Source organism: Embiotoca jacksoni, unplaced genomic scaffold (assembly GCF_022577435.1).
Source record: "Embiotoca jacksoni isolate LCO1_2020_lvr unplaced genomic scaffold, fEmbJac1.0.p SCAF_12, whole genome shotgun sequence".
NCBI classification, from domain to species: Eukaryota; Metazoa; Chordata; class Actinopteri; family Embiotocidae; genus Embiotoca; species Embiotoca jacksoni.
Window position 1 is genome coordinate 16,619,601 of NW_027185252.1, and position 57,346 is coordinate 16,676,946.

General features: G+C 41.9%; 7 protein-coding genes across 9 annotated transcripts; 5 read left to right on the forward strand and 2 right to left on the reverse strand.

Annotated features, from left to right (window-relative positions):
• Positions 1-5,896: 5,896 nt before the first annotated feature.
• On the forward strand, positions 5,897-16,196 carry fam83ha (family with sequence similarity 83 member Ha). Its single transcript, XM_069145137.1, has 5 exons — positions 5,897-6,275; positions 8,721-9,172; positions 9,260-9,424; positions 10,660-10,784; positions 10,898-16,196. The coding sequence occupies exons 2-5, from the start codon at positions 8,729-8,731 to the stop codon at positions 15,003-15,005; spliced, it is 4,842 nt and encodes a 1,613-aa protein (XP_069001238.1). The 5' UTR covers positions 5,897-6,275; positions 8,721-8,728; the 3' UTR covers positions 15,006-16,196.
• Positions 16,197-17,380: 1,184 nt separating this feature from the next.
• Positions 17,381-18,865, forward strand: LOC138195064 (androgen-dependent TFPI-regulating protein). Its single transcript, XM_069144125.1, has 5 exons — positions 17,381-17,533; positions 17,609-17,734; positions 17,827-17,928; positions 18,045-18,160; positions 18,670-18,865. The coding sequence occupies exons 1-5, from the start codon at positions 17,381-17,383 to the stop codon at positions 18,863-18,865; spliced, it is 693 nt and encodes a 230-aa protein (XP_069000226.1).
• Positions 18,866-23,916: 5,051 nt separating this feature from the next.
• herc4 (HECT and RLD domain containing E3 ubiquitin protein ligase 4) lies at positions 23,917-35,341 on the forward strand. Of its 2 annotated transcripts, XM_069145141.1 has the most exons (24): positions 23,920-24,978; positions 25,092-25,251; positions 25,440-25,516; positions 25,617-25,838; positions 25,911-26,001; position 26,035; positions 26,956-27,086; positions 27,216-27,370; positions 27,606-27,682; positions 28,146-28,270; positions 28,442-28,501; positions 28,982-29,093; positions 29,748-29,937; positions 30,028-30,200; positions 30,303-30,422; positions 30,504-30,602; positions 31,332-31,499; positions 31,675-31,818; positions 31,991-32,157; positions 32,324-32,390; positions 32,474-32,556; positions 32,966-33,149; positions 33,249-33,351; positions 34,322-35,341. In XM_069145141.1, the coding sequence occupies exons 1-24, from the start codon at positions 24,753-24,755 to the stop codon at positions 34,528-34,530; spliced, it is 3,144 nt and encodes a 1,047-aa protein (XP_069001242.1). In that variant the 5' UTR covers positions 23,920-24,752; the 3' UTR covers positions 34,531-35,341. The 2 variants fall into 2 exon arrangements, with proteins under 2 accessions (XP_069001241.1, XP_069001242.1); XM_069145140.1 differs by having other exon boundaries at positions 23,917-24,978; positions 30,303-30,602.
• Positions 35,342-36,272: 931 nt separating this feature from the next.
• cox5b2 (cytochrome c oxidase subunit 5B2) lies at positions 36,273-38,411 on the reverse strand. Its single transcript, XM_069145138.1, has 5 exons — positions 38,309-38,411; positions 37,406-37,633; positions 36,750-36,820; positions 36,585-36,684; positions 36,273-36,500 (listed from the first exon to the last, which is right to left on the reverse strand). Exons 1-5 carry the CDS (start codon positions 38,394-38,396, stop codon positions 36,388-36,390), a joined length of 600 nt encoding a protein of 199 aa, XP_069001239.1. The 5' UTR covers positions 38,397-38,411; the 3' UTR covers positions 36,273-36,387.
• A 3,431-nt stretch (positions 38,412-41,842) lies between these two features.
• Positions 41,843-45,599, reverse strand: dnajc12 (DnaJ (Hsp40) homolog, subfamily C, member 12). Its single transcript, XM_069145145.1, has 5 exons — positions 45,260-45,599; positions 44,585-44,663; positions 44,158-44,297; positions 43,932-44,076; positions 41,843-43,178 (listed from the first exon to the last, which is right to left on the reverse strand). Exons 1-5 carry the CDS (start codon positions 45,335-45,337, stop codon positions 43,096-43,098), a joined length of 525 nt encoding a protein of 174 aa, XP_069001246.1. The 5' UTR covers positions 45,338-45,599; the 3' UTR covers positions 41,843-43,095.
• A 478-nt stretch (positions 45,600-46,077) lies between these two features.
• sirt1 (sirtuin 1) lies at positions 46,078-51,092 on the forward strand. The gene is made up of 9 exons (XM_069145142.1): positions 46,078-46,456; positions 46,889-47,011; positions 47,214-47,449; positions 47,563-47,715; positions 48,310-48,457; positions 48,554-48,633; positions 49,600-49,783; positions 49,888-50,409; positions 50,634-51,092. The coding sequence occupies exons 1-9, from the start codon at positions 46,108-46,110 to the stop codon at positions 50,921-50,923; spliced, it is 2,085 nt and encodes a 694-aa protein (XP_069001243.1). The 5' UTR covers positions 46,078-46,107; the 3' UTR covers positions 50,924-51,092.
• A 92-nt stretch (positions 51,093-51,184) lies between these two features.
• cacul1 (CDK2 associated cullin domain 1) lies at positions 51,185-56,854 on the forward strand. 2 transcript variants are annotated; one of them, XM_069145143.1, is made up of 9 exons: positions 51,185-52,057; positions 52,190-53,066; positions 53,195-53,321; positions 53,463-53,565; positions 53,645-53,740; positions 53,839-53,941; positions 54,129-54,218; positions 54,835-54,973; positions 55,074-56,854. In XM_069145143.1, exons 2-9 carry the CDS (start codon positions 52,739-52,741, stop codon positions 55,111-55,113), a joined length of 1,026 nt encoding a protein of 341 aa, XP_069001244.1. In that variant the 5' UTR covers positions 51,185-52,057; positions 52,190-52,738; the 3' UTR covers positions 55,114-56,854. The 2 variants fall into 2 exon arrangements, with proteins under 2 accessions (XP_069001244.1, XP_069001245.1); XM_069145144.1 differs by lacking the exon at positions 53,645-53,740.
• The last annotated feature ends 492 nt before the right edge of the window (positions 56,855-57,346 follow it).

Consider the following 57,346-nt stretch of genomic DNA (forward strand, 5'->3'; position numbering starts at 1 on the left):
ACTATGGCCTCAGGGAGGATGACCTCAACCGAATAAAATGCTGCCAGTGTAGGCTGTCCAAGGAGTGGCGCTGTTTGAATTTTATGACCAGGCAGATTATGCAGTCCAACCTGAAATACATTTTTGGCTTAATAGACTCGTCAGAGGAACAAACTATCCTCAAACACCTGCAGGTAACTATTCGCATTTCAAATGACTATTTTTATTTAATGTTTTAGTTTATCATATTCAGCAGTCTCCTACTATATATATATATATATACAATAGTAAATATGAGTGCAGGGAAAGAAAAAGTAAAGGTCCACATCAGTAAGTCTCTACAGTAGAACTCGACTGATGCTGGATATTTGGGGCCAATTCCAATACAGATATAGGTATCTGTTGTCTGTTATTTTATTTTTTTTATATACAGTATACACACTCTATGCAGAGTCAATATAACACACATGAAAAGTTCCGCCACAAGATCATGTACAGTCAAATATGGATCTTTAGAAAGCTTTTATTAATGTTCCATTCAAGGTGAGAAACAGGCTGAGCCTCCACTCTGATGCAGCAACATAATACTTCTCACCTGTCATCCTTCTCCATATTGTAAATCCCATCACATTCAGGGCCAGCGTCTGAACCACGCTGTGTTTGGAACCTATTCCACATTTTATTCAAACTGATAAGCCCATACAGGCAGCCCTGAGAGCTGACTTAGCACAACGGAGAAGTTTGGCTGCCTGTTGTGCTGCTTTTTCAGCCTTTGCCAACACGACTTCAGGGCCATGAACCAACGAAGCACAGGCAGGCACAAAAGAACACTGCACAACCTGAAAGGTCACTGGAAGTGTGAAAGCAAGCCACTCACAAAGAAATGCCAGACATGTAACTCTGTGCCAATCAGTGATCTGCTCATTCTGCAGCTGAAACCTCAGGACTCACGCAGAAAGAGAGCAGTGACATCACTATGATGTCAGGCACATTTTCCTACATTAACTGTAGGAAAATCATTGAGTCCAGATGTTTGCTGTACCTCACTCAAGTGACTCCACCTCTCCCTTCAGGCCCGAGGAAAAGCTATTGTTGTGTCTGCATCTAAGATGTATGGGGCGGGAAATGATGTCTGTCCTGGGTCGTGTGTCGCTGACTTGATGCAGGACATTCCAGTATAACACTGCAGGATGTGTCACAGGATACAATACAATGGAGCTGGAAATAACTCAGGAATTAAGGAAAAGTTAATGTAAGCGAGACACCATTACAAAATGCACAGTGTACTGTCAGGAAGCACTAGTTATGACGTCACTGTCTCCATCCAGCCTGTGTAAATTTACTTTTTGAAGGCTGTCTTATGGCTGGGTGGGGTCAGAACTGGTTGTATACCTCTCAGGTCAATTAAAGCTTTGTTTTTTTTTTCTTCCACTCCTCATAGAGTGTATCTACTTCCTTTTACTGTAACGTGGAGTCACTGACTGATTACATCTGCTTCAAGCAGCTGCCACTCCTGTGGCGATCCGCCACACGTAAAGACAGGCACACAAAAGAACACACAAACACACACTTGACGTCCGTAAAAATACATGCACACCAAGCCCGAATGTGTCTGAGAAGGTTTCTAGAAATAAAGTTTTAGTGCAAATCTCTTCCATTGACCCACAGATCCACAGAGCAGATCCACTTTAAATACAGCCAACAAGCAAAATGAGAGTCAAATTAGATGCACACCTGCTGCTGAGCGGTGCGTTAACTGTGTGAAACAAGGTCAGCATTCAGTTGCAGCAATGGGCCCAGCAGAAACACCAATACAACCTGCAACCATTCCACACCTTCACGCTGCTGTGTCTCCACATTCCTCACTGACAAGAGCCTGTTGTTTCCACTGTTGTGGTTTTGTCTCACCTGTGTGTTTACGTCTGCTCCTTTCTCCACCAGGGAGGTGATGATCTCCGGCCGGACACCCGCAGAGCTGCAGAGTGATCGTCGCCATCAGACTTGGTGACAGAGGGCTGAAAGTATCTGTGCAGCATGTCTTGGAGACACAAAATGTTGTGGCAATGCAATCATCTGTGGTATTTGTTATGGCCTCCCCAAGTGACAAATATAGAGGAGCTTGTCTTTCCTCTGATGATAAGGGCGGCTGTTCACATATTGACTTCTGAAATCAAATTAGATGAGTTCTCTTCTACTTTTTAAAATCATATCCAACAATCTAATTAACTCAATCGCTGGCAGATTGAATAGTTTTGGACTATGAGGAACTGCCAGTCATCACCAAATAAGCAAGTTTGCAAGATCATATGCAACTGTGTTAATTGATTTCAACCCTCATTATCTAGACAAGCATTATCTCACCTCCTTGAGAACTGCTAAGACTTCCTGCGTCCCTCCATCAAATGATGCATCCAGAAAATGGATTCAGCAGCTGCTCTTTGTCCCTTTTTTCTTTTGTTTTCCCATCCTCTTCCTTCTCCGGTGGCAACCTTCCTCCTCCAACTCTCTCCTTATCAGCACGATAACAGCTTCGAGATGTGTTAACAAAACAAAACGTGAACACATATTTTCCTGCAGAAACATAAAAGCAGTGGAGATGTACTGAACGTATAACGATAGGGGATCAATAAGGCTATTACTTTTTATCCCGTGGGGGACATTGTCACCAGATTACATGAAAATCCATCCAGTGATTGAATTTATTCCAGTCAACATCGTGGTGGCACCAGAGGACAAATCAAGGCATCACCACAGTCAGTAGAATCCATCCTCTGTGGCTCATGAATCTACATACAAAATTTCATTGTAATCCATTAAATAAACCAACTAGTGTTCCCATATCTAGAACCATGTTGCTCGTGTGGCTAAAAAACATCCCTAGTTTAGGCATGTGCCCACATTAAAAAGAAGACCTGTCAACACTTGCTCAGCCCAACCCTCCAATTTAAGGGAAGCTTTTAGGTTCACCATTAAAGTATTTTGTGGACAGGTATTGCTTTAAAGTCACACAGAACTGTCTCCAGCTCTGCTTGGAACATTTCAATTTGAGGATTCTTTGAATATTATTTAGGCAGACCACCTATCCTTCATGTTAAACTACTTTTTATGAACCATGTGCTCACCATTGTGCTACTGACTGACCTATTGGGAGCTCAATGGTTCTGTTTTGCTGTCACGCTGAATGGTCATTGAATCCCAATCCTCTTAGACTGACCTCTGTTAAATTTGTACTGGCCTGTAAAGATGTTGACAGTTGCTCCACAGGATAATATCCTTTATTGATGTGTGCAGAACCCTCAGTTTGACTAAATGTACTATTTTCAGTCAAATCTCTCTTAAATCTGATCCAGGGATATCACAGTCTGTCGAACAAGGATGCAGAGAAAGAACTGTTCCACTCAAGACTTTAAACAAACCAGACTTATTCTTCAAAGCCTCTGTGTGGACGCAGTTATCAGCTCAATCTGATCCACTATGTCGTGTACTATATGTTTACTACAAGAGATACTGCTTCTTTGTTCCCTCTTCACAGTAGCATTTTGCTTTAGCCGTCATCGTGTTATCACATCCTGCGAATCCTACTAGTTGCACATTGTGTTTGATTCACACATTCCTGGTGATGTTTTGTGGAGGAGGAAAGCTCTAAATCAGTGCTATAGACCAAGTTTAAGTTTCATAATCCGAGCTGTCAGTCATAAACCCCAAAGACAGCAAACAAAATGTGTTTCTTTCAGTGAGTTACAGGAGTGCAGCAGTGAATGCTACAGATCGGTATGTAGTGTAGCAACTATCGATGATCTGAGTGAGCATACATTTTTATGTTTCAATTCTAATTGCGCCTCTGTGCCTGAAGGAAACAATGAGGGATTGTCTTCAAGTCTTCACTTGAGCAGCGACGTTGCCTCACTTCCTTTAGTTTGGTTACATCAGATTTTGTCCTGACTTGGCTATTTTAGGTCTGAGAGCACAGCAACCCTTAAAGGAAAATCACTGTGTTTGGCCTCTATCTCTCTCCTTTCAGGGTTTAACTAAACATGGGCTGTGAGGTCTTCTCCTGGAATCCCTGATGGCCTTCCTCCAACCTCTAATCTGGATTTCCACATCAGCACTCTCACAAAACCACAAAGTAAAGACACACCACAGCCTGTCGGGTGAATTTCAGTCAATTATATATGACACAAGAGAGATCGTTAATGAAACATGAAAAGAAGCCAAAGACTGAATGTTGGCACGAGAAACCTGTCTTACTTTGAGGCTTTGCCCTGGCCAACTTAGGATGCGCCACTCTTTTGTTTGTGTTTACATGACTGTACCTTAATCAATGGAAGGAGGGCAGTCCTTCAAATAATTATCCTCACCAAGTGCTTCTATTGTTTGTTGACATCCTCATCATCACAGGAAGAAGTTTGAGGTTAACTCATGGAGATGTTTTCTTTGTCACAAGACAGGTTTAAATAAAACACTCTTTACACTGTTAGTACAGGTTTGTTGTCTGATATCGTTCTGTTAGGTGCTCTTTTTTTCCTTTGCCCCTTCTATGTATATTATTAATATTCATATGAAAATGTATCTAGCTTGCAACTCCACGTGATTATCGGTGAAAAATCCTATAATAGCCTATAAGAATTACACTTAATTATCTATTACTATTCATCTTCCACCTCCAAAGTTAATTACAATTAGGGTGGATTTTTTAATGCCTATGATTAGGCGCCACCCTTTTTTAAAATACTGTCCCATACTTATGATCTTCATCAATGGCGTTTATAAGCAGGGCTGGATTGATCTGCTACGGGGACCCACGGCAAAAATTAAACATGGGCGCCAACTGAACATTTAAGTTTTTTGCATATGCAGAAATTATTAATTACTTTGAGGTAGTTTGACTAAGGAAACATTAATCTAGGAATATGCACCATATACGCAAAATATTAACTGAAATAATAAACTTATTTTTAAATTGGGGCCCCTGTACATCAACCATTGGTTTGTGAACAGCTGTTATGAAGCCTCGAGTTCGGATATCGGTCGTCGCCATCTTGCTGGTTCGGAGCGATTTTGAAGGAGATGTGACCACCAGGACACGACGCCCGCCCATGATAGTGGAAATCTGACTCCACCACAGGCCTGTCAATCAAACAGACATGCCCCCAAAAACTGTTTTTTCAATCTTATTTTCTAATCAATGATGGGATTATTTTCAGACTGACCATTAGAAAAATGAATAAAACGGAGTGACTTTAGCTAGCAACACCGAAATAACGTGGAAAAAAATGTATTGACTACATAATTCATGAGAGAATTTCAATGGGAGCCTATTGAAGCTGGAGGCTTTTTGGAGCCAACCCCCTGGTGGCACTCGGTGGTATTGCACTTTGAGGCACTTTTGCATTGGCTTTCAGAACCAGAAACTATATCCATTTTTACATACAACTATGGCTGCAGCAATTATTGTTTAGCAGAAAAATTGTCAAACAATGACATAATGGCATCTTTAATCTGAAGCCTTTGGGTGCTATCAAGGTCTGGAGTCCAATATACTGCTATAGCCTATCAGCAATCCAGTAATGGCTTTGTCAATGGCTTTTTATAACCTGGCAAACCCTCTCTGGCAAGTCTTTCTTATTAGTAGCAAATCATTGATCTAAAAAGCAGTAGTAAAGTAATTACGTATTAATAAAGCCTAAAGCCTATTAACCCTGTGATGTAGCTTCTTTTTTTTTTTTTTTAATCATAGCTCTTCTCTTCTGTAATTTAAAAGAATGACACATTCAAACGTGAAAATTAAAAAAGAATGAAATGAGTGATCATGTATTATGCAACACATTGATGAGTAGGTGTTTCAAGGAGCAGCCAAGCATCGCCGGATGCTTAGTTAAATGAGGCAGTAATCAGCAGTAGTTAGTGAGGAGTTAGATAAGAGAGGAGCGGAGGTCAGGAGCTGTGAGGAGCTGTGAGGAGCAGTGAGGAGCTGTGAGGAGCAGGAGTGAACTGACTGCGGAGCTGCAGTCGAGGCGGGGCGAGAGTTTGTCGACTGCACTTTCTCAGTCTGTGCGCAGTGAGACCGTCTCTCAGACATTCTCGCCAACATGCCTCAAGCATGACAATAAACTGGTTCAGCTGGGTGGCGGGGGGAAAGGCGACATAAGACAACTTTCGACAGGACCCACCTGGACAGGGAAGTGAGACGAGGCAGCGACAAAAAAAAAAAAAAAAAAAAAAACCACGACGAGACACGCGACATGACGGGCGTGAAGTTTCACCGACGGAAAGCTTGACGAGTGAAAATCAGCAGGGTAAGTTCTCCAAAAAAGGGCCTGTGTGTTTGTGTACTTTGGACGGTGGAGTTTGAGATCGTGAGCCTAACATATGGCTCTGACTTCTGCTACTCTGGAAAGTTTTCTGATACCCGTTGATCTCAAGAGGACAACAAAAAAAAAGTTTGTAGAGATATTCCGGGTTTATACTCAAACTGGCAACCACAAGAAGCTTCCTGCGTCATTTTAAATCCATTATTATGTCTTGTCGGTAGTTTTTTAGTTTTTAGTGAGAAGTTTCCATTCTCACAAATGTGTCTTTACATGAACTTGCAAATGGAGACCAGGATGTTTGGCCAGAGGGGGGAGCCGCACCCTGAACCATCTCTCCTGTGGTTACGTTCAATCTTCCCCTCATTCATCCGCTTCATCTCGTGTCGTATTATCACAACGGTTCCCGTGATAAATGCTTCATCTGTGAGCAGAGTGAGCCACGAAAACATCTGTTGTGACACGAGCTGTAGGGCTGGCTGTATGGCCATATTGTTGTATGTCTGATATTGACATTGATAGATCGGTTTGGCCATTGTGTAGGGTTAAAAAAATAGCCCAAGCTGCAGCCTGACATGTCTTGTTTTGTCCCAACCAACAGTCCACAACCAAAATATAACCTATACCGGTTATTATCACGGAAGACTCAAAGAACCAGACGATATTTGCATAAGAAGCTGAAATCAGAAACTTCTTTCATTTTATTTATTAGAAAAATGACTCAAATTGAGTAATCGATCATCTAAGTAGCTGGCGATTAACTTTCTGTTGATCCACAAATCAATGAATCCACTAATTGTTGCATCTCTGCTCTAGTCAGTGTTTTTCAAGACAATGAACGTCCCTCAGGTGATGTATCATACTACGTATTTGCATTTCCATCCGATACCATGTAAAACCCAGGCTGGTATCCCCGGATAACAATATTTATTGTGTACAAAAGCTTAATGTGTTCAGAAGAGATCAAAAGTAACCTATACGTATGTCATTTGCAGGTATCTTATGAGATTCTTTCAGATAATCATCTACAAACAATACAAATATACAGATGATTGTTGGAGCTGCACTGAATCATAAATCTTCTTCAGCTTTAGACATGTTTACACTGGCAACTGTAGAAGAGGAGAAGCAGGAACAGGCTCTGGGTTTTATAAAGAATGTCGTGTTATACAACAATCAGAAATACATCATGAAGTAAATAAATGTCATAACAAACATGTACACTGAACAGGTCTACATTTAGTATGTAATGTCTGTAGTATTGGCAATATAACAGACATTTAAGTATCAAAGGGTTTTAATAACAGAAATATTTGATTGAACTGATATGAAGCGATCTGAAGGACAAAGATCTGTGTTGCAGGTTGCAGCCCTCGTCTTCATACAGCTCTATATTGTGGCATTTATTGTTTCACTGCTTACCTTTTAACACTTTTTCTATCTATCAGTTTAAATTAAACAGCCTTCGTAGTTTTAATAACAATATATAAATGATGTGGTTAGTCAGTGTTAAACGTCTTCAGGACGCTACACTTGGTTATGTTCCTCCACTGAGAGAGGACTCGGTGACAGAAGTCTGTTTATCCCTGGCAGCTCATTTTTCTCCTCTTCAGACCGACTCCAGCGACTCACGCACTCATACACTCGTAGTTTGTGGAGGGAGAAGTAGTTTCTACCACCTGGGTTTTATTCACAATAGATCGCGGTGGTTTATTTGCTGTGTACTGTGTCTCCTGTTCATTATAAAGTACACGTTTACTCCAAGTTACTGAGTTTACATATTAACAGTTTAATATTAGAATCAATCCCAGAGGAGAGAAGCTGGGATCTAAAGTATATTTGAGTATCGATCCACACACTACTCCCCACAATTTTTCTGAACAAACTACAGTAACTCCTTTATTGCTCTTATCAGCTTGGGATGATTATGTTTCAGAATTTAGTGAAGACACAACATGACGAAATCAATCGTACTATACTTCGTCTGAAAGACAAAACAATAGTGAATGTGAATTTGGGGCTGCAGCAAATGATTGTTTACTCTATGATTAATTAATTTGCTAGTTTCAGAAAATATTGAAAAACTCGCAATCACAACTTCCCAGAGCTCAAGGTGGACAAACTGCCAAAAACCTAAAAAGAATACATTTTTATCATGCAAGACAACAATTTTTTTTAATAATTTGTACATTTAATGAGCTGGAAACAGAAGGTTTTTTTTGGGGTCATTTTGACTTACAAACTTGTTACTACAATTTACTAATGATCACATTTTTGATTAGTCATTCCAACTCTGAATGAGTTATCATTCAGGACTATCTGGCTCATATTCTTGTTGTGTTATTGTGCGTATGTTCGGCGACTGTTTAACAAAAGTGAAAATGAAAATAAAAATGTGTCCTCTGTCTCCTTTTCCCCTCGTCCTCTCCGTAGATAGCAGCATGGCACGTCGCTCTCAGTGTTCCTCTGCAGGGGATAACCCCCTGGACCCCAACTACCTCCCGCCTCACTATCGGGAAGAGTACCGCTTGGCTATTGACACACTGGTCGAGGAGGATTTGGAGGGATACTATCAGTTCCTCCAAAAAGCAGATGTCGTGGACTTTCTGTCCTCGTCTGAAATCCAGCACATTCAGAGCTGCGTTCAAGTTCCTCACCACAGCAGCCACCCTGAGCAACGTTTTGTGGAGACCGGGGGAGATGGCTCCTCTGACACTTACTGGCCGGTTCACTCCGACCTGGACGTCCCAGGTTTGGACCTCGGCTGGCCGCAGCTGCATCACTTCATCGGGCCCACGGAGGTCACCACCCTGGTCAACCCTCCGGAGCCGGACATGCCGAGTATCAAGGAGCAGGCCCGGCGGCTCGTCAAAAACGCTCAGCAGGTAGACCTCACACTTCTGTCAGACCTTTCTGTTTCTTCTAATTGTCGTGCTCCTGACAGTTTTGTTTGTGTGCTCTCATCCCCTCAGGTTATCGCCATAGTGATGGACATGTTCACGGATGTTGACATGTTTGCAGATATTCTCAATGCTGCCTCGAGGAATGTGGCCGTCTACATTATTCTAGACGAACAAAATGTGCATCACTTCATCAACATGGTGTCCAGCTGCAGAGTAAATCTGCAGAGCATTCAAGTGAGTTCATTCCTTTACATTTTGGTACATGCGCTGCCCGGTTTTATGCTCATGAAAGAAACAAAAAAAGGCTGCTTCCACCTTTAAATTCCCTTCCCAGTATATTATGCGTCTGCCCTTTTATCGACATAGAATATGCATATTTTTCAATCCATGGCTCAAAATAGTCCCCAGCAAATGAGAATTTGAAAGTATTTAAGTGTACATTTGTTGTTTTGTTTTCAGTTGGAATGAATGGCTTTGGCACTGTGACCCACAGACTGTTGTAAAGTTGTAAAGTACTGAGAGACGAGCACACTGCTGGCTTTTTTATTTCATGGAATTTGATGACAATATCAAAAAATGTAGACTATCCTCAGCTTCATCCATCATTGTCTTTGTTCCATAATGCACTGGTTCTCAACCAAGCGTGAGAAAAAGTGAAGAGTGCCGAGGAATCCAATGAGTTTTTATACAGGCAGATGAAATAGCATATTTGAATACACAAATGACACTGATTTCTTAATCAAAAATGTTTGTAGGTAGTCACTTACTGCATTTTCCAAAAAAATCTATAATTTTCTATCCAAGTGAGAGCGCAGCGGTTCATAGGGGAGTCGCCTTTACAGTTTGAGTTAACGAAATGGAGAGATTTCTTTTACAGCTACCATGACCCACAAAGTATTGTACATTTTGGATCATAAATTAATTGTACGATTGCCTGTTTTATATATTTGACAGTCTGCTGAAGTTCAATAAGGGTTCTTTCATTCTTAATGGATAACCAACTTTAAGCTGGTGTGCCTTGATGTTCTGGTTTGACCTTTGATGTGACTCAGTGCCAGACAGGTTGAAAAGCTCTTTAATGAGGGATGATGTCCAAGAAAAATAGTCACACTCCAGCTGTTGGTAGAAGTGACTCCAACATACAAATAAAGGAAACCTTTTCTTTAACAGCAGTTATTGTGTTCTTGCTTGGATTGAAATATAACCATCTGGACAAATCATGCAAATTTACATCACGTTGGAATTTAATCGATATTTCATGTACCTGATATTTACAGTAAATATAGATGGAAGTCTATTTGCATTGCTAGAAATCACTTGGACTGCAGGTAACATGTGCATGCAGCCATTTTCTATGAACTCAAAAGTGGCAATGCTGCCACCTAGCTTGAGTTGCAATGAAAAACATTTCCACATGTGCTTCGTCTGCTTGATATTGATTTTGGGGGGATTTTATGTGTTTGTTGCAGTTTTTACGCGTGAGAACGGTGTCTGGCATCACGTACAAGTGCCGCTCGGGGAAATCCTTCAAAGGTCAGATGATGGATCGCTTCTTGTTGACTGACTGCAGGGCTGTGCTGAGTGGAAACTACAGGTGGGGCCATTTACATCTGCCACATAAAGTCATACTTCTATACCTCCTACGAGTAGATTTGAAAGATACATTTTTTTGTATTAATTCTCACACACTGTCGTGTCTTTGTCCAGCTTCATGTGGTCTTTTGAGAAGCTCCACCGCTGCATGGCACACCTGTTCCTCGGACAGCTCGTGTCCACCTTTGATGAAGAGTTTCGGATCCTGTTTGCTCAGTCCCAACCGCTGCTGATTGAAAACGTGCCGGCTCCAATGGACGATTTAAGCCTCTTACAGAAGAGGCAATACCCCAGCGACAGGACGTCACTGTACAGAGACACCAAAATGTTTCTGTCACTGGACACCGGTCATCCAGACGAATGGCCGAGACAGTCCTATGATGACCGAATGGAGGGGGACTGGAGGATGACGCAACTGAAAAGGCAGGAATCTCTGCGCGGCCCTCCAGAGATCTACAGTAGGTTGCCTTCCCAGCAATCACGCTTGGATCCACCGTTTGATCAGGGCCCTGCCAGGATTCCTGCGTTGGAAAATCCTGCCTTTCAACGTCACTCTTATGCTGAAGGTGGTCATGGTAGACACCCTTACCAATTCCTGCAGCAACAGGGGATGCCAGACTCTGAGTCCCAAGGGAGGCCTTTTCCCAGGGGGCAGCAGCCTTATTCAGAATCAGGACCAGAGACAGATCACAGTGTCTATGACAAGTTCTGGAACCAAGGCTATTATGTAGCGGATGAATACTCTGAACCTGCTGTACCACTAGAGATGCACCCACCTGATAACTTTGACCCTGTTCTTAACTACTTATCATCTACCAGAAATATAGACTTTGACCAGAGCTCAGAGAAATTACCACCTGCTGCAGATTTACCATTTAGTTCATCACACCTGAGAAGGCTGAGTTTAGGCCAGCCTTATGTCTGTCAGACCTCGCCCACCCCCTCAAACACAGCTGATCAGAAGCAGTTTTTCCCAGAGCAAAGCGCTGACCGCAAAGATCCGATAGTGAAACGGGGGCTGAGAAACTGGAGGATTAACTCATACCTCAGTGCGTATGATAATCCAGGAGATGAAGGCTTGCCGTTGGGACCACCCGAGGGACCAGATCCTTTTGAGGAGGCCTCGAACCCCATACAGCAAACGGCACCAGGCGTAGATTTATCAGGTCCTAAAATACCTAACGTCAGAGAGTTTAAGGTTCCCGCAATACCCAGGCCAAGTCAGATGCCAAGTTATGCCAAAATAGCTGTGCGAGAGCAGCCAAAGAAAGTGCTGGATGAACCTGCTGCCGTGGCAGCAGAAACCAAAATACCGTCTGAATCATCGTCCACAACTGAAGGGGAGAAAACAGAAGAGGCAGAACAAAAGGAGCCAAAACCTGCCGGGCTTCGAAGGGAGGACTCTTTCCGTAGGAAGTACAATGCTGCAGTCCCACGAAGCTCCAGGTTAAGATCCTCTCTGATATTCAGCTCTCTGGACCAGCAGCATCAACATGCTCCTCAGGACACCAAAACTACTACAGCAGATCCACAAGATGAGGAAAGTGACAAAAATGAAGCTGAACAGACAAAACCATTTGTTTCTCATGTTTGGGCACAAAGGAAGTCTGCTGTAAGAGAACCGTTTGAATGGGGTCGTTACATTAAGTCTGCCACTTTTGATAAGTCGTCCACAGAAACATCCAAAGCAGTTGATGACGATTCATCAAAGGAGGATATTTCTAAGGATCTTTCAGAAAACCCAGAAGCGCAGGAGTCATTAAAACTGACAGATGTAGCGCAAGCTACCGTTTCACCATCAATGCCTCCATCAAAGCCTTCTGAAGCTGAGTCGGGCAAAACAGATCAACCGGTACAACCTCCTAAACCTTTACTCACCGACCCAGCATATGTAGATATGAGTGATCCTGATAACAGGCTCATGTTTTTCAAACAGTTGGCAGCAAACCGTAAAGCCACTAAAGCTGCTGAAGCTGAAAATAGCAAAGAGATGGCTCAGACGAAACCAACAGCTGATCTGAAAAACAATGCCGCTGTTAAAAGGGAGACGGAACCAAAAGAAACCTCAGAAAACACGGCTGTCAAATCTGAGGGTTTATCAGAAAAACAAGCTGCTGCTGAAAAGAAGACAACAGTCCTCACAGAAGCATGTGAGTCACTTAGTTTGTCTGGAAAGACTGACAAACAGGACAGTGTTGTCAAAAATGATTCCAATACATCCCAAAGCTGTAAAGAAGAGGAAACCAAAGTTTCAGCTGATTCAGAGCAGAAGAGCCAGTCAGCATTAATTCTTCCTGTTTCTGCAGACACACCCCAGAACAAATCAACAGAACCAAATCTGTCAAGTCCTGCTCTAAAAGAGAGCAACTCCAGTCATCCACCTGCACCAACAAACGCTACTCCTGCTAATGTTTCCTCTCTTGCACAAGGTGGTGATAAAAGTAAAAGCCTTGATTTGACCTCCAACGAGTCGAAGTCTGTCACTCCCTGTTCGGTGGAGCCGCCATCATCTTCTGTGCTGGAGTCCAACACCCAAAACTCTAAATCAGTTCAGTCAGAAAGCAGCGTCTCCTCTCCTTCACTGCCACCTGAACAAGACACGGGATCAGAAATTAACGCTTCCAACCCGGCCGTGCAAGACTCTTCCTCTGATCACACTCGTCGTACTTCCTTATCTTCGAGTTCTGCACCTCCTCCCACTCCAGGAGCGACCACATCTTCTAATATCACCCCAGAAGATTCAACCTCACCCAGTTTGTCCAGCATATTATCCCCAAACATCGATACGATAGAAGCAAAGAAATCTATCAGCTCCTCACCGCAAGAATCCTCCCAATCAGCCGAGGAAACTTTACAAAAGTCTGTGAACCCGAGTGACCAAAACCTCCTAGATCCTGGTTCCCAAATGACGTCATCTGAGACCGCTTCAGCAGTCGACTCTGTACGTGTAGAATCTGACATTTCTCCTGAAACCTGTGCTGCTGGTTCACAACCAAAGACATCCTCATCACAAACCACCACAAAGACCAGTTTTGAAGAACTTTCTGCCGCTACACTTTTAACAAAAGAGCCACAAGATGTTTCTGCACCAGAAAAAGGTGTTTCGAAATCAGAAATCTGCTCCCTTCCAAAGAATGTTGCTGAGGTTCCTGCGTCATCGAAGGATATCAAAGCTGATAACACATCTCCTAATTTCAGCCCCTCTGCACCTGAATCAGGTTCACATTGTGTATCTGGTCTTGAAAGCTCTGCTTCCAAATGTGATTTAAAGGAGACTGTTACTCAGATATCCACTCAGGTAGATGCTCCACCTGAGCATTCGCCATCAGGAACAAGTTCACCTGTCAATACAGACTTTATTCCCAGTGCTTCTCCATCAGAAACTTCGGTACCTCTTGAAGACGCACCAGTACAAGCAACTCTACCCTCCGATCTTAACTTGAAAGGATTGGATGCACACACTCCTGCTGACACAATATTATGTGCTTCTCCGTCTGAGTCAGTTGAATCAGTTTTGTCACCTGAGGCTAAACAAGCAGAAACCAACATGTCTGCATCGCTCGGTTTCTCAGATCCAAATTCCCTTTCCAGTGAGAATCTATCAACTAAATCTCCCTCCAGCCCGACTGAGCCGACTTCAAAAGTCCCAGCAGAGGTTGATCTGCCGGGCAGAACAACCGAATCTGTCACTTCTGAATGCCACATCTCAGAGCCGTCTACGCCTGCTGAAAATAGTCAAACGGAGCCTGAGTTACCGGACACAGGCGAGAAAAACTCTGACGATACCGAGGACACAAATGAGATCCACAAAAATAGTACCCAGGAATCGGTCAGCAGTGAAAAAACAAATAACCAATTAAGGCAAAGTAACGGATCCGAAACAGCGGAGATCACCTCCAAGCAGCCAAAATCCAGCCAGTCACGCTACCACTCATCAACAGCCAACGTGCTCTCGAGCAGCAACCTCAGAGACGACACAAAGCTGCTTCTCGAGCAGATTTCTGCCAACAGCCAAAACAGGAACGAGGCCACCAAAGAGTCTCCCGTCACTGACGACGAGAAAGAGGACGAAGCCGACAAAAATGCCAAAAGAGAGAAAGACGGAGGGATCAGGATGTTTAACAGAGGACAGCCTAAGTCGACGGAGGAGCGCGACAAGCTGCTGACGAGGATTCAGAGCATGAGGAAGGACAGGAAAGTTTACAGCCGATTTGATGTGTGAATATGTAGCAGTTAAAGTACACTTTTAGTTGCCTCTGTAGTCAGATGGCATCTTAAATGAGATCCAAAGAAAGCTGAGAGACTAAACAGTGGATACTCTGTAGAATGAGTTCAATCGAATAAAAAGCCGAAATATTCACATTTTCTTACAAAATTTGTGATTAAGAATTGATTTTCGGATTTATGTTCTCTGCAAACAGGACTTATTATGCACAGAAGAGTCAGTGGATCTGTATCAGAGCCACTGGACTTGTAATGCTAAAGCTACCAGTAATACAAAGTAAGGCAAAGCTTACATGTACCATGTTAAAGAAAAGTGCTTCTGACTGGTTAAATCACCAAGTCACTACTGAGTGAAAAGTACACGGACCAAGACTAGCTGTGTGTGATGGAACATGTTTTCAGTGACTGCATGGGTAAAGTGCAATGTGTGCAGCAGGCTGGACGTGAACAGGCCTGTCCTTTCCTTTGGTGTTTTTTTTTTTACAGCAACGTCAGCTGGGTTTAAGACACATGATGTTAAAATTTAATCTAAAATAGGTAGAGCTGTTAAACTGTAGCACACGACAGTTTGTATGTATTTCACAATCATGTTAAGCACAAAATAATGATAATGTTTGTGAAACAACTGGATCTGTGAATTCACATCCACGCTGGTGTAAATAAAGTATTTTTTTGTAATCTTAAACTGAAAATGAACAAACCTGAGATTTAAACAACAGCATCTTAAACATGATGCATCTATTGTTTGTGTGTAAATCATACAGTGTGCCATTATTGTTTGTTTTTACTATTGAACATTGAGGTTAAATGTCTATTTACCAAGCTGCAGCTGGTTGCCGTAAAGGGTCAGTTCATCAAATTACCCAGATCAATCAAAGCATTCTTATGTAAATGAATTATGAAACAAACAGAATGTGTGACATTTTTTAAGTGTAATTTCTGGCTGTGTAAAGCTAAAACTACCTGAAAAAAAAAATTATATATTTTTTATTTACACAAATCTTTTAAATATTCACCTGAATAACTTTTAGTTTTTAAATAAAACCTTATCTGTACATTGAAACAACTGACTCTGAAACGGCAAAGAATTTACAAAACACTTTAGAGTTGAGCTCTGGAAATGACTGTTTTAATAGATTTATGATGCCAGCAGCACTTGGTCACTTGTAAATAAAACTTGTTAAATATGTTGTTGGGTCTCTTTTGGCTTCTGTTCATCTGTTGCAGAAGAAAGTTAATGAGAGCAGCGAAACTAGTGCAGTTAATTAAATGAAAAAAATAGAGTTTAAAAAAAAAAATGCTGCTTTCAAACGATCCACTTTGTGTCAGGTGTCATGTGTCACTCTGATATTATTATTTACACCTGACACAAAGTGGATCGTTTGAAAGCAGCATTTAATATTTTATTATGTAAATTGTGATCTACAAAAACACATTTAAACACTTGGACTTGCGACCTGATTGGAAGTCAGTATCCTAATGTGACTTCATGTTTTTCTCTTCTTCAGCTTAATGAAAAAAATAATGAAACTGCAAATGTGACCCACTTCCACTTTACATAATAGTTTTTCCATTTCACAGATTTGGTCATTTATCATGGCTGATTAGGACATACTGGAGTTTCTATAAGAATCTGTGTCTTGATTACATCAGGGGCAGCATTTCACTGTGTTGGCCTTTCATCTAGCGCCACCTTCAGGTTGTAAATACATTACTGCTACACAAATCTGTGAACACCTGTGTTCATCAAAGGACAAAATCTATGGGACTGGATACACAGGTGCCAACCTCAGGCAAAATTTCACATTTTTGTTGTGACTGTTTCTTGTTAGGATGTAGAAATAGAGTGCTTACACTAACTAACACTTTTGTTTTCCGATATGAAAAAAGTATCACAAGTTACAATAATTAGCTAAACAGAGTTATATATGAGCTGCTGAAGACAGCCCTGCCATAATAATAATAAATTGTAGTCTACCCTGTAACTAAGTTCAGGTGTCTTTGTCAACAGTCAGATTTATTTACTTTATCTGAACTGATTCACTCACTCAACTCGGTCGGCTTCTCTTGCAAAACACTATGAAACCGATTAAACTCACTCCGTAAATGAGTTTGTCACGCAGTCACATGTCCGTTATGAAAGAAGGTCCCCTCACGCTTCATAAGAAACAGTGGGCCTCTTGTCTGGAGGTGTTGCTTTGCCTCCATTGCAAATGTCTTGATAAGCTGGTGCTGAATTACATTAATCTGGAGAGAACGTTCACTGCCTGAAGTACCAAAGGGGAAGACAAGTTCAGTTGGGGTTTTTTTTTTTGCCGGTGTTTAATTTATTCTGTGTTGTTTTTTGGGGATCAGTCAAAGCTCACAGTGAGAATGGCTTCTACCTGGAAGAGAGTGTACCACATCACAGCATTCAGCTGGTACGCTTTTATTGTAATGAACCTCATCACGAAGGACGGAGAGGATTTACCAGCAGGAATCTTTGTGTATGGCGGACCTTGGAAGTACCTCACGTTTCTGAATTTGGTGGGTACATTACTTGTATTAATATCTGTGGAGATGTAAGGATAATTGAAAATAATGTTTCTTGTAATATTTCAGTTACTACAAATGGTATTCTTTGGACTGGCAGCAGTGAATGATTTCCAACTAGGTAAAAGGGCAGAAAGTAGTCTGAGCAGAGGTAAAGACTTCCTCTTCTCTGTCTTTGCCTTCCCTGTGGGCATGGTGAGAACCCCATGTTGGAAAATACTACACTGTTATCCCAAAATGATTTGCTGTGTTTTGCCTTAACTCTCTGTTCTCCGCTTTTTGTTTAGTTTGTTGTCCTGCTTTTCTGGACGATCTTTGCCTATGACAGAGAATTGGTCTACCCAGCTTCCATTGACACCTTCTTCCCTCCCTGGATAAACCACGCCATGGTGGGTCAATTTATTCACTTATTATTTTGCATTATTTGTGTTTTGGCAAACTTAATCATCCTGATTCTCCTATAATAGAGCAATACTCGTATTGCCTGCTTCACTTTTGTTCTCAGCACACGTTAGTCCTTCCTGTTTGTCTTGGAGAAGTGCTGGTGCAACCTCACACCTACCCACAGACCAAACATGCGCTGGCAGCGTTGGGAGTTGTGGGCTTGTCTTATTTAGCTTGGTAAGTGCTGAGTCAGCAGCAGATTCTTGACAAATCTTTAATACGGCTTATAGTAAAATCAAAGCATTTTAAATCCCTCTTGATTTGATAGCCATGATTTGAAGCTGAATGAATCTGAAGCAAAGCCGAGTCTAAATGGGTCCAGGTTGCTTATTTAACCTGTCTTGACAAGTCCAGAGCAGCAGTGTGCTCCAGTCCACGACGCAAACAGCTTTGGACTCAAAGCTTCTTTTGAACCATTAATAGCTCTAAAATACTGTAATGCCGCAGCTGCTCATGTGTTTGAGAGTACAAACCATAAACATACTGTATGTTGTGTACAAAGATCTTTTATTATGCTGCTGTTTTACTGTTACAAACAGCGTCATCAGTGGTAATAAGTAGAAAGTGTGCCAGTAAATGTTTGCATTTCATATGTTTGAGACAAGACAGAGCAAGTGGATCAGATGCATACTAATGATTCTGAAAACAGTTTTTTTTTTTTTTCTCCTCTAAACGTGTTTCTGCAGGATTGTATGGGTGTACTTGTCAGTTGGGATTTGGGTGTATCCCCTTCTTGGGCGTTTCACGACTGCTGGTCTGACGGGCTTCTTCTTCTTTAACATGTCTGTGGTGACCTTGCTCTTCCTGCTTGGGGATAAGCTCAACAGCCACGTCTGGAGTAAGTTCAAGTTTAACCACTGCAGAACACACAGGATCTCATGACACATTTTTCTATTATCTGTCTCTTTTTTTTGTCTCCTCTCTCCAGGTAAGAACAAGAACAAAATGAAAGCAATGTAGCAACGGTCATTTTTTAAAATGAGACTCTTTTCAAAGAATCAATGCAGTCTTCCCTCTACAGAAAACTAGTTTAAGTGGTAAAACGCACTCTTGCTCAATTCCTCATAATCACTGGATTATGACTGGGACTATATTCTTCTCCACTTGTGCTACTGTTACATTAGTTTCGCATTTCAGCTAAATGCTAAACAGTTGCATTATTTATTTACTTACAATTGTATCCAGAGTAGCCGCTGTTCAACAAAAGTTACAAGGGTCAACAATTTCCTGTACAAAAACTGCCTTCTACAGTCAACACTTACAGTATAACTCTGATATATATATATATATTACAATACATTTCATTTAGCTGACGCTTTTATCCAAAGCGACTTGCATTTCAACCATGAGGGTACAAATTCAGAACAACAACAATTAAGAAAGTACAATTTTCTTCAAGAAATATCATATATATATATTATATATATGCTATGGTTTAAAGGGGTATTTAATATTGCAAAACACAAGTATGTGTGAAACATCAATGCAAGCATAATAAAGTTAGTTCTGTTCACAACAGCATCATTAGATTAAATACTTTCTGGATTATTTTTTTATTTAAGATGTGGATGTTGAATATATCACAGACTTTTTGTATCCACAAACTAACTGATTTCAAATACTTACAATAAACAGCACGGTCATGAATTGCACAAGCAACATTAAATCAGTCCAGGTGTAACATTATTACATTCATCTTTGACACTGCTGAGTTATTCCTATATTTTCTGTCTGATCATGGAACATCTTGAGATGTTGAAAAAACAACTTGTAATCCAAAACACGATGCTGAACAGCCTTGATTTGATGCCATCACACATCCTCGGAGACCTCCATGTGCAGCTGTGTTTGTGTCTATTAGTCACTTTAGATGAGCTGTTTTGGGTTTTCTTTTCCAAAAGAGATCAACTACCTTGCAGGTCTCTGTAGCCTTTAAGATGTTGGAGGTAGTTCGGATCTGCGTCCACCAATCCAGCTGAGAGGATCTTTGCCAGTAAATCCACATCTTCTTCAGTCAGATCCTTCTGTGGAAGAGATGTGTGTCAATTTAATAAATTGATTAATCAAAATTATTGCTAATAATCACAGTGCTAGCTACTCACCTTCTTGTTTGCTGAGGAATCAGGAAGCTGGAACTTTGAAGGTTTATTTCCCTGTTAGTGATAAAGATCATTTCAGAGTCACACTTTGTTCTCTTGTTCCTCTCACTGGCCACTACCTCCAACACCTGCAGCCTTTCCGTCTCTTAAAAAGGAACACCATAAATTGTTTACTCACCTCTTTGAGTCCTTTTGAAAAGCACATTATGATGAAGAGGATGCCAACAACGACCTGAAAGCATAGAAAAAAAACCCACCATAAATCAGAGTCCTTAATGGATTAAAAACTGATATTGGTGCTTTCTCACAGATAAAATAAATACAAAATAGCATTAAAAAAAAGTTCTTTACTTACTCCCAGCAAGTCCAACATGTGTGCTTCTCTTGGTTCTGCCCTGCTTGTGCTTTGATTTGTAACCTAATGTGGACTAAATATGTCCCTCCTGCTCTGGGACATCACACCACAGTGCGTAAGTCATGATGTGAAACACCCAGGCAGAACCAGCACGACAGGACGCACGGCATTTTCAAGGAGCAACGAGTGTTGCACCTGACAGAAGTTGATCACGAGACAAATGTGCTGCTACGTCAATGTCTGAGTTGTTGCTCAAAGAGGGTCATCACTGCTTTTCAGACGCAGTTTGCTCATCAGAATTATTCTGCTGCACCGTCACCTGCAAACAATAAGAGAAGACAAAGAGTGACGACGGGCCTGTGATGTGTGGCTTTGCATTGAGAAATACTTGGAAAAAGTCAAATTAATAAGCCACCATTTACACCTGATGGATTTTTAAAGTGTGTTCATGAAGTTGGCAAGAATCTGAGCACTTAGAAATAATGTGTTAAGGTTAGAATGATTCATGTTGGATTACCAAGGACTGTTTACAGTATCATTAAGACAGTATCAACTTGTGTTACTCATGTGGGGGACATAATTCTGTCTCTACTAACTCACATTATGAGGACTCACCTCCTTTCTGGGGACAAAAATCAAGTGTGTGTGTGTGTGCTTTTCAAATGTGAGCAGATTTTATGATGCACAATTGGCTGAACGTTAAGTACATAAATTCACTCCTAAATTACTTGCGTAAAGCTCTTTTAGTATTTTAAACTTTTATTTTCTGTCACTTTGTACTTCCATTCTGCTGCATTTACCTGACACCTGCAATAACTTTAAAAAAATGTGAAAATAAGATTATAAAATAGAATAAATGTATGATTTAACCTGTTGTCATTGTCTACCAAACTGTATAAAAACTATGTCAATGTAGCTCCACATACAATTGATTGCTTGTTGATAGGCGCTGAACAACTCGGCTCCATTTCATGAAAATAATCTACAATGACTGATTACATGCCCGCAGTCCTGACTGCTTTCGTTATGAAATCCTTTCAAATGTGATCAAAAGGGAGATACTGGTTCTTTGTGAGCTTTTCTTATCTGCTTTTAACATCCTAGAGCTTCACTCACCCGGTTTGACATCCAGTTTTATATCCAGTTTTATTGGTTGCATGTTGAATTTCTCACTGTGACACAATGCACAGGGATGAAATGTCCAATATTTCCAGACTGGAGTCAGGAAGCCTTTTTAGTGACAAAAACCGAAGACATTTTTTTATTGATTTTGTTATCACCATCCCACCTCTGACAAAATGTGATAAATGGCCAGCTGGTGAAATAAGGTACAAATCAATAAACTAATCTTTGACAGTAACTTCGACATATTATACCAGAAATCTCAGAAGTGTAGTTTGTGTTTGATGAAGTTTGATGTTGACAGGACGCTGATCTCATAGTTTTATGGATCTTTTATTGAATCGGTCCCAACATGTCTGTTACCTGTTGGAGTTCTTCTCCTAATGTCCCCATTCAGAGTTTCAGGTTTTACCTTCACGTTCGACACTAAGAAATACAAAGTCTTTCCCTTCGCCTCCACCATCTCTTTACTTGACTGATGTTTCTCTGAAGCTTACAACTTATATGTGGTATTTGTGGTTTCATTGTTTTATCATTCCTCAAACTTTTTAGTACAATACGGCAAACAAAGACAAGGAAGAGGGGAAAAAAAGTAAAAGAAATAATACAGTTTATATTGCCAGTGTTTATGCTTTTGTGTTTTTATTTTGTGTTACACTGCTGCAAAACCAACTGGGAACCATTAAAGTATCTGACTGACTGATTGACCATGACCTGTTTAAATATCACCTTGCTTCTTGAATATTAAGGCATTGGTATAAACAATGTAATTATACATTTTAAGATTATGTAAGACTCGCCTAGGCCATATTTTCAGCATAACAATTACTTTAATTTTCTAAAAGCACTTCTGTACACTTTCCTGTGATGGAGTTTGTTTGTTTGGTTTTGTTTTACTGTTGTATTGCTTTTTTCCTCAAGTTAAATGACAACAAAGCACCTTTTGTACATGGTAATGTTACATTATTAGTTTACGTCTCTCACCAACACCAGTATTTATTTTTGACTATAAATTGTATATAAAACATTACATTTCATTTAGCTGACGCTTTTATCCAAAGCGACTTACAATAAGTGCATTTCAACCATGAGGGTACAAATTCAGAACAACAACAAAGATAATAATAGATTCCAACCGATGAGTTCTGGTTCCCTCTAGACTCATTATTGCATACGATGAACAAATTGAATTAGATACATGATTTTAATGGATATATAAAAATATTCGCAATTTTTTTATTTTTTATTATAGTACCTCATATCTAACTCTATCTATATATACTCACATGTGGCTGTATATATTACATGTTTTTACATCTGTAACAGTTTTTCTTGTTTATTTAGTAGACATTCACTTTATGTGTTTTAGTAAAGTGGTTGAGATTATAGGCCACTCTCGCACTTTTCACTTTCAAGAACACGCACCGTGCACGTGCATTGCTGATGGGACACGCATGCGCGCGCGTGCGCCCCATCCAGGACGTTACAGATGCTTCGCGACATTTCGTCATCTCCGTGAAGAAAAGCGTCAACAAACATCGCAAAACTTCCGGTTAAGGCCTTTCAAAGTAAAGTTCAGCGCGGTTTCGCGTACACGCTGCACTTAACATCCACGGTGTTCTTCTTTAAATAAGGTTTGTGAGATCACACCGTGTTTAAACAAACCGGAATTCATATCTTGCGCGCTTTTTGTCGCTCCGCTACTAGAAAACAGCTTTTATTTCTAAAATCACTGGAGGATGTTCAGTCCAGCTGACTGGAGGTGTTTCTGAAGCAGACGGGACAGGAGTTGGTAGGTAGGTAGGTATTTACTTTATTAATCCCCGAGGGGAATTTTTTTTCGCTACAGCAGCATACAGGAAGCAATAAGATAATAATAGAAATAATAGAATAAAATAATAGAATAGAATAGAATAATAGAAAAGCAATAAAATAGCAGTAAAAATATACAATATAAAACAAAAAAATATAAAATGCAGTGTATATACAGTACATTATATATCTATATATATTATATACAAACAAACCAAGAAACACAGTCAATATATATATATACAGTACAGTATATATATCTATATATATTATATACAAACAAGTTGTTGACAGAGCCCGAGAGTGGAGGCATTGGACAGCAGGGTTTTTTGTTTTGTTGTTGTTGTTTTTTTACAACTAGCTGATGTCTTTTAACTTTAAAAAAAATAAAAATAAAAAAAGTGAAAATGTTCCGTCGTGTTTGTTTTTGACAGTCGGTCCTCCCAGAGAGACAAACCCCGGAAGACAAGTAACGGTGTCCGATCTGGCGGGTTTGGTAAGAGTTGCCGTTTACCTCAACTTACACCGGTCTCTCTCTGAACTTTGTTAAACTAACTGCTTTATCAAAACGGAAAGAGATGACAGATATTGAGATATTTAACTCTGCTGTCACCTATAAACGACTTAAACTCTCAACTGCACGATGAGCCGATTAACGTCAGCTTGTTGACACCAACGTCGCTGTAACTCAACCCTCCGCCACGCCTTCACTAACTATTGTTATTATAATTATAATGAGCGTTTTAAACACTTGTAAATGTCGTCGGTGAAGTTGCATCAGTCACGACTCGCTTGTTGTCTTCACGGTGACGGGACGTGCACAGACTCGCCAGCTGTCAGAATAAGAGCACTACTTCCGGTTTCTATAACTACAACACATTCGTAATACATTTCAGGACAAGTGCGGCAATTTATTATGTGACGTCATGATCATGATAATTCATTTGAAAGCTCGCGTTTTATTCAAACCAGGTTTAGGACGCGCGCTTTAATTTGGAAATCCAAACCGGAAGTGGTGCTGTTGGGTTTATTTCCGCTAACCTAACGTATTTCACCCGCCGCCGTTCCCAACCTAGATTTAACCGGAGCTTACCGGGATAATATGTTGGCGCGTTACCGGGTCGGGCGGGAGTTCGGTGTACCGTCGTGCTGAAGACATGACGTCACCCGACCGTACGCGTCTGTTTTGTGTCTCGGCGGTGTCGTTCAGCCACGCCGTTATTTGGCTGCCTTGCTAGGCTGACAACCAGCTGAAGTGTCCGACTCAAACTATGGAGGACGTGGACGTGAACGCGCTCCGCTGTTAGCCCGAGTGTCTTTTCACAGAGACGTGGAGGATCCCGCTGGCGCGTTTCAGCCAAAAGGGGGAGAGAGAGCGACGATGCTGTGCTGGGGAAATGTTTCCTACGGACAGCTGGGCTTGGGTGGGATCGATGACGAGATCGTGGTCGAGCCGCGGAAATGTGAATTCTTCCACGGGAAGCGAGTGTGTGACGTGGGGTGTGGCCGCAGACACACGGCTTTCCTGCTGGAGGACGGGACGGTGTACACCTGTGGCTGCAACGACCTCGGGCAGCTGGGACACGAGAAGTCCAGGAAGAAACCAGGTTGGTTGGATTTATCTTCTGGTTTTGTAATGACGTCAAAATCGCTCACGATGTAAACACGTGCGCGCGTGTGCGTGTGTGTGTGTGTGTGTGTGTGTGTCATCATCTATCAGAACAGGTCGTGGCCTTGGATGCACAGATCATAGTGGCGTTGTCTTGTGGAGAGTCCCACACACATGCCCTGAATGACAAAGGGCAGGTTTTCTCATGGGGTCTGGGTTCAGATGGACAACTGGGCTTAAACAACTTTGAGGAATGTGTTCGAGTGCCTAGGCAAGTTCAACAACTCATTTTTACATATTTACCCATTAACACACACACACACACACACACACAAAATGCACGTTTTCCCCAACGCACTATTTCAAAACGTCCAACCCATCGTCCGACTGTCTTAATGAGGTTCTTGTGCAGGTCATGTGATTTGTTTGATGCTGTTTTTCTCCCTGTAAACGTGCCAGAAACATCAAGAGTTTGTCAGATGTACAAATCGCTCAGGTAGCCTGTGGTTATTGGCACTCCCATGCACTTTCAAGAGGTGAGGATGGCTTGTACCCACATAATGCACATTTATGGATTCGGTTTATTACGTTTTCCTCACGTTAAGCTGCGTATATTATTCCTGTGTTTTGACGTAGGTGGCCAAGTCTTCTCCTGGGGCCAGAATCGATACGGTCAACTCGGGCTAGGAAAAAGCGGACAAAGCATATCTACGCCGCAGATCATTCAGTCTCTGCAGGGTATTCCTTTTGCTCAGATATCGGCAGGTGGTGCTCACAGCTTTGCCCTCACTCTCTCAGGAGCAGTGTTCGGTTGGGGGCGCAACAAGTTCGGTCAACTAGGTCTCAATGACAGCAATGGTGGGTGTTAGGAATACGAAACTACGTGTGAGCATTCGAGCCCGAAATTAACTTTCTGGAGGTCTTTCGTAGATCGGGGTTTCCCAGCCCTCTTGAAGTCCCTCAGATCGCAAAGAGTGATTTACATCTCCTGTGGAGAAGATCACACTGCAGCACTGACTAAGTTAAGTTATATACTTTCTGCTTGAATTTGCAGAGTTGTGTGTGAAAGATGTTGATCTGAGTCTGCGGCGTTGTGGTTTGTGATTACTGATGGTGGATTATTATATTTACAGCCTGGGTCTTATTTTTGCACTTTTGAAATCCTGTTTATTGATTGGCTAGCTTTATCATTGACATGGGGGCATTAGGACTCGTCTTAACACTGATGCAGTTGTGGTCAGAAGTTTACATACACCAATCATATACGTAACCACAATGGCCGTATCAGAAAATCCAAAATAGAAAATAACTTGCGTCCCAAATTCTTGTTTTTTTCGATTAAAGATTTATATTAAACAATCATTCTGCTCTAGAGAAAGAAATCACTGGAAGCTCAATATTGTCATGACATCTGTGTACATGAGTGTATGTAAACTTCAAACTACAACTCTACAATAGACTATAAAGCTTTGGAAATTCAACCAGGATTTAAACAGTTCCAGTTGTATTAAGATGTCCAGAGCACTATTTTGGAAATAAAGATTAAAGTGAACAAACAAATGAAGGTGAATGTCTAATCAGCTTTCATGGTAACTGGTCTAAATGCAGAAGATCAGACTACGAGGCAGCCCTTCAAACTTCGCTCTACTGGAATGTTTAATGTTCTACGTCACATTTACAGCCGCTATTCATCTCGACATCGCTTTTAATCCTCTCTTGCAAATTATTCTATAACTCCGTAATTAAACTGGTTAATAATATTGTTTTAAGTAGCCCTCAGACATTCAGCTTTAAACGTATTCCAGACGGCATGTAGGATTTCCTATCGGTAAAACCTGGATTGAAAACACTAACATAAACAGCAAATCTCAATGTTTGTGTTCACCATGTGTTCAGTGGCGTTTGCTAATGTTTTGGCTTTACGCTCTCCAAATGCTTTTGAAGGTCAGAATAACCGCTGCTGCTGATTTTACAGGAAGGAGGCGTGTTTACATTCGGAGCAGGAGGATACGGACAACTTGGGCATAACTCCACAAACCATGAAATCAACCCAAGGAAAGTGTTCGAGCTCATGGGAAATGTAGTCACGCAGATTGCATGTGGAAGGTCAAATTTACTGTTATTTTTTACACATGCATGCATTTTTTTTTTTACCCCCGTGTAATATTTAATAATCGGTATAAATGGATTTCACAAAACAACTAAACATTTTTCAAATGGCTGTGCTATTAAAAGGCAGCACACGCTGGCTTTCACACCCGCCTCTGGAAAGATGGATTCATTTGGGCTCGGAGGTAACGGGCAGCTTGGTACGCGCTTCACTTGCAACAGAAAAAGCCCTGCGCCTGTCAAAGGCCCCTGGGTAGCCTCCAACGCCCCAACAGACACAGGTGAGGCACAAGAAATAAAGCTGCAGTAAGCGCTTTCTGAGGTGGAAACAACGCTATTATATCAGTTTTGGGACCAGAAGTAGGAGCAATAGTTAAATTACAACGGGTCATTGGATATCATATAATTTCCAACATAATACTTGATGGAGCTTTTGCTGTTATACTTTAGTTTGTGTATGCCATTTAATTACATCACAAATGTATGTTTTCCTGCCTTTATGACATTACATTGCAGACCCAGTGCAGAGCTGTTTTGTCAAGAGGATTTATGCCGGAGGAGATCAGAGCTTCGCCCACTATTGTACTGCCAATGTAAGTTTTAATGAAGAGCTTCTTGCATGTTGAGCGCTCGGTCAGGTTGAGTCGTAGGAATTGTATCTCTGTGCATGTCACTTTTTTTTTTAAGCGCCATACAAAGACATTTTCAAATTAGCATCATTTATTTCCCAAACAAATTAAAGCAGACTGCGTTTTCCCGATCTGAATGGTAGATACACGTTGGGGTTGTTTATAATCATGTTGCCGTATGTATAAAGACTTTAAATATTTGTTGTACTGCGCTGAATCAGTATGTTTTGTTGCCTGAAGATGTCCTTTCTCACAGTGGTACTGATCATTTTGTTTTTAGAAGCAACTTTTTCTTTGTGATTCAATTTGGTTGGATTTACAGTAAGTACCACCTGAAGGATGCAACAAAGTGGACCGGACTTTGTCTTCCTCTTAACTTTTACATACTTTTCTTTATTTAACCTTGACATTTTTCTCGTGGTTGTAGAACCTCCAGGACCTAGAGGACGTGAGCATACATGATCCTCAGAGAAGGATTTGCTCCTTGAAAGGGGACATCATACAAAGATGGTTGAACCACGCACCAGGAAGATTACCGCTAGAAATCTCCAAGTAAAGTCTCCTCAGAAGAACTTTCACATATTGGTGTTACTACTGGTTTTATTCCACTTCAGACATTTATTTTTACAATTGAACAAGTTGCCCTGATTCTAGAAGTTCTTTTATGGATGTGTGGTTGTGAAAAGTAGTCTACCTATAACTTTCCTTTCATGGTTCCTTTAGTGAGATTGACCTCGTGTTCTCCTCAGCAAGCTGCCTCAATGGATCTTTCCTGTCAACGAGGTAATCGCATGTTAGATCAAATCTATTTTCACCTATAGTCTGATCCAAAAGTCTTATTTTTTATTGCTTTTGACTATTTCTTTTTGTTAATGTCAAGGTTTTCTTCCCTGTATTTAAATGTTTTATTCACTCACTATTCAGCCCTTAACTGATACATGTCTAAACAGAGAAAGTCTTACCATTTGCTAGTAACGTCGGAGTATGAGATGTACACTCGGGTCGGGTTTAGCTTGTTTGGTTTCTTTTTTTACATTCTTTGTAATTACCTTTTTCTGCGATTTTGAAATCCATGTAATTTTTTTTTATAACAGCTGTGCATTACACCAAACCTCTGGGGACTTTATGAAGTTTAGTCTTTGTTGATGCTGTTGGAGAGATGTTGATTCAACTCTGGTTCGGAGATGTTATCAGCGGTGGTGTTTTTATGACTTTTTGCTCCCTGGGTGATCTCACATTAAGTGTCTTGTTTCTTTTACGCAGTCATCCAGGCCACTACAGTACCAGCAGCAAATGTTCAGGGGTGGACATGAACATGGCTCGCCTACTGTTCCACAGAATAATCCAACAAGATCACCCCGAGATCGCTCAGCAGGTCAGTGGCCACAAAAATGACATTTACATGTATTATGTTGCTGCTTTCTCACTAGTTTACTGCAACAATTATACAGAGGTTTACTAATGTGATTTATTGTTTGCTGTAAATATACATAACAGAAGTCTGCACATGTTCCTCTTGCTGAGGGAGCGCGTATTATTTCTAGGTGAAAAAGTAGCATTGTGTTGATTAGTGCCTACTCTGACATAAATTCTCAATTAATACTCCAAGCCACATTCATCTTCATGCCACTTGTTTTAGGGAACTTGATTTTTTTTTTCCTTAATGTCTTATTGGCTTTGATAAATTCCATAAAATTTTAATCAAAAAAAAAAAATCCGGTTTTACTAATCTTCATCGTCTTTCTGAACTGGGCTCACCTGATCGCCACTGCTGTCCTTTGGCTTTCATATAATTGTGATTGGCTACGCAGTGGGATTTAATTTAAATTTGGATGTCGTGTGATTGTCTTCAGTGATGGATTACGACTGTTCCAGCCTCTGCCATTTTTAGCACCTTGTCCCACCTCCATGTTGTTTCACCTCACACCTTACCAACACACTGCTTATGAAACAAGCTACTGGTGAGAAGCACTTACAGATTATTACATTAATCATAACACACCCGTGTGCTTCCCTCTGTCTGCCTCAGATTGCTGCCAGTCTGGAGAAGCACCTGATTCCCAGGCTAACCAGCTCTCCTCCAGACATCGAAGCTCTGCGACTGTACCTCACACTCCCAGAATGCCCTCTGTTCACTGACCGAAACAACTACGTGACCATCACTATTCCGTTTGCCAAATGTCTTCTCAGCCTGAAAGAGGCTCCATTGAAGGTGCTCGGTAAGATGACGTTTCTCTACGCTTTATGCCTCACAGTTTCATTTATCTGATTGTTGATAATCACCTCTTTTGTTACGGTCTTGTATTCAGGAAACTGGTGGTCTACGTTTGAGCCCCCAGTCTTCCAGCGGTTGGTTGAGATGTACAAGGAAGTGGTGGTGTATCTGCTTCAGATGCACAAGGTGGGCATTCCTTCAGTGGAGCAGAGAATTTTCACCTGTTTCCTGGACACATCGCTCCGACTCCTGGAGATCCTGCACACGGTGAGAAATGAAACAAACAATCCATGGATTTGTGTTACAAGTTCCAACAGTACATAATAACCTCAAAGGATTGTTGTTGAAACCCATTTTCTGTCGCTGCAGGTGAGTGAGAGAGCAGGACACATCATTCAGTATGATAAGTTCTACATTCACGAGTTGGACGACCTGATAGACATCAGAAATGACTACGTCACGTGGATTCAGAGGCAGATGTACCCATTGGTGAGTCTGCTGTGGGATTCACTTCACTGTCTGTGTTTAGGCTCCGATATGAACCATTTGTTTCTGCCTCTTTACCCTCAGGGTCCCGACGGTGTGGTGACTCTGTGCAGGTATCCGTTTGTATTTGATGCCCAAGCAAAGACCACACTGCTTCAAACTGATGCCGTCATACAAATGCAGGTAATGTATATAAATAAAGTTAATCAATTCATGAAGGTTTCTTTTCCTATTTATTGCTTTTTCCACCAATCAACCGGTGTCACAGTGTAAAGGCTCATTCTTGCTTTCCAGGTCTGTAAGGGTCCGTGTGACATACATTTTCGTCATCTCTCAAGTTTTCGAGAGTCCACAAGATGTAGATTTCTGTGCCCAGCGTAACGTGTGTGAGGCCACAGAGTGTGCACATGCACTAGGAAAACAAAATGGATGTTTATTTTCTCAGGAGTTTTGAGGAGAGGCTTGATTTTATTTCATCATTTAAAGAGTACAATGACACACAGATGGTGTTAAACTTCTGGCGAAAGCACTCTCCATGAGCACCATCACTCTCGTGACCGTAGGCCTCCACATCCACCACGATGAGGGGAGAATATGCATCACATACGGCCCGGAAACAATGGAGTCGCTGCTGCACTTTGGAGGTGCTTTGATTGATGGCGCCTAAATGCAGTGGAAAGTTCCAAATTCTCCAGGAATCTTGCGTTACGTCCACCCGCCGTGCTCGGGACGGGTAGGCGTCGAACACTGTATAATGTCAAAGTCTGTATCAGTCAGCGAACGCAGAAACCAAAGCCTTAAAGGAGTTTCATCTACAGAAGTGTAGTCAAGTGATTAGGGACCATGGTAACTGCATTATTTTTTTTCCTCTGAAGTATTCCACCATTAACTGGACTCCTGTTATATCAATAGATGGCAGTGGATCAGGCGCAGATGCAAAACTTCAGCTCCATGTTCCTGCCAGCCGTGGAGTCTGTCAACCCGTGCCTCATCCTCATCGTTCGGAGGGAAAATATTGTTGGAGACACCATGGAAGTCCTCAGGAAGTCCAAGAACGTTGACTACAAGAAACCACTGAAGGTATACACGGTTAAAATCAATAGTTAAACATGAAAGAGTCAAACCTCTGACGTGTACGTGAAAGAAGTCGCTAACAGTGACGAACCCACAGGACGTGACCGTGTGCAGCTCTCAAGTGTTTTAGTGCCTTTGTGTTACAACCCCAAACCTGACTGTCATGTGACGTTCATGGAAGGTGATCTTTGTGGGAGAAGAGGCCGTCGATGCAGGAGGCGTGAGAAAGGAGTTCTTCCTCCTGATCATGAAAGAGCTGCTGGACCCCAAATACGGGATGTTTCGATACCACGAGGAGTCGAGGCTCATCTGGTTTTCAAACAAGGTACTTCCTTCTCAATCCGCCTTCGTAGACTCGTACTATTGAAACCAGCCACAACAATGAGGACAATGAAGTGGTTGTAAAATGAACTGTTCACGTTAAATCAGGTCTGAATGTGACCCATGAGAACCCGCCCTTCATAAACGCTTTGACAACCACCGACTGTCCGTTGCAGACCTTCGAGGACATCGACTTGTTCAACCTCATCGGGGTCATCTGTGGTCTGGCTATCTACAATCTCACGATAGTGGAGCTCAACTTTCCCGTGGCCCTCTACAAGAAGCTTCTGAAGAGGAAGCCGACACTCGATGACCTGAAAGAGCTGATGCCAGATGTAGGAAGGTCAGATCAAGGAACAGTCCCGAGGTTTTCGTTTAACATGTTTAAGAATGGTCGTTTCCCTCAGCGTTGTCTGAACTACAGCTTAATGCTGCGGAGGGTTCTTTGAGAGGTTGAGGCTCAACAAATGTCTAAAGATAATACAAAACAATCTGTCCTCTTATATCAGGAGTCTGCAGCAGTTATTAGACTACACAGAGGATGACCTGGAGGAAATCTTCTGCTTGAATTTCACAGTGAGATGATTGTCAATCAACAATTTCTGTAATTTTATCTAACGATCATCTGAGCGAAATCCAAACCATGTTTGTTTTTTCAGATCACAGAGGAGAACTATGGTGCCACAGAGGTCTTAGAACTGGTACCTTGTGGTGAAGACATCAATGTCAACAAATCAAACAGGTAAAATGGTCTCGGTTAACTTCCCATTTGCAGATGTTGTTTAAAGGAATAGTTTGACATTTCAGAAACGAGAGGATGAATACCACTTTCTAGCCTACAAGTGCTTAGCTTAGCATAAAGACCGGAAAAAATGGGGAGACTAGCCTGACTGTCCAAAGTTTTCAGAGTTCACCTACCAGCATCTCTGAAGCTCTGTACTTGTAAAGAGATGTGTGGTTTGCTTCACCTGGTCAACGGATGAAGCATGAAAACAACTTGTTGAACTAATCCTTCAAGTCTCTGTTTCAGTGTTCTGAACCCTTGATGTGGAAATTGTTTTCACTCATCCTGAAAAACGTCCTTATTGTCCGCTTAACTCGAATGTATTTGACATGTTATTTTTATATTCATGACTTCTTTCCCCCTCCAGGCAGGACTTTGTCAGCGCCTACGTAGACTACGTTTTCAACACATCAGTGGGCCCGCTGTTCGAGTGCTTCTATGCAGGCTTCCACAAGGTGTGTGGTGGAAAAGTGTTGGAGCTGTTTCAGCCAAACGAACTGCAAGCGATGGTCATTGGCAACACCAACTACGACTGGACGGAGCTGGAGAAGGTCTTGTTTTGTGATTAATGAAAACGAGTCATCTCACCAACTCGTCAGCCTAATAAGTCGTAAGATGAAATGTCAAACTTCTTGTTTGTACCCCCTCAGAGTACTGAATACAAAAGGGACTACTGGGCGGACCATCCCACCATCAGGCTCTTCTGGGACGTGTTCCACAGTCTCCCGTTGGAGAAGAAGAAACAGTTTCTCTGTAAGTGCTGCCAAACACGCATGATGTACGAGGTGCAATCAAAACGTTCTGAGACTGTTTCTGTTGTGCGCAAATGGAGAAATAACTTTCGTGAGTATGAATTCAAAGTTTTGTCATTTGATAAACATCTGCACTTGTGTTGCACCTGTTTTTGATCACTGCTCTAGTTCCAGGTCTGTGGTGAAATCACAAATACACACTTTCCAGAGAGCACACATCACATTTTGTGTCAATCTGCAACAGAGACCCTTGAAATGCTTCAGAAAGCCCACAGTAATGAAGACGTGGGCCGGTTAGGTGTCCCGAGTGTCATTAATGTGTCACGAGGGGCAGATCGTCGTTGTTGAAGACCAAAGAGGGCCGGTCAGGTCAGGAGTGCGACCGGGTGGGCTTTCTTTGACATTCGCGGGGTTGTGCATCGTGAATTCTTCCCCGACGGTCAGACTGTCAACATTTAGTTCTGCTGTGATGTTCTGAGAGAAAACGCCCTGAACTTGATGGCACTAGGGTTGTCCAACATGACAGCGGGCCTGCTGTTTTTTGGGGGGTATTTTTCCTCACCCCTAACAAACCCATCATCGCTTCCCACCACACGTCCTTGCTGGATTTGGCTCTGTGCAACTTCCTTCTTTCCCTCATTTGAAGCTTAAGATGAAAGATTGGCGTTTTGACACGTGGGAGGAAATCCAGGACAAATGTCAGATGGTGTCTGACGTGCCAACAGAACAGGACTTCCAGGGATTGTTTGAAGCAAGGCAGGCGTGCTGGGAGGGGTGTACTGCTGCAGATGGGGATTACTTTTAAGCCAGATTTAAATCCGGTAGTCTTTGGTTGTTAAAGGTTCAGTGTCGGAACCTTTTGATCGCACCTTGTATGTAAGTTTACCAGAACGGTTTGTTGTTTCAGGAAGATGAATTTACATGTTTTGTGTTGCGCTGATAGACTGAAACTACATCTCTCGTCCCTGCAGTGTTCCTCACAGGAAGCGACCGCATACCCATCCTGGGCATGAAAAACCTGAAACTGGTGATCCAGCCTACCGGCGGCGGCGAGCATTACTTACCCGTCGCCCACACCTGCTTCAACCTGCTCGACCTGCCCAAGTACACGAGTCGAGAAACACTCCGTGAGAAGCTCTTACAGGCAATAGATCACAATCAGGGCTTTAATCTTGCCTGATCGTACTCAGAGATGCCTCGAACTCCGTGTTTAGACTGTTGATGGCAGCCACGTTCCCAAATGTTTTGTTTTGCAGACTTCTCAGTCTGAACTCTGCTGTAAGAACTGAACACTGGTTGGGAAGAGGAGGCCACACGACAATAGAAAAGATCGAGATGGATGTCTAGACTTCCACATTCATGTTGATTTAACAGCTTTTTTCTTGCCGTCACAGTATTATTACAAGCCGATTCACATTTGATATTGCTCTTGTAGATACGCTTTTATTCATGTTTGGATATAACAAGTATGATGAAGCAAACTACTGGTATATTCAGTACAGGGGCTTGCATAGACCACCATAAACTCCTCTAAGATACAGTGAAAGGCAGACACACTACCTTTGCGAAGCTTATAATCTACTGTAACGTAATAGTGAGATGTTTGTTATGTTTATACTAGTTGACAAATTGATCAAACGCCTCGAAATATGATGCAATCCCAACACTGATTTAAATCTGACAGGGTTTCAACAGAACCGCAACATTTTAAGCTGCACTCTGGTAGTCGTCTCTGCGTGGAGACGTCACGCTGTATTTTACTGGAGTTAACGATGTTGTGTCCCACCCTCTGGCCATTCAATGTACAACTCTAAACCATGTAAACCAACTCTCTTTACGTTTGACAGACTTTCTGTTGAGACATTCGACTGAGAGCAGTGTGAAGCGTTTGCTTTGGATGCCGAGTGGATTTTCTTGGCTGTATGCCTTAAACAATCCACAAATTAAAAACAAAGTACAGCCATTTAAATAAATGCTACTTTGAGGGTGAAGTGCCGTCCTGTCGTGTTACTCTTTTTAAATACAATCTTCTGAATGTTTAATCGTTAGTTACATTAGATTTTTTTTGTTTTGACATTTTCCCCTCAGGAATTATGGCTAAAGGTAATTTTAACGTGAATGATTTAAAGCATCAGTGCCGAACTTTTGTCTTCCCCTTCTGCGAGTGAGAATAATTGCAAAAACACTGTCGACACATTCTTACGTTTTAGGCTTTGACGTCATCTTCTCCACGGAGTGTGATCCAATCAGTATGGAAATATGTGGAAAGTCTAGAAGAGACGATAAGGCGTCTGCCCACAGAGCATACCCAGTATGCAGTGCGGAAATATCTCACAAGACAAGAGATGTAAAAACTTTGTATTCTGTGAAATACAGATATACTGTGTCTCAAATCACATACTTCCATACGTGTACCTTAATTGTGCAGTTCTTGAATTTCAACGCTGTAATGTCATCTCAACTCGCACACTGCTGTTCTGCACTCACCAGAAATGACCATAACATTTGAATGCATCACCCGTCGACATATATGCCGGCTTTCTGTTATTTTAACTTATAATGAACGTGTTTTCTTGTCCTCTGTTTAACACACACAATAAACTTACTGATGGCTTCTGTCCAACAACAGTAAAATGGTACTTAGTAAAAACACGTACATTATTGGAAGAGCAGTGGTAACGCTGTGGGTTAAAACTAGATTGGTGGTCCCTCCCTTTATGCTACATTACCATGACGATGACTGTGGCCATGACCCATCCGGGTACTTCTTGTGCACCACATGTTTCCATATACTGGACAGTATGAACATATTTATGCACCCAAAAAGTGCAAGTATGCAATTTGAGACAAAGCCATCATCTCTGAAGCCGGATGTTGATCTGTACACTCGTTAAAAACCCAACAAATTTCAATAAACACAACTGGGGTTTACATTTTAATGATAAACTCTACATGTTAAATGAATTACGTGGCCACGGAGGAGGCGAACACACGTCTGTCGTGGGCCGGTCTGTACAGAGCTTTCAGTGTCTTGGTTTCAGTGGGGTAGCTCGTGGTGGATCAGCTTGTAGTGGGAACCGCAGGACGGGCAGCGCTGGGTGTCGCCCTCGTGAAGCCAGAACCAGACGATAGCAGTGTTGTCTTCCTCACCTGCAGAGAGTTAAACTCTATGGGCGACCTGGTTTGACACCTACACGATCATACAGATCTTAGTTTTGAACAAACGTCACTTACAAATGCAGCCCACCAGCCTCTTGGATCCAATGCCCGGCACAATGTGAGGGTCTTCCTTGGTGCCGGCGTACGATTTGGGCTTCAGGATACTGTAGGGATCCTGTCATGTGAAAGAGTCAGTACATGTGCAGCTTGTACAGTATGCTCGTGTGCACCGTGGCCTACCTTCCCCTGTTTGAAGGCCTGCAGGGCACGTCGCTCCAGTCCAGTGGCCTGTTCCTCATCTGTTGGGATTCCTGAAAGAGTTTTGTTTTTTTAAACAAAGATTAAAGATAAAAGATAAATTGGAAATCACATTCAGTTAGTCTGTTCTGACTAACGCTATGCACATTACAGTGGGACTGTCAGTGCCGGTAAAAATGCACTGGCACTCCTACAAGAACATATTTGTGTCCCCCATCAGGATGCTGGCATCAACCCAACAGAGCCTGCCAGAGGGGGTGGGTCTGTCGGAGGCCTTTCCACGAGTTAAAGTCCAAATGACCTTCATTTCTTAAGTCACACATTTTAGTCCCATTTAAGTGGGACACGGTTAATCTCAAAGCAATACAAAGTGACCACGAAGACATTTTATTAGTACAAATAAGTATAAAGTGTTTCTGTCACCTGTAAACAAAACACCAGTGGTAGCCAGAAGACATTGCACAAAACGTGTGTGTATGACAGAGCTTTTGTTTTTGCGACCAAACTGCGCCATATCCTAAAAACACCGCTGTGATGTTACCGAGTGACCCACGCCTGGTGCGCTTTCACCGCAATCTGCGGGCCTCTCTTAACGGTCTGAAGTCCTCACTTCCTCGGTCATAAATACTGACTCTTACCCCTCATTGTCGCCATGGCACGCTGCAGCGGCCGAGCCTCCACATTGCTCCTCAGGTGCCGCGTTGTTGTCGCACAAGCTCGGAGAAGAAGGCGACCCGCCATACTGGAGTCTCTTTTGGGTACCGAGAGTGACCTGCCGCGACTCGTCAACGGGACTGAAATGACCCCGAGACGAGCGTCTGAGTGACAGGTGGTCGGGACCAATGAGAGCTGACGTAAGGGCTGCGCTGACCAATGAGAGTGAAGAGAGGGCGGAACTAGTAAACAGGTGGGAGATGGTGGTAAATATCCAATTCAGGCGGACAGTAGGATGATCACTGACGACGTGCCTCTCATACTTCATGATGTTTTTATGGTGTCCTACATAGACATCGCATGTTAAAGATGATAAAGGAAGGATACATTTTCGTACTCTCTATATACTGTGCCCTCATACAATTTCTAACAATTAATGAGGTGTATTGTTAGTAGGTTACAATAAAACTGCACTGAAGGACTTGATTAAATATCCTTTCACAGACAAATATTTGTGAACATTTAATATAAATAAATAAATATACAGTCAAATAATCATGAATATAATCAACTGATTAAATGATAAACTTTCAGACTCAAATATCTGCTTGAGATCTAGACTGTAAAGGCCAAAGCACGTGATTCCATCTTTGGTTTTTTACCTGATAATGAGATAATTAAGGTGATTACACAAACTGATATGTAACTATAGCAACCAAATTGAACGGCCTGACATAATATTTGGGCTGAATGAGTCTTTAAAACTTCACAAACTTCTTCTGGAAAAACCTTCACACACATCCTGAGGAATAAACAATCACAGTGCTGTCTTAGTTTTAAAGTGTTGACTAATGGCTTCATTACAGATCAGTGATAATGTGTAATACAGGCCGACATGAGTGAAGCAGCAGCAGTGATGGTGTGACTGGTGTCGTTGCTCCTGTCCTCCAGGTGGAGGCGCTGTTGGACCAACATACAGCAGCGGTTTTAATGGAAAAGAGAAGCTCGATAATGAGTGTTGAAGGTGCTGGAAGATGTAAAGTGTTGGTGTTTGATGGTGTGTGTTGTCCCAGTAGTTTGTAGAAGAGTATAAAAGACTGGGTCCCGCTGTATTCCTCAGGCTGCACTGCGGCGTCTATTCACAGGCGCGATCCCACTACTGAGCGGCACGGGGGCTTTGACCTGCTCCGTTTCCGACCTGGACCGGTGCACCCCTCCTTAGACGACCTGGTGGTCCCGGGCTCCCCCAGGAGAACCATATCGATACCGAGCTTAGCGCGGACACCCGATCGGCATAGTCCGCTGCAGCTCAGAGCTCCTGAGCTCCACCGATCCTCCAGCCTCAGCCTCCCGGGGACTTGGATTACAGGCGCGCGCCACCGCACCCGGCGAAGGAGCTCTTCATTCATACCGAGTTTGTGCTTTTATTAATGTGACGTCATGACGGAGCACGCGCCAGCGGCATCTGGCGACGTAAAGAAATCCTGCAGGTGAAGTGTTGAAGGCTGATCATTGACTGAACAACTTTACAGATTGTTCACAAATAACGTTGAAACGTTATAACGTTGAATCCTGCAGACATCAGTCAGTAACAAGATTGTAAGATGGAATCAATCAATGTTCAATGTTTTAGGTCCTCAATGAGGCTGTGACACTTACAGTAGGCTATATCACACACATATACTGTTTTAATGCCAGATAGGAGATTTCAATACTTTAACAACATGTAGTATTGCAGTATATATGCGTATGTGTATATATATATATATATATGAAGTATACAGAGTCGTCCTTGTGTCTGTCTTCTTGTCTTCTAACTTAAAACCAAACATTTTAAATTGGCAGGTTGTTGATAAAAATACTATTATATTGGAAACAAGTCAAAATCTTCCAACGAGGTGTATCAGAGGAGAATCAGGTCTCACCTGCTTTTATTAAAAGATAAAGAACCTCATCAAAAGCAACTCAAGTAACCAAACAATCCTCATACAAGGCCCTCATTAACCGAAACAAGTCCCTCATACAAGATGTTATACAAGGTGGTTTGAAAGCCATTAAAACATCGGACTTTATAGAAGCACAGAAATGCTAAAGAATAAATGAATATACAGTCAAATAATCATGAATATAATCAACTGATTAAATGATAAACTTTCAGACTCAAATATCTGCTTGAGATCTAGACTGTAAAGGCCAAAGCACGTGATTCCATCCTTCTTCTTTTTTTTTTTTACCTGATAATGAGATAATGAAGCTGATTACACAAACTGTCTGATATGTAACTATAGCAACCAAATTGAAACGTGGGACATAATATTTGGGCTGAATGAGCCTTTAAAACTTGACAAACTTCTTCAGAAAAAAATTCACACACATCCTGAGGAATAAACAATCACAGTGCTGTCTTACTTTTAAAGTGTTGACTAATGGCTTCATTACAGATCAGTGATAATGTATATCAACGCTGTCTACAAGAAGGCGATGAGTCGACTCTTTTTCTTGAGGAAACTTCGATCCTTCAATGTGTGCAGCAAGATGTTGGAGATGTTCTACCAGTCTGTTGTAGCCAGTGCATTGTACTTCGCTGGGATCTGCTGGGGAAGCAGCATTGGAGCCGGTGACACCAACAGACCTAACAAACTGGTTAAGAAGGCCGGCTCCATCATCGGCTGCAAACTGGACAGCCTGGAAAAGGTGGTGGAGAGGAGGACGCTGAACAAACTATTGTCCATATTGGATAATCCTGTCCACCCTCTCCACCACCTGCTGCAGGGACAGCGGAGCACTTTCTCCAAAAGACTCCTCCAGCTTTGCTGTCACAAGGACAGATACAGAAGATCATTCCTGCCCACTGCAATAAGACTGTACTCACCTCTGGCAAAATCCATCACAGTACAATAACACTGTTGACTGTGTTTCTTGGTTTGTTTGTATATAATATATATAGAGATATACTGTACTGTATATATATATATATACATATATATATATATGTTGACTGTGTTTCTTGGTTTGTTTGTATATAATATATATATATAGATATATAATGTACTGTATATACTGTGCATTTTATATTTTATATTTTTACTGCTATTTACTGCTATTTTATTGCTTTTCTATTATTCTATTCTATTCTATTTTATTCTATTCTATTCTATTCTATTCTATTCTATTCTATTATTTTATTCTATTATTTCTATTGTTATCTTATTGCTTCTGTATGCTGCTGTAGCGAAAAAATTTCCCCTCGGGGATTAATAAAACAAATACCTACCATACCTACCTACCTAATACAGGCCGACATGAGTGAAGCAGCAGCAGTGATGGTGTGACTGGTGTCGTTGCTCCTGTCCTCCAGGTGGAGGCGCTGTTGGACCAACATACAGCAGCGGTTTTAATGGAAAAGAGAAGCTCGATAATGAGTGTTGAAGGTGCTGGAAGATGTAAAGTGTTGGTGTTTGATGGTGTGTGTTGTCCCAGTAGTTTGTAGAAGAGTATAAAAGACTGGGTCCCGCTGTATTCCTCAGGCTGCACTGCGGCGTCTATTCACAGGCGCGATCCCACTACTGAGCGGCACGGGGGCTTTGACCTGCTCCGTTTCCGACCTGGACCGGTGCACCCCTCCTTAGACGACCTGGTGGTCCCGGGCTCCCCCAGGAGAACCATATCGATACCGAGCTTAGCGCGGACACCCGATCGGCATAGTCCGCTGCAGCTCAGAGCTCCTGAGCTCCACCGATCCTCCAGCCTCAGCCTCCCGGGGACTTGGATTACAGGCGCGCGCCACCGCACCCGGCGACGAGTACCAACTCTCATTGGGGTTTTGGCGTGTACATTGACGTCATCACATACCACGGCGGCATCTGGTGACCACGTTTGAGTAACAGCTGTCATTCATTTATATGCTGCATAGTCTCCCAGCTTGATGAATATGTTGGTGACGTATCCATACAGCACTACTTTGTACACAGTTTCATGCTTTCCTCCTTTATTTATAGGCCTGACGGTATAATGGTGCTTTTAAATTTAATGCCAAGGGTTCCCAAGTCCTCCCACTTTGAAAACAAACAAATGATCTCTTCTTTGAACATGGGAGGATTTTGTAAAACAACAACTAGCTATTGAAAGACACCAAAGATTCATACAGAAGGCAAATTAAAATGTTTTTTTTAGAAGGGATAGAAAAGGTACTGCAGTGTAATTCAGTAAAAAGTTGAGCTGAGGTTGGTTTAAACCTTCTGATCCATGTAAGTCAAGTTAGAGAACATATCAGTTGTCATCTTTGTTTTTAAATATTTTGTTCTTGTATTCACCCCCTTGTTGTTTACAGTTTTTGATCAAGTCCTTCCTTTTTCTTACCTGAATAATATTTAAAGACAGATAACAGAAGACCAATAACATTATAGCTAATATGGAGAATATATAGTTAAATGATGCCATTTTATTCATGATATTATAATAATCAAAGATAAACAAAAGTTATAGTTACAGCTATTTTTGTCCTTTTCATCACAGGAGCTGAAGAAACCCACAGTAGCATAACAGTAAGACATATTCAGTGTTACTCATTTTTGCATGAAGTAAACTATGATACTATTTTCAAGTTTGTTCTTTAATCCAAAGACATAACATCAGTCACTTTACTCTTACATGTGATTCGTTTCTCGACCCTGAAACTCACCTATACTCACAATTTGGAATCCATACTGTACAATTATAGAAGAGGTTCATCATGATTCAAATATGTAATCTGCCAGTGGGAGGTGACATATTTGTTGAAACTAAAGTTCACTAAAGTTTTCCGACGACACCACTGTGGTGGGACTCATCGCTAACAACGACGAGACTTACCACAGACAGGAGATCCAACATCTGGCTGAGCGGTGCTCGGACAACAATCTGGTCCTCAACACCACCAAAACAAAAGAGGTCATAGTTGACTTCAGGAGAACCTGGAAGACCACACCCTCTCCACTCTACATAAATGGAGAGGAGGTGGAGCGGGTGCACAACATCAAATTCCTGGGACTCCACATAACGGAAGACCTAACATGGTCCCTGAACACATCCCACCTGGTGAAGAAAGCCCAGCAGAGTCCCCAAACAAACAGAATATTGTGAACTATAATGCAGGTTATATTCAAAGTACTATGAATCATTTGTTCTTTCTACAGAAACATTTTGGATTTGTTCATTACTTATAATAACAGAAGTCAGCAGTTTAAATTAGAATAGATTTAATGATGCCATGCAACTGCACAAAACAGCAAAATGTAACGTTTAAATTCAAAGAATTAGTATGGCCTCTGTTACAGTTAAAGACATAAATGATACACACAAGCAAAAATATGTATAGGGTATGTTTTAGTTTTATGTTCCCAACATCAGCAACACAAGTGAAACTATTACTGCACTAAAGGTACTCCAGTATTTGGAATAATCGTGTTCCCATTGTGTGCTAGTGAACATATTAAGGAAAACTAAAAGCATCATAAATTATTCACATAATCTAAAATAAGCAGCTGTCTGATTTCTGTCACACAGAATTATTCACACATACATTTAGACATTTAACAGAGTCACAGCCATTGCCACGACAGTTAACATGGTCCCACATGAAGAAGTGACAACAACGAGACACAAACATATAGTCAAAGTTGAATTATTAATATATTTAAATTTCATAATTTCTGAACTTCTGCAGCAGACTAGACGGAGAGTCAGCGGCCCAACGGAAACGTCGATGGCAGTAATCACCTGAGCAACAATAAGATTTAATACAGTGTAAACAACAGATGCTTCATGTTGTAAAAGAGAGGATGGAGTTCAAACCTGCTAATTAAATATTTTCATTATTATGTATAGATATTGCAAAAATATCACATAGTTATATTTATTATTAGGCCATACAATAGATAATAGCTACATTGTTTAAATGATGATGTAAGGGCAATTATAATACACTAAATTTATGTTACAAACTGTCATAGAAAAACAAATTCTATGAAGTCATAATCACTGGATCACGCAGCGAGCGATGCAGACCTACAAGTATTGTCACAAAGTTATGACTGACTTCTTGAGGCATTTCTAAAGCTAAAAAAAAAATTGTCCTTCAAAACAACAGAAATCACTGTTGAAATGCATCTAAACCTGCAAAAACCTGCACAAACAGAAATGCTGCTCTGCTTTTCTGGACATCCTAAGTTAAAGTGTTTACTTTGCCAAATTGTCTCTATTTTAATCCTTTATGGCCTTCATGGCTCTTAAGCAGCTCAGGTTTTTACTGTTTACCTGGAGTGCTCCTCTGATTATCATGTTTCTCTGCTGTGACCTTCAATCAAAAATATACCCAAATCAGGTCAGTGTTTTAGAGGTAAAATACTACAAACATAATGATTCTAATGACACTATTGAAAACCATCTTTTTTCTGTTTTCTTGTGTTTTACATTCGAGCTGCAGCCCACGAAGAAAGAAGCAGTGTTTCCATACTTTTCACTTTGACTTACCTGAAGATGGCATGGCTTCACATGAAGAGATCTCCGGTGCTTCCTGCTCACAGTGAAGGTCCTCTGCTTGTGAAGTGATGGGGTCTTCTGGTTTGAAGGCCTCCAACATTGCCTCCTTCTTACTTCTCACAGCCCAGTGCATTGACTGCAAACACATGACCAGCTTTTCTAAATGACTGAGATTGCACATTATTTTGAAAAATGAAAAGGTGAAGATATTACATACAGTTTTTACAGAGTCGTTTAAGGCTTGCCAGTCACGAAACAGAATCACAACTCCACTTCTTTTCCACAGATCGTAATTTTTCCTTTTAGTTTCGTTGCACAAAACCTCTTTGGCTTCCTGCAGCTTTTGGAAATCTGCCACTGTCAAAAAGGAAATAAAATATCAGGGACTATCGTGGAACATTATGCTGAGGAGAAATAAAGAACCCCTTCATTACATGCAGTTTTAAGCAGGCCTCCATTAACATAATTTGCTTTGAAGTCAAGACATCAGAAAGAAACATTAACTCTTTGTGGGAAAAGTAAGAAAATTAGAAATAAAAAGAAATAAACACAACAAGCTCAACTTACCTTTACTTCAACACTTCTGGCTACATAAAAGTAAGAAAAGAGAGAAGTCAGATTCTCCCACTACATCCAGTATTTACCTGCTCTTGGGTCGTCCAGGTGTTTGTCGGGATGACATGCCAAGGCTCGAATCTTGTACTCATTAAGTATCTGTTCAGTCTGAAAAATAATAATAATGGACTTTTGAGCTTTTAAATATTTGACAAGTAGATGATTAAAGTAATGCAATACTTATAAAAAAAAATATTCTTAGTGATTTCCGGTCTTCAAAATAACACTGATTGTGTATTTGAGGCCTTCAGCTGCATTCATTTCTCAGTGTTGCTCATTGTAATTCTTGGTCTGAGTGGTAATTACTATGGAACAGTTTAGATGAGGGGGTTGATGTTTCCATCACGGATGTAGATTCTTGTCAGACTACATAATGTTGATTACATGTATTGTTACTTTAAATTATTAAGCAAAACTGCTGTACCTACAAAGCCACTGGATGACGCACGACTAGTTTGTCTGACATCATTTGGAGAGGTATCAACAGGTCTCTGTTGGTTCAGACTAACCTCTAAAACACTCATAATTAATGTATCTTTTAGATTAACAACGTACAAGTTTCTGATCTTTGACGTGCACCAACTATTTTATGTTATTTTCCACTTCCCAACTCTTAAATCCATATTTTTTGGTTTGTAGATCAAGACATCCGTTATGTCACCCAGCAAATAGCCTGAACCTGAAACCCACTGGCCAAAACTCACCGATGACAGTTCATCACATCCCAATAACCCGTAGTAATCCTCCAAGTCCTCTGGTTTGCAGCTCAAAACAGCCTCCATAAAAAAAACTGAGAAATGCGTATGGTTTCTTTTAACGGAGATTGGGAAAGCTGCTTCCCGAGATCACAGCTGTTCAGTTCAAAGGCTGAAGGCGGGATCCCTTTCTCACTGCTGCTGTGTAAAGTTGATCTTGTTATTGTCGATAAAGCGTCAGATTGGAGCGACTGTCAAATGGTTAAAACGGCCAAGAAAGATCTCTTTGAGTTGTGGTGGAAATTCAGCTGTCCCTTCTCACCATATGACGTATGCTGCATTCAGGGGACGAGTTAAAGGTCCTGCTCAGCACAAAATACATTCATTCATGACGGCATGTAACTAATGCACAAGGAAGTATTAAGAAATTAGAAACAAAGTAAATTACATTGTAGCAAAATTAGTTTTTTTTGACGAGGCTACATGTTATTTAGCTTGCGTGGCAAAAGATAAAATTTTATATTTGTAATTAATGTAATAATTAAATTGTCAACGTGTACATGTAATACGGAAGTTATAAAATAAATGTTTCTAGCATGGTTCATATTCTACATCCGAAAAGTCGGACGTCTGCGTTTATATTTACAGTTTTGCGCAGGCATTCACGAGCGCTCGCCTGTGATTGAAATTAGTCTGACAGCATTTGAAGGCACCAGATTTTGTTATGGTTTGATGTCATCGACGTAAAAACGGGACGTTCCACCCGCGGCTATTGGTGGAGAGCGGGTCACGTGCGATATGCAAATGAGCCAGCTGTCCTAGAGGAAGGATCTGCTCAGCGGCTCTGCGGGCTGAAGATGGCGGACGGAGAGAGCAGTCTCGGAACGGCCTGTTCAGGCGCCTCCGACGCGGACGAACCTGCCGCAAAAAGGTCGAAAATCAGTCTGGCGACTAACTACGGATTCAAAGTCACAGAAGCAGACCGGTTCTCCCGGCTCCCCGGGGCACCGGGGAACCGGGAGGCTGCGGCGGCGAATTGTGCGCAGCCAGCGGAGAAGGAAGCAAAGCCGGTGATGGCGGTGGAGCAGGCCCCGGCGGCGCCAGGCGGAGACAACAATGGACTGGGACTCCTGGTTCCCGAGCATCACAAACCGGTCGGGAAACTAGACGACAGCGCTGTGTTTGGTGCCACCGAGGACAGCGCAGGTATGAGCCGGGACGAGCCTTCAGCACAACTTTGAGTATTTCCGTGACTTCTGGTGGGCGGTGTTTGTTTTGACGACTTAACCGGCGAGCTTAGCGGGCGAAACTGGAAATAAGTTAGTTAGTCGGCCAACTTTTAAGACGAGCAGCGATGCGCCGGGTGTTGAGAGTTGTTCACTTCTCAAAACGACCAACTTTTCCTCTAACTTTTTATCGAGTTACTCCGTAAATGAAAGAGGAAACCGTCCCAACGCATTCCTTAAACTTTGATAGCAACCTCGCGTTTTCTCGCCGGTTTATTAACGTCCGCTTGAATCCGCGGTGCCACGGCGAGGCTGTTGCCGCGGATATAAGTGCTCACTACTCGTCGTGGTCGTTACAGTCTACTTATAACCAGTTGCATTTGTTTCATTATCCAAACGTCTCTGTGCTCAGACTTCCTCGGACCCGATGATCTGCCCTCCAACGGCCTGGCTGTCACGCCGGACCACATGAACGAGGACGATGACAGATCCTCTCACGCCAGCTCCAGCGACTGGACCCCTCAACCACAGATAGGTACCTAGAAGAGCCTCCCCCCCCCCCCCCCCCCCCCCCAAAAACAACAAAAAACAACAACAAAAACACCGTGTAGCTGCAGTTGCATTGATTACTCATCTGACACTTGTAGGCGGTCTTTCTGCAGGGCATGTACATTTCTGGAGAACAAGTCATGCTGAGATACCGTGTTGTTGTTGTTGTTGTTGTTGTTGTCGTCCAGGTTCCTACAGCTTCATCCAGCAACACATCAGAGAGACCGATCCAAGGACCATCCTGAGGGATCTGCTGCCCGAGACTGTCCTCCCGCCAGATTTAGACGACATGACGCTGTGGCAGATCATAATTAACATCTCAGAACCTCCAAAAAGAAAGAAACGGAAAGATATAAACACTTTAGAAGATGTGGTCAGGCTACTGCATGAAAGTAAAAGGATCCTCGTGCTGACTGGTGCCGGGGTACGCGTTGCTCTATCCGGTCGTACTATTTGAATTACCATGTGCTTGATCGAACATGTAATATCAGCGGTCACTCTATTAAGACAGGCAATTTATTTTATTATTATTTGTAGGTTTCAGTTTCATGTGGAATACCAGACTTCCGATCCAGAGATGGCATTTATGCACGGCTTGCTGTGGACTTTCCTGATCTTCCAGACCCTCAAGCTATGTTTGACATTGAATACTTCAGACGGGACCCCAGACCCTTTTTCAAGTTTGCTAAGGTTTGTGCAAGTCAGCATTACATCGCACAATAACTTGATTGCCCCCCCAGATAAGACCTTGTTGTATGGTGTGTGACATTATGATTTCCATACTGAACATGGTCAGGTAAACATTTGCAAGGTACTAGTGGTGATTTCATGCAGAGGCTTTCATGCATTTGGGTTTGCACATTCATCGTTGTGGTTTTGGTCACAGGGAAGACGAGGAAGGAGGAAATACTGAAAAATAATACACTGAAAAATGTTAATCTCTTATGCTGTATCCGCTGGTTTCCATTTTGTAGTTCACACCTGTTACAGTTCTCATACGATATAAACATAAGAACATGACCTGAAAAAGAGCAGCAAAAGTTTGTAATGTAGTGCATCAAGGTCATTAAATATGTGCAGAAAAAGTTGTTGTTAGGCTATCGGGCTTCTCCTGTATTCATGTGGCTTTAAAAGGTCCAGCTTGTGTTAGCTTATTCAGGTTTTAAACGTTTAGAGATTTATAAATAGCTGGAAGGTTTTCCAGATGAGTGATCCAAAAAAGCCTGTTAAAGTGAAAGTACACGTTATTGAAACAAGGTTTGTATTTTCTTCTCTTTGTTGCAGGAGATCTACCCCGGTCAGTTCCAACCTTCACCCTGTCACAGATTTATATCTATGCTGGACAAGCAGAAAAAGCTGCTGCGCAATTACACCCAAAACATTGATACATTAGAACAAGTGGCTGGAGTTCAGCGGATTATCCAGTGCCACGGTGAGTGATACATCCGATAGGTGGCTCTTCATTATTTTTTTAGATAGTTCTTCCCCTCGTGATGGTGAGAAGTCATAAATATCTCCTTAATTTCAGGGTCGTTTGCCACAGCGTCCTGTCTCGTCTGTAAACACAAAATGGATTGTGAGGCTATAAGGGAAGACATCTTTAACCAGGTATTTATTCATTACTGAATGATCCAGGAAAACGAACATCTTATCATCAGTCACAAACAGCTGTATAAAACAAAAATAAAAACTCCCAACAGCAAACCCCTGCGATAATGTAAATGAGAACACGCAACAGACTGTCGGTAACAATCGTCATCACGTCAGGCAGTGATGATAACGAGTAGAATTGAGGAATCCTGCGGTGCCAGAAGAGAGTCGTCTGTGTACGTGTGCTGTAGGAGGTTTTGTGTATGTCAGCCATTCAATGTGACAAACTAAAGTAGATGTGACCCTTTTCACAGCAGATACTTGTCGAAAACAAGTGTAACCCGTTTCATTATTGATTGCTGGAACATCGTCATGTTAATGACACCTGTGATTGTCCTGCTGGGACAAGTTATGGTCTGCATTGCTTTCTTGTTACTCGGACATTATTTTGGTTCAACATACCATGTTTTATACGAGTGTCATCAGTACTGTCCAAATATACCGGAGTTAAAACCTGATCGTATCAGTCAATATCATTTGAGTCTTGACTTGTAGTGAAAAGATACTTCAAGCAGTTTGTCCATCTTCATTAACGTACTATAAATATTGCTTGTTGCAGAATCCTTCATATTCATTTATTTATAACTACATAATAATTTATTATAATTTGGGTGGGTTTTTTATGTCAAGAACGTGTTAAAGTTTGAAATGGGGTTTTCAGCTCCGGCAGAAACTGATATGTCCAGGGAGAGAATAAAATACCATACATCAAGTACTCTTCCTAAAGATTTTACACCATCTATCAACGTACGACTGCCAGACAATCGTAGAAGTAAATCTGAGTCGTACAGCCACCTACTTTGAGAACACGGGCTCGTATTGTGGATATTATAAACATGCAACCCCTGTCCAAACAAATGGCCCAGCATTCCTTTAACACAATATTTTGTTGAAATGCTGATTTAAAATAAATCCATCCTGCAGGTTGTCCCTCACTGTCCACGGTGTCCAGATATTCCACTGGCAATCATGAAACCTGACATCGTCTTTTTTGGGGAGAACCTTCCAGAAATGTTCCACAGAGCAATGAAGCAGGACAAAGATGAGGTGGACCTCTTGATTGTCATTGGCTCGTCGCTTAAAGTCCGACCAGTTGCCCTCATCCCAAGTACGTTTGATTCAGATGAATGGATCTCTACTCTCCGATCTGTTTCTAATGTGTTGGCATTTAATCCAAAAATGATATGCAACTGTTGTCCTGTCGTCCTCCAGACTCCGTTCCTCATGAAGTGCCTCAGGTCCTGATCAATAGGGAGCAGCTGCCTCACCTCAACTTTGACGTGGAGCTACTTGGGGACTGCGACGTCATCGTCAACGAGCTCTGTCATCGGTTGGGTGGAGACTTTGAGCAGCTCTGCTACAACACTGTAAGACTCTCTGAGATCACAGACAAACCCCCGCGGTTACCAGAGCAGCCACCAAGCGAGGCCTTGTCGAGCGACGCAGCTCAGGAGGAGCAGAAGCAGCACAGCACAGACTCAGTAAACACGCCTTCAGAGGAGACAGAAAGTCTGAATGTCACAGAGACTACAGATAATAATGTTCCACCTCTCGAGCCTTGTCCAAATGCTCAGCATCCAGGCGAGGAGACGGCTGAATCTCCCCAGTTACCAGCAGAGGGCACACCAAAAGAGGAGGCAGCTGAACTCAAGAGCCAAACCTCCAACCTTGAATTTCGAAGAAGATGCTGGATGAGTCGAATCAACAGAAGTCCAATCAGCAAACGCCTTGAGGGTAAGCTTTAGACCCTGGAAATGAGAACAATACTGCTTACTATAATTAACAAATATATTTTGAGGCTTTTCAAAGTTAGACGTGTGTTTAAACACAGGCGGGAACATATTCATCTCATTCACTAAACCTGTTTTCCCCTGCATACAAATACATCTAATTTATCCAATTATTTTTACGAATGCCAAAACAGACCAAGTTGATAGATCCTCTGTTGGTTTCCGCAGCAGGCCAGTACCTGTTTCAACTGCCAAATCACTATATCTTCCATGGGGCCGAGGTTTATTCCGACTCAGAAGATGAGACGTCGAGCTCCTGCGAGAGCGACAGCGAGGAGTCAGAGTGCAGTGCTGAAGGGGTGGAAGACGACAGTGAGCCGGAGGATGCCGACGCAACAGCAGCAGATGGAGAGACATTCCTCAGAGACACATTACAACACACTTTAGCCAACGAGGCCACATCAAGTGTGCAGATAGACAATATTTCTGGACAGACTCAGAGCACCACACACCTATAAATGTAAAGTTCCCACTCGGCAAAGCACTAATTGTCTTTTTTATATATATATGTATATATATATATATATGTATATATATATATATATATATGTATGTATATGTATGTTTCATATATTTTTGACTCATCCTCATACTATTATTTTTCATAAAGTTGAAATTGCGTGACAACTTTGTGTGAATATGCAGCAGGTTTCTTTTCCCCCTTGTTTTTCTATCGGTGCCCAGTTTGGTCACATTCATTGTGTCTGAAACTACATTCTCTACTACTTTCTAAATACAATGCAGTAGTTGTTTTCTTTTCCTTTTTTTTTTTAGGTTTTCTGTTCATGTTCTTATCTCATTTTGCATTAACATTTTCAGAGATTTAGCTGATGTTCTCATCCACTGTGGCGCACCAAGAATGCAACACTAGATTAAGCTTTAATTCCTAAATTGCAGTCAATACAAACAAAGATTCAAATGTTAATCTGACCCCACAGTGTGATGTCAGCTGTGCTCTAATGATGTGTTTCAGAGTTGGTGCATGTTTCCATTGAGGACGCATGTAAATAAGGAAGCCTACTGCCTGATAATTAGTGGGTACTATGAGTTTCAGACACATACATAAATCTTCAGGTGGTTTACTTGGACGCATTGTCTAACTCGCAATACACAAAGTTCAGTTCTGCCCTCTCATCGGGGTACACGATGGAAAAGAAACAGTACTCTTTAATTTTAGACCAAAGAACACTTTTATCAAGACGCTCCTACGTTGTCATAAGCTTTGTATGTTTAACCCGTCATTTAAATCTTGGAAAAAAAAATATAACTATTGACAAGGTGTTCCTTCTGACATGTGGCAGCTACTTTTTATGGTCAAGCCTCTTATTTTTATACTCTGATGTGAGACATACTCATCAAAGGGTAGATGATAGTTTTTCAAGTTCCGCTGAGTTGTAATAATAAGCCTTCGGAAGATATTCACATTGACAACGGCACTTTTTCTCCTTCCTATGAAACCAGATTTGTTGCCCGTGTAATAGAAGATAAAGGAGTCTGCTGCCTCTAAAGATACAGTGTTGGTGTATAGACGTACATGAGCCAATGTGTTGGATGCTGTCTACAACCGACATGATTCACATACCATTTCCAAGGTAATGTTTTGTTTACGGTTGATGAAGTTTTTACATCACTATAGTTGTTATCTCTCCTGGGGTTCTCAGTAAAAAAAAAAAATGAAAAAACACTGACCACTCATTTCTCTTTTTTTCAAACGCACCTGCCAGGTGTCCACATCAATATCTTCAATGGGATGAAGCTGACATGAGAAGTCCTGCCAGGTCCTCAATCCGTTAACAACAGCTCAAAGTAACATCTTGTATTAGGAGAAATGTGTCTGTAACAACCGTACAGTAGTACAATATGCAAGAACTAAAATCTAATTGCTATGCGCATTAAGTGTTTGTAGTTTGCGCATGCGCAGTAAAGTTTCTGCTCAAAACATCGCTTTCAGAACAAGCCGGTTTTTCTGTCAGCACTAATTCCTATAAACTATTCAGGTGGTTTTAAACGGTCCAGTGGGGGAAAAAAAAAAAGTTCACAGAAACAAGGTCTGCAGAAACATCTGTTCGTCTTAAATGCTCGGGACTACATTTCCCATATTTCCCCTCCGCTGTCCTGTGATACGACGTGTCGTAAAACTTCAGTCAACAACAGCAAGCCCGAGATGGACACCGCTGAAAACGCCTGACACTTTCTACATCTTCGTCTTTTATTTTGACATAAAATGCTGATGTAGTAACATCTGGCTTCGGTGCACAGGAGCGACTGTGGAAATGGAGGCCATGGAAGATGACAGCTTGGAGCTAAAAGACGACCCCAACCACAACTATTGTGCGAGCAGCAGCAGCAGCAGCAGCAGCAAAGTCCGCACGTATCTTAGCAGCCAGCTGTCGGATGTAACGACGGTCCCGCAGCACGTCTGTCCAACGGTGCCGGGGGGAGGAGAGCCGGGGACTCGGCCCGGGAAGCTGCGGTCCGGTACCTCAAAGTCCATGGACTCGGACTCCGGCAGCGAGAGCAGCGAGGTCAGCGAGACCGACTGCACGGACGCTTCAGCCGCCGTGGAGGGGAAATTCACCGTCGAGTCGACTTCCAAGCTGCGTGAGTTCATGAGAAGCCGCGACAGAAGGGCCCGACACCCTGCAGGCGGTCACCGCGGCTCTGGTTGGGTTACTGATGTGTGTGTAAAGAGTGATCATGGAGCAGCTCTCCTCTTTTCCCCCCTTCAGTCCTGAATGCGATGGCCGTAGAGGACTACCGGAAGAACCACTGGCCGAACCTGGAGAAGGCAATCGACCGTCTGCTGATCCAGAACCCCACCGAGCACATCTCCGTGTCTTATGCACAGATATACAGGTGAGCAGACTCGGTTAAACACACTGGACCAGGGGTTTCCCCACAGTGGAGGATTTCTGCTGCGTGCATCGCTGGTTATTCTCAGATGAATTTAAAAAAAAAAGCTTTTCTGAGTTTTACCTTCACTTGTGCTTTTCCTAGTTACGTCTACAAGTGTGTGTGTCAGCAGCACTCAGAGCTGCTCTACAGCGATCTGACATCAAAAATAACAAGTCATCTGCTGGAGGTTTCCACCCGTCTACAAGTAAGCGCAAACACGGAGGCTTGTGACATCCAGCACACACACAAACTAGACAACTAACGCTGTTATGATTGTTTTTCAGGCCAGCCCGCCTGAAAACTTCATCGAGAACTTTAACGTTGCTCTGACTCAATACACGGCTTCTCTCCAGTGTATTGTTCCTGTGTTTCTGTACTTGGTAGGCGTCATTTCTCTGCTTTCTAGCACACCCCGTGAAACCAGGTACGGCCTTGTATTTGGTTGTGTGTGCGTCTCAATGATTTGTAATGTTTTCAGAACAAGTTCTACATCGAGTCCAAACTGAACAGAGACCTGAGAGAAGATCTGATGAAGCTGTTTGCCGACCACGTTGCAGAAAAACATGTGAACACACTGATGCGTGAGTGTATTGCTTCATTTTACAACCCCTTGACATCTGACATAAAATCGGCTCATATTAATAATAATAATTGTGAAGCTGCAACAAAGCTGTCAGATCCACTTGTGTAAAAAAACTAAAATCCTGCAGATATATATATAAAAAAAAAAAAAAAAAAAAAGACTTCTGATTCCCTTGTTCTTTCCAGCTCTTCTCATCAAAGCTCACTCGATGCCTTTTCAAGTGCAGCCATCAACAATGGCCAGTGTGGTTAAGGGCCTCTACAGCCTCCGACCAGGTGACCTACATCTTCCTACATCTTCCTACATCTTCCTACAGCTTCCTACATCTGACCTACATCTTTGAAATCCAAATGATAAATAGTTCAGCTCTGTTCCAGATGGCGTACTAACACACTAACGCTCACTATTGTGAGTGCATCAGTAAGTTCTCACTGGCGAGTACAGAAGCATGCAGTCCACTGCAAGTACCCGGATGATGCACTCAAAACGGTCCAAACATGAAGTGTGAAACACCGGACATTTTCCACACTCAACTGTCGCTATCTTGGCTACGCAGAGGAAAAAAACTTTTTTTTTTTTTCAAATGAAGGCGTCTGAGGAAGCTGCAGCTGTTTCAGAACATCTCACAAAAGTGTCTATTTTTTTACTAAAGCTGCTGCTGGACAGAAGACATCAGTTTGTTTATTGAGTGTGTTAAACAGAAGGCAGGAAAACATGATCATTTCTGGGTAAAATAATAAAAGCCGGCAGATATGTTCGCAGGTGATGCATTCAAATGTTACGGTTATTTCCAGTAAGTAAGTGAAGTACGCCATTTGAAACTGCCTTTTTTTTTTTTTTTTTTCCATGTTCTTCTGATTCGCTGACTTTTGGTTTCCTCTTTTTTTTCAGACTGGGCCCAGTTAGCCCCGCCCCTCTTTTCTGGCTTTATTCCCCAAATCAACCCTCCCGCTGTGGAGTCTCTCCTGTCTGACTACGCTGCTCACGACCAGAAGCTGCAGATGGAGCTCTCCATGAACGGATTTCCACGGTCAGTTTTTTTTGTTTTTTTGCCTCCAGACAGACTCATCAGTCTCAATAACACAGCTGATGTACTTTAAATCACTAATGAAATGCGCTTGTTTCTGCAGAGGTGACCAGTCTCGTAAACGGGCCAGCGATGACTCCTGATGGCGGGGCCGGGCCCGGCAGATCTTGTTGCAGAACTTTTACTGTGCCTCCTGCATCTTTGTCACAAGTCGTCTCACTGCACTCGCTACAAAGTTAACAATGAGTCGGCTTCATCTCTCCCGACTTCCGGCCACAAATCACTGTGAACAGCAAAGAGAACATGAAGCTGAGTTGTTGAGCAGAAGCTTGATCATAGCACACATGCTTCCATTACGGTGTGGGTCTTCATGTTCTGCTCGTTTGATGAGTGCCTTCGTGGCGTCGGTCTGATCGCCGTGACGAGGGACAGGCTCACGATGGGTGTTTCATTCCTAACCTTTAACATGGAAGTGTCTTGTGTTGTTTTGATAGTCTGGGCTAATCGAGACTTTCTATTGCTGCTAATAATACTGACCACGTGTTAATCCCTTGGTTTCATCCACTGTGTGTGTAACTCAGTGGCTGCAGTCAAACACAAATGACTGTGGAACCAAGTGGGAACTAAGTCATTGACCTCAGCTATGATTCTCCTCTTCATGTTGCCTTCACTGCACTGGTAAACCAGATTGTATTTTCCAGTTATGCCAAAGAGGACTACAGTACATTATTTGTTTCCTTTATATACAGCATAATACATTGGACACGAGTTGACATTATTAATGTTCTACAATGTCCAAGTCACTGAGCCATTTAATTTCTTTTGTACTAACGAGTTTTAAGCTTTGGTTGAACCATTTGTTGTTTTTGACTTTAGTTAACCTCTACCCTTTAAATCAGACTTGTTTGTTTTAGCCTTGTTTGTTGGTTTGGCACACATTGCCGTGCAGGACATTACACCGAGTGCCAGAGAGTTTAGACAACCATAGAGTAGTATTTGAGGTTTTCCTAATTGTTCCTTAAAGGTGCCAAATGTGACACTTTTCAGCTGGTCTTGATATCCATAAGAAGATGTTTTGTGGTTTTAAGAACCAAAAACCTTCTTCATATAGTTTTACATCTCCTCTCTTAAGCCTTCGTCTGGAGCCACCAACAACTGTCTGATTTGTGTTGGTGTCTTTAAGGCACATTGACATCAGTGATCCTCTCTTCTGATTGGCTGACTCTTTTCTGAGTGACACACACTCAGGCCAGCCACAGGTTTTCTTCAGTCTTGTGGCTCGCTAGCTCCACGACAGAAAGACTAATCTGTGATTTCTTTCTTAATAAAAAGTTGGACAGTAGGCCGCGCTGAGGGCAGACATATGACATGAGCAAGAGCTTGTGACATCACAAACTTAAGGATGTCCAAACAGCACAGTCGCTGAACAGGCTGTATATTTCTGACCCAGCGTTTTGACACAGTATTTATACAGCAACTACACCTACTTTATAATAAACAAACTGGACATCTGGATTTCTACACCATGGGACCTTTAACTCTCGATATATCACACCTGATACTTCATGGATTTAACCAAGCAAATAATATGCAAATATTGTCTTGGCCCGAGTCTGGTACACTTGTGCATTAAATGTGTCTAACATGTATCGCATGTTCATGATGTAAATAGTTTTTTGTCTCTGCATAGTGGTCCTTGTACACTAGAGCTTCAGTCGCAGGAGCAGGTTTGTTAAGGGATGAATTAAAAGTATTTGATACAAGGTCTTGCACTGTTTTAAGTGTAATTAGATGCTCAGCCTTGCTTTTTTTTGTTTCTGTCTTTTGAGTTTTGAAACATTTTCTCATCAACTTTCAAATAAACTAATTTTATTAGGACACAAAGGTGATTCTATTTTTCATTTATTGAGATTTTAAAACGGGATTCTTAAGAAATGTTGATCCAATCAGTATGTGGGAATTAGAAAAGATCTTAAGAAATGGAGGGAAATCCCAATCACTGCTGATGCTAAACACTGAATGGACTGAGTTATTGATCAGCCACTTCATTACTGTGCTAGCATTGTGTTGGACCTCCTTTAATGTATATTCAACACGGTGCAGGAACGTTCCTGGGAGATTTTGAGCCACATTGACGGGACAGAATCAGGCTGAGGATTTGTCAGCAGTCCCTTAATGATGCAAATCTCCCGTTTCACCTCATCACAAAGGTGCTCTGTTGGATTGAGATGTGGCGACTGTGGACGCTGTGAGCTCATTATCATGTTGAAGAAACCAGTCTGAGATGATAGGAGCTCTGACATGGTGAAAAGTATCAGATGGGTACTCTTCAATCATGAAGGGTGGACGTGGTCAGCTACGATACTCGGGTGGTGT

Coding starts and splice junctions, on each gene's coding strand:
- fam83ha (XM_069145137.1), top strand. CDS start 8,729: ATGGCACGTCGCTCTCAGTGTTCCTCTGCAGGGGATAACCCCCTGGAC. Junction 9,173..9,259: donor TCGTCAAAAACGCTCAGCAG/GTAGACCTCACA, acceptor TCATCCCCTCAG/GTTATCGCCATAGTGATGGA. Junction 10,785..10,897: donor GTGCTGAGTGGAAACTACAG/GTGGGGCCATTT, acceptor GTCTTTGTCCAG/CTTCATGTGGTCTTTTGAGA.
- cox5b2 (XM_069145138.1), bottom strand. CDS start 38,396: ATGTTGGTCCAACAGCGCCTCCACCTGGAGGACAGGAGCAACGACACC. Junction 37,634..38,308: donor TGCTTCACTCATGTCGGCCT/GTATTACACATT, acceptor CTCATTGGTCAG/CGCAGCCCTTACGTCAGCTC. Junction 36,501..36,584: donor GAGGCTGGTGGGCTGCATTT/GTAAGTGACGTT, acceptor AACTCTCTGCAG/GTGAGGAAGACAACACTGCT.
- sirt1 (XM_069145142.1), top strand. CDS start 46,108: ATGGCGGACGGAGAGAGCAGTCTCGGAACGGCCTGTTCAGGCGCCTCC. Junction 48,458..48,553: donor GCGGATTATCCAGTGCCACG/GTGAGTGATACA, acceptor CCTTAATTTCAG/GGTCGTTTGCCACAGCGTCC. Junction 50,410..50,633: donor AATCAGCAAACGCCTTGAGG/GTAAGCTTTAGA, acceptor TGGTTTCCGCAG/CAGGCCAGTACCTGTTTCAA.
- herc4 (XM_069145140.1), top strand. CDS start 24,753: ATGCTGTGCTGGGGAAATGTTTCCTACGGACAGCTGGGCTTGGGTGGG. Junction 29,094..29,747: donor ACCCCGAGATCGCTCAGCAG/GTCAGTGGCCAC, acceptor TGTCTGCCTCAG/ATTGCTGCCAGTCTGGAGAA. Junction 33,352..34,321: donor GAAGAAGAAACAGTTTCTCT/GTAAGTGCTGCC, acceptor TCGTCCCTGCAG/TGTTCCTCACAGGAAGCGAC.
- LOC138195064 (XM_069144125.1), top strand. CDS start 17,381: ATGGCTTCTACCTGGAAGAGAGTGTACCACATCACAGCATTCAGCTGG. Junction 17,735..17,826: donor TTGCCTTCCCTGTGGGCATG/GTGAGAACCCCA, acceptor CTTTTTGTTTAG/TTTGTTGTCCTGCTTTTCTG. Junction 17,929..18,044: donor CCTGGATAAACCACGCCATG/GTGGGTCAATTT, acceptor TTTTGTTCTCAG/CACACGTTAGTCCTTCCTGT.
- dnajc12 (XM_069145145.1), bottom strand. CDS start 45,337: ATGGAGGCTGTTTTGAGCTGCAAACCAGAGGACTTGGAGGATTACTAC. Junction 44,298..44,584: donor CCTGGACGACCCAAGAGCAG/GTAAATACTGGA, acceptor CCTTTTTGACAG/TGGCAGATTTCCAAAAGCTG. Junction 43,179..43,931: donor TGAAGCCATGCCATCTTCAG/GTAAGTCAAAGT, acceptor ATTGTTGCTCAG/GTGATTACTGCCATCGACGT.
- cacul1 (XM_069145143.1), top strand. CDS start 52,739: ATGGAGGCCATGGAAGATGACAGCTTGGAGCTAAAAGACGACCCCAAC. Junction 53,322..53,462: donor TCTTATGCACAGATATACAG/GTGAGCAGACTC, acceptor TGCTTTTCCTAG/TTACGTCTACAAGTGTGTGT. Junction 53,566..53,644: donor AGGTTTCCACCCGTCTACAA/GTAAGCGCAAAC, acceptor ATTGTTTTTCAG/GCCAGCCCGCCTGAAAACTT.